At 36.0% G+C, this 70,103-nt stretch overlaps 8 protein-coding genes and 1 long non-coding RNA gene across 33 annotated transcripts in view; 2 read left to right on the top strand and 7 right to left on the bottom strand.

The window, feature by feature from the left end:
• Nucleotides 1-14,643, bottom strand: part of LOC117565117 (uncharacterized) — a 15,110-nt gene extending 467 nt beyond the window's left edge. Inside the window, exons 1-9 of one of the 16 annotated variants that reach the window (XM_052003423.1) lie at nt 14,504-14,643; nt 14,137-14,435; nt 5,884-5,920; nt 5,761-5,821; nt 5,514-5,586; nt 5,343-5,378; nt 5,237-5,287; nt 5,062-5,098; nt 4,877-4,980 (exon numbers count right to left, since the gene is read on the bottom strand). In XM_052003423.1, coding sequence (XP_051859383.1) covers nt 4,977-4,980; nt 5,062-5,098; nt 5,237-5,287; nt 5,343-5,378; nt 5,514-5,586; nt 5,761-5,821; nt 5,884-5,920; nt 14,137-14,179 — 342 coding nt within the window. In that variant the 5' untranslated portion in view covers nt 14,180-14,435; nt 14,504-14,643 and the 3' untranslated portion in view covers nt 4,877-4,976. Of the gene's footprint in view, nt 1-3; nt 40-174; nt 248-421; nt 483-544; nt 582-722; nt 782-4,876; nt 4,981-5,061; nt 5,099-5,236; nt 5,288-5,342; nt 5,379-5,513; nt 5,587-5,760; nt 5,822-5,883; nt 5,921-6,060; nt 6,119-10,191; nt 10,296-10,378; nt 10,416-10,553; nt 10,605-10,659; nt 10,696-10,830; nt 10,904-11,077; nt 11,139-11,200; nt 11,238-11,376; nt 11,475-12,826; nt 12,884-14,105; nt 14,436-14,503 lie in introns of those variants that run through there. The other 15 variants (XM_052003432.1, XM_052003433.1, XM_052003436.1 and 12 more) reach the window with 15 other exon arrangements.
• Nucleotides 14,644-20,924: 6,281 nt separating this feature from the next.
• LOC117565806 (lethal(2) giant larvae protein) lies at nt 20,925-26,923 on the bottom strand. Of its 2 annotated transcripts, none has more exons than XM_034245096.2 (8): nt 26,819-26,923; nt 24,738-25,516; nt 23,504-24,683; nt 23,342-23,447; nt 22,628-23,270; nt 22,104-22,558; nt 21,624-21,732; nt 20,925-21,568 (listed from the first exon to the last, which is right to left on the bottom strand). In XM_034245096.2, the coding sequence occupies exons 1-8, from the start codon at nt 26,900-26,902 to the stop codon at nt 21,433-21,435; spliced, it is 3,492 nt and encodes a 1,163-aa protein (XP_034100987.1). In that variant the 5' UTR covers nt 26,903-26,923; the 3' UTR covers nt 20,925-21,432. The 2 variants fall into 2 exon arrangements, 1 of the variants encoding a protein (XP_034100987.1); XR_004571933.2 differs by lacking the exon at nt 20,925-21,568 and adding an exon at nt 21,824-21,917 and having other exon boundaries at nt 21,625-21,732.
• LOC117565805 (dedicator of cytokinesis protein 7) lies at nt 26,865-38,974 on the bottom strand. The gene is made up of 14 exons (XM_052003258.1): nt 38,858-38,974; nt 38,671-38,755; nt 38,424-38,593; nt 36,797-38,364; nt 35,865-36,740; nt 35,192-35,787; nt 33,925-35,121; nt 33,139-33,870; nt 32,947-33,078; nt 32,703-32,883; nt 32,447-32,623; nt 31,968-32,340; nt 31,781-31,910; nt 26,865-26,934 (listed from the first exon to the last, which is right to left on the bottom strand). Exons 1-13 carry the CDS (start codon nt 38,896-38,898, stop codon nt 31,868-31,870), a joined length of 6,171 nt encoding a protein of 2,056 aa, XP_051859218.1. The 5' UTR covers nt 38,899-38,974; the 3' UTR covers nt 26,865-26,934; nt 31,781-31,867.
• LOC117565808 (ATR-interacting protein mus304) lies at nt 28,752-31,526 on the top strand. The gene is made up of 4 exons (XM_034245097.2): nt 28,752-29,396; nt 29,451-30,930; nt 30,984-31,163; nt 31,257-31,526. The coding sequence occupies exons 1-4, from the start codon at nt 28,788-28,790 to the stop codon at nt 31,502-31,504; spliced, it is 2,517 nt and encodes an 838-aa protein (XP_034100988.1). The 5' UTR covers nt 28,752-28,787; the 3' UTR covers nt 31,505-31,526.
• A 6,250-nt stretch (nt 38,975-45,224) lies between the features above and the next one.
• LOC127565148 (uncharacterized) lies at nt 45,225-46,202 on the bottom strand. The gene is made up of 3 exons (XR_007954522.1): nt 45,928-46,202; nt 45,692-45,836; nt 45,225-45,620 (listed from the first exon to the last, which is right to left on the bottom strand). It is a non-coding gene; the product is annotated as an uncharacterized LOC127565148 (long non-coding RNA).
• Nucleotides 46,203-46,828: 626 nt separating this feature from the next.
• Nucleotides 46,829-51,869, top strand: LOC117565352 (uncharacterized). Its single transcript, XM_034244410.2, has 2 exons — nt 46,829-47,235; nt 50,090-51,869. Exons 1-2 carry the CDS (start codon nt 47,163-47,165, stop codon nt 51,076-51,078), a joined length of 1,062 nt encoding a protein of 353 aa, XP_034100301.1. The 5' UTR covers nt 46,829-47,162; the 3' UTR covers nt 51,079-51,869.
• Nucleotides 51,870-57,972: 6,103 nt separating this feature from the next.
• On the bottom strand, nt 57,973-59,597 carry LOC117563281 (galectin-5). Of its 3 annotated transcripts, XM_034241519.2 has the most exons (3): nt 58,808-58,945; nt 58,138-58,722; nt 57,973-58,076 (listed from the first exon to the last, which is right to left on the bottom strand). In XM_034241519.2, the coding sequence occupies exons 1-3, from the start codon at nt 58,824-58,826 to the stop codon at nt 58,024-58,026; spliced, it is 657 nt and encodes a 218-aa protein (XP_034097410.1). In that variant the 5' UTR covers nt 58,827-58,945; the 3' UTR covers nt 57,973-58,023. The 3 variants fall into 3 exon arrangements, with proteins under 3 accessions (XP_034097410.1, XP_034097408.1, XP_034097409.1); XM_034241517.2 differs by having other exon boundaries at nt 58,138-59,594; XM_034241518.2 differs by lacking the exon at nt 57,973-58,076 and having other exon boundaries at nt 58,446-58,578; nt 58,631-59,597.
• Nucleotides 59,598-59,689: 92 nt separating this feature from the next.
• LOC117563279 (galectin-9) lies at nt 59,690-63,090 on the bottom strand. Of its 6 annotated transcripts, none has more exons than XM_034241514.2 (3): nt 62,986-63,090; nt 60,932-61,047; nt 59,690-60,879 (listed from the first exon to the last, which is right to left on the bottom strand). In XM_034241514.2, exons 1-3 carry the CDS (start codon nt 63,073-63,075, stop codon nt 59,856-59,858), a joined length of 1,230 nt encoding a protein of 409 aa, XP_034097405.1. In that variant the 5' UTR covers nt 63,076-63,090; the 3' UTR covers nt 59,690-59,855. The 6 variants fall into 6 exon arrangements, with proteins under 6 accessions (XP_034097405.1, XP_034097404.1, XP_051859160.1 ...); XM_034241513.2 differs by lacking the exon at nt 62,986-63,090 and adding an exon at nt 62,206-62,575; XM_052003200.1 differs by lacking the exon at nt 62,986-63,090 and adding an exon at nt 62,299-62,573.
• A 1,044-nt stretch (nt 63,091-64,134) lies between these two features.
• LOC117563278 (uncharacterized) lies at nt 64,135-68,719 on the bottom strand. 2 transcript variants are annotated; one of them, XM_034241511.2, is made up of 5 exons: nt 68,044-68,719; nt 67,741-67,977; nt 67,413-67,544; nt 64,777-67,352; nt 64,135-64,722 (listed from the first exon to the last, which is right to left on the bottom strand). In XM_034241511.2, exons 2-5 carry the CDS (start codon nt 67,876-67,878, stop codon nt 64,419-64,421), a joined length of 3,150 nt encoding a protein of 1,049 aa, XP_034097402.1. In that variant the 5' UTR covers nt 67,879-67,977; nt 68,044-68,719; the 3' UTR covers nt 64,135-64,418. The 2 variants fall into 2 exon arrangements, with proteins under 2 accessions (XP_034097402.1, XP_051859159.1); XM_052003199.1 differs by having other exon boundaries at nt 67,741-67,965.
• Between the last annotated feature and the right edge of the window lie 1,384 nt (nt 68,720-70,103).

Genomic DNA, 70,103 nt, shown 5'->3' with positions numbered 1-70,103 from the left:
TACCCTTCTCCTCTCCTGGATAGCCTTCTAACGCACCACCTGCAATCATAAGAACACATTCAATAAATACATATAACAAAATATTTAAGTAAATAAATTCAAATATAAACATAACATTTCTCAATATAGATAACTACATCTACAAATTAAATCTCAAAATTCACAATATCATACCACGTGCATGCGCTCGCTGCATGGCCTGGTCTCCGAACTGCCACTCCATTATGCCATTCTGTTCTTGCACCATCTGAAATTGCAAGAAACAATCAATAAATATAAAGAACAGAAATATAATTAATAATATATATAAAAACAAATACAATTTACATCTACAACCTAAACCTCAAAGTTCACAGCATTTGCAATGAACCTGCTGAATAAAATTAACATGTCAAATCTTAATCAAAACAAATCTACTCACACTGCGTCTGTAGCAGTACTCTGTTCGGTCCGTCCGCTGTCTCGCCTGTACATCACATCTTCTGCAATCGGAAAATAAATTATTAACTAGCTTGTATTACATCTATAATACTCTCGTACTTACCCTGCATCTCTCCTGATCCACAGTCCTGGCACGCCATCTGCAAAACAAAAGAACACAATCAATAAATATAAAGGTCACAATACATTAATAAAACTAAACTACATTAATTAAACTAATTAAAATCTTAATAAATTAATACAAAACAATAATACGAGGTTGAGTATTGCAAATTACTTACTCTGTGCTTTTGTTTACATTCATTAATATTCATGTACCAACCTCCACAATTTATCGATAACTACCTAGCACAGAGCTGCAAGCGTATTTTCACTGATTGTTTCCACTTCCATTGCAGTAAAATAGTAGCATCCAATAAATTCTAATAAATAAATCTTTTTCTAACTAATAAAATTTAACTAATAAATTAATAAACAATTATAAATAAATATAATACTAATGAATCTCTCCTATTTGCACTTCACCTTATTTATGCTCTATGTGCCAACCTCTAACTTTCAATAAATTACATCTCAGCACTGAAAGCGTGCCTTTTAGCTTTTGTCAGCTTTCACTGCAGTGAAAAGAGGCCACTCCAATTAACTCAAAAAATAAATAAAATTTAAATTGAAAACACGTAAAATATAAAACAAATAAATAAAAAATAAAAATACAAAAAAATAATAATAATAATAAAACACCACATAAAAATTTACTTCTACATTTGACCCTATTATACTGACACCACTTCACATTGTGAATTACCGACATGTATCGATAACTCCAACGCGCAAAATACCAATGTACCTGAAGCCTATTTCCACTTCCACTATAATGGAATAGGCTACCACACATTCTATTAACATAAATATATAAAAGAAATTTAAGTAACACACACAAACCAGCCACCAAAGTAATATTTTCCATCAGCCAATTAAATAATTTCAAATTAAATTCATCTCATTTAAAACTCATTAAAACATGCTTCCTACTATCCTTGCCACCGAATTAAACGCACAGTCAAACGTTATTTTCTTTTAGCGTTACCAATTTTTGATAGCGGCAGAGTTGCAGTTCATTTAAATTAAATTTTAGAACATATTAAAACATGCACTAAACATAAAAATAAAACAATAAATATAAGTTATATTGTATCCCTAAATTACCTTAGATAAACCCCCTTAACGCTAAACTAAAGATATTAAATACGATCACCACTTAATTAAGACTAAAATCCAATAATACCTAAACCTTAACTAAAGATACTCAATACTCTAAAACTGTTACCAATTGTATTCAAACCTAAACTAAGATACAGCCAATACTCAAGACTCTAAAACTGTGAAAACTATAATCGCTTAGGAACATATGTCCCTATACATTAAGCTATGTAACGGTTATCATTTATCTAGATTAAATTAATATAAGTTAAGCCATTCCCCGCAGCAACATGTTTGTATACATTATCCCTAAGGCCAAAAAATTGTTAAAGTTGCTATATGAGTAATAGAACAATAAAGAGTACCATCAGTTGCTATTGACTGGCGGGACATTACCAATCAAAAAAAAAAGTCCAACTAAAAGAAAGATATGCTTAGTATCACCAATAAGAAAAATAAATATAAAAAAAAGGCAGTGCGTCCAAGAGTGAAAAACACAGTGAATCTTGACTTAATGTCATCCGCCGCGAGTGTAGTGAGCTTGTACGACTCCGACGGCACCACCTGCCCACAAATCCACTCCTCTCCAGACATGGATATTCCAAGCTCCGACGACGAATACTTCTTGGAAGTAATCTCACCTAACCAGACAATCCTAAGGAGAGAAGCAACGAAAAACAAAATTCAGTGTACAAAGTCACCCATTACAAACACAACGACAAGTGCCGGCAACATTGGCACACATATTAAATCTCAACAACAACTAGACAATGATACACAGGAAAAAGCAGCAACAAAACTCAATCATCATGGCTTCTGAAGCCAGCCCTTCAGCTAGCAACAACAACCTAGCAACATACAACTACAAACATCAAACAGACAACACAGAAAACCAGCAACAAAAACCAAGCAACATGGCGTCTCCAGTCGACACCTCCGTTGGCAACATTAAGCCAGTTATCTACAAAAACAACCATCAGGCAACCATTACTAAACCACAACAACAAAAACCGACGCCTAATCTCCCGCCTTCACCAGCACACACACCGACGAAAGCCAGCTCAAAGCGCAGCTTGATACACACAATTTCAAACATACAAGTGTCAAACCCAGTGGCTCCTAAACTGCCGTCTACTGCCACTCCACTAATCGACGACTGGATTGCTGACAACAGAAACTACACCGGATTGCAAACTGCTCCACCACCAAACATGCAGGATCTTTGGACACCTTCTAAGCGCAAACGTGTAGAGCTTGACTCCAGCGACGACAACATAAGCCTGTTCGAATCCATTAAAACTCCAGCATTTAAAAGCGACGCAGCAAAATCTATAATGCAAGCAAGAAGAGATTCCCAAATACTTACCAAAAGCCAGCAAATCATTCAACAACAAGAACACCAACAAAGCTACAATAATAAACGAGAATCTGATCTTAATGTTGGAGAAATACCTCCTTTATTTATTCCAAATGTTGATTCAATTCTTCCTCTATTGGAAAAATTAAAAAATACGCCAGGCATTGGCAGCTTTGTGACCAAATGTGCATCCAACGGTGTCCGCATTCTCAGCAGCTGCCTAAGTACTTACAACGCCATTCTCAAAACCTTAAATGAAGCTGGAACACATTTGTATTCACACCAAATGAGGAAAGACAGGGGCCTGCGCGTAGTCATCAGGCATCTGCACCACTCCACACCTACTGAATGGATCACGGCAAAGCTCGCTGAAATTGGCTACAAATCCAGATTCATCAGGGCCATTAAAAACAACTTTACAAACAAGCCATACAACCTGTTTGAAGTGGAAATTGAGCCGAAAACCGATGGCTCACACTTAAAGATCCTGCAGCTTCAGCTTCTGGGTCTCCAGGTTATAAAAGTTGAGAGGCAGGCAAAGCCAACGGATCCTGCCCAATGCCACCGATGCCAAGTTTTTGGTCACACCAAAAACTATTGCCGTCGTCCATTTGTGTGTATGAAGTGTGCTGGATGCCATCCAACGACCACTTGCCAAAAAAAGAAGAGACGAGGCGTCCAAGTGTGCCAACTGCAAGGGCAGTCACATCAGCAGCTACAAAGGCTGCCCATCGTTCAAGGAAGCCAGAAGCAAATTACTCCAATCCCGCCATATATACACCAGGCCAAATTGAACAATCTCCAAAACCAACTCCAGCACATGCAGCAGCAACAACAGTCAGCGCGCCGACTCCAGACGCCTCCGCCTCCAGCCACAGATGAGCAGCCTGCAAGCTCAACGCATGCTACTGCCTCGGTTCCAGAAGCCAACAACAGACCAACGTACAGCGCAGTTCTCCGCAGCCCCGTACACGAGACTGCGCCCCTGCCAGCTGTACCTGGTCGTATTAGCAAGCAACAGCAGCCAATCCAACACAATCTGCAAAAGAAGACAATTAGTAAAGTGATGACACCAGCCAATAATACTAAGCAGCCTTCTGAACCCCCGGCAGCTTCAACATCGGCAACATCAGCAGTTCCAGCATCCACATCAGCAGGCGGACGAGCTGACTCAACAGCAGCAAAGCAGCAATGCCTCACCCTGCGAAATTCTTCTGGCCCTTCAGAGATCGGTGGAGATCTCGAAGGCCCTAGAAGAAAAGGTAAACAATTTATCAAAAACTGTCTACTCCATCCTTACGTCACTCATGCGCGATAACCAACCACTCCAAATCAAAAGAAACTCACTAGTCACTAATATTCATAAACATAACTGCAACTCTGCCCCTTCAACAAATTAAATTTATCATATTGAAAATCCTGAGGCGTTAAAAACAAAACAGAAGAATTTAAAAGCTATTATCTAACTACACAATATAGACATTATGATGGTCATAGTAACGTGGCCGCATTAGACTACATCTGAACAACTAATTCACACCACACAATTAACACAAATACTGAAACTAACCACAACAACACTACCAACTTATGACACATCAAACAAAAATGAAACAATTGTACATACACTAATGTCTGCCGTTACAAAGCCCACTGACAAACTACTTGACAACAGACTAACTCTACAAACACAACACAAAATACACCTCGCCAATACACAATTAAAACTTAACTATAAAACACAATTACACCTTTAAACAAAGTAAACAGCACAGTCACATATCACTAAGTCTCAAATAACACACATCCAGATATCTTAGCCCATGGCCCATTGAGAGCCAAATTATTTTCCATCAGCCAAATAATAACACTGTCATCTTATTTTTCATCCTTCAAATTTATTTGAGCAGCTTGCTGCTGCTCTCAATTAATTGTGATGTTTTCGTACAATTCTTCTGCTGTCTGCTTACATACAATCTTACCTGGAATTAAAAAAAAAAAAAAAAAATAAAAATAAATACATTAACTAAATTGCCATATAACTACAATTCGCTCGTACTTACCATATGCCTCCCCCGGCCCATCGCTCCAACACACCACCTGCAAATAAAAGAACACAATGATTAAACAAACCATAATACATTAATATTAATAACAAAACTCCAACTTATAAAATTTCTAAATCACTGCGACACTGCAAACAAACATGTTAAACTTCAACAAAATTCCACTACTTACCTTGCGTATGTTTCAGGGGACCGCTCGCCGTCTCTTTGTGCAGCATAAAACCTGCAAAACAAAAAATAGATTAATTAGATTGCCACACAACATTACTAGTACTTACCCTTCTCCTCTCCTGGATAGCCTTCTAACGCACCACCTGCAATCATAAGAACACATTCAATAAATACATATAACAAAATATTTAAGTAAATAAATTCAAATATAAACATAACATTTCTCAATATAGATAACTACATCTACAAATTAAATCTCAAAATTCACAATATCATACCACGTGCATGCGCTCGCTGCATGACCTGGTCTCCGAACTGCCACTCCATTATGCCATTCTGTTCTTGCACCATCTGAAATTGCAAGAACAATCAATAAATATAAAGTACAGATATATAATTAATAATATATATAAAAACAAATACAATTTACATCTACAACCTAAACCTCAAAGTTCACAGCATTTGCAATGAACCTGCTGAATAAAATTAAACATGTCAAATCTTAATCAAAACAAATCTACTCACACTGCGTCTGTAGCAGTACTCTGTTCGGTCCGTCCGCTGTCTCGCCTGTACATCACATCTTCTGCAATCGGAAAATAAATTATTAACTAGCTTGTATTACATCTATAATACTCTCGTACTTACCCTGCATCTCTCCTGATCCACAGTCCTGGCACGCCATCTGCAAAACAAAAGAACACAATCAATAAATATAAAGGTCACAATACATTAATAAAACTAAACTACATTAATTAAACTAATTAAAATCTTAATAAATTAATACAAACAATAATACGAGGTTGAGTATTGCAAATTACTTACTCTGTGCTTTTGTTTACATTCATTAATATTCATGTACCAACCTCCACAATTTATCGATAACTACCTAGCACAGAGCTGCAAGCGTATTTTCACTGATTGTTTCCACTTCCATTGCAGTAAAATAGTAGCATCCAATAAATTCTAATAAATAAATCTTTTTCTAACTAATAAAATTTAACTAATAAATTAATAAACAATTATAAATAAATATAATACTAATGAATCTCTCCTATTTGCACTTCACCTTATTTATGCTCTATGTGCCAACCTCTAACTTTCAATAAATTACATCTCAGCACTGAAAGCGTGCCTTTTAGCTTTTGTCAGCTTTCACTGCAGTGAAAAGAGGCCACTCCAATAAACTCAAAAAATAAATAAAATTTAAATTGAAAACACGTAAAATAAAACAAATAATAAAAAATAAAAATCAAAAAAAATAATAATAATAATAAAACACCACATAAAAATTTACTTCTACACTTGACCCTATTTTACTGACACCACTTCACATTGTGAATTACCGACATGTATCGATAACTCCAACGCGCAAAATACCAATGTACCTGAAGCCTATTTCCACCTCCACTATAATGGAATAGGCTACCACACATTCTATTAACATAAATATATAAAAGAAATTTAAGTAACACACAAACCAGCCACCAAAGTAATATATTCCATCAGCCAATTAAATAATTTCAAATTAAATTCATCTCATTTAAAACTCATTAAAACATGCTTCCTACTATCCTTGCCACCGAATTAAACGCACAGACAAACGTTATTTTCTTTTAGCGTTACCAATTTTTGATAGCGGCAGAGTTGCAGTTCATTTAAATTAAATTTTAGAACATATTAAAACATGCACTAAACATAAAAATAAAACAATAAATATAAGTTATATTGTATCCCTAAATTACCTTAGATAAACCCCCTTAACGCTAAACTAAAGATATTAAATACGATCACCACTTAATTAAGACTAAAATCCAATAATACCTAAACCTTAACTAAAGATACTCAATACTCTAAAACTGTTACCAATTGTATTCAAACCTAAACTAAGATACAGCCAATACCCAAGACTCTAAAACTGTGAAAACTATAATCGCTTAGGAACATATGTCCCTATACATTAAGCTATGTAACGGTTATCATTTATCTAGATTAAATTAATATAAGTTAAGCCATTCCCCGCAGCAACATGTTTGTATACATTATCCCTAAGGCCAAAAAATTGTTAAAGTTGCTATATGAGTAATAGAACAATAAAGAGTACCATCAGTTGCTATTGACTGGCGGGACATTACCAATCAAAAAAAATCAAAAAAAAAAAAAAAAAAAAAAAAAAAAGTCCAATTAAAATAAAGTAATGCTTAGTATCACCAATAAGAAAAATAAATATAAAAAAAAGGCAGTGCGTTCTAGAGTGAAAAAACACAGTGAATCTTGACTTAATGTCATCCGCCGCGAGTGTAGTGAGCTTATACGACTCCGACGGCACCACCTGCCCACAGCTTCACTCCTCTCCAGACATGGATATCACAAGCTCTGACGACGAATACTTCTTGGAAGTAATCTCACCTAACCAGACAATCCTAAGGAGAGAAGCAACGAAAAACAAAATTCAGTGTACAAAGACACCCATTACAAACACAACGACAAGTGCCGGCAACATTGGCACACATATTAAAACGCAACAACAACTAGACAATGATACACAGAAAAAGCAGCAACAAAACTCAACCATCATGGCTACTGTAGCCAGCCCTTCAGCTAGCAACAACAACCCAGCAACATACAACTACAAACATCAAACAGATAACACAGAAAACCAGCAACAAAAACCAAGCAACATGGCGTCTCCAGTCGACACCTCCGTTGGCAACATTAAGCCAGTTATCTACAAAAACAACCATCAGGCAACCATTACTAAACCACAACAACAAAAACCGACGCCAAATCTCCCGCCTTCACCAGCACACACACCGACGAAAGCCAGCAACACAAAGCGCAGCTTGATACACACAATTAAAAACATACAAGTGGATCCAGTGGCTCCTAAACTGCCAACTACAGCCACCACTCGTATTGATGACGATGTCTTGACACCTTCTAAGCGCAAGCGAATGGAACTTGACTCCAGTGACGACCACATAAGCATGTTTGAATCCATTAAAACTCCAGCATTTAAAAGCGACGCAGCAAAATCTATAATGCAAGCAAGAAGAGATTCCCAAATACTTACCAAAAGCCAGCAAACCACTCAACAACAAGAACACCAACAAAGCTACAATAATAAACGAGAATCTGATCGTAATGTTGGAGAAATACCTCCTTTATTTATTCCAAATGTTGATTCAATTCTTCCACTATTGGAAAAATTAAAAAATACGCCAGGCATTGGCAGCTTTGTGACCAAATGTGCATCCAACGGTGTCCGCATTCTCAGCAGCTGCCAAAGTACTTACAACGCCATTCTCAAAACCTTAAATGAAGCTGGAACACACTTGTATTCCCACCAAATGAGGAAAGACAGGGGCCTGCGCGTAGTCATCAGGCACCTGCACCACACCACTCCTACTGAATGGATCACGGCAAAGCTCGCTGAAATTGGCTACAAATCCAGATTCATCAGGGCCATTAAAAACAACTTTACAAACAAGCCATACAACCTGTTTGAAGTGGAAATTGAGCCGAAAAGCGATGGCTCACACTTAAAGATCCTGCAGCTTCAGCTTCTGGGTCCCCAGGTTATAAAAGTCGAGAGGCAGGCAAAGCCAACGGATCCTGCCCAATGCCACCGATGCCAAGTTTTTGGTCACACCAAAAACTATTGCCGTCGTCCATTTGTATGTATGAAGTGTGCCGGATGCCATCCAACGACCACTTGCCAAAAAAGCAGAGATGAGGCGTCCAAGTGTGCCAACTGCAAGGGCAGTCACATCAGCAGCTACAAAGGCTGCCCATCGTTCAAGGAAGCCAGAAGCAAATTACTCCATTCCCGCCAGATGCACCAGGCCAAATTGAACAATCTCCGAAACCAACTCCAGCACATGCAGCAGCAACAACAGCCAGCGCGCCGACTCCAGACGCCTCCGCCTCCAGCCACAGGGGAACAGCTTGCAAGCTCAATGCAAGCTACTGCCTCGATCCCAGAAGCCAACAACAGACCAACGTACAGCGCAGTTCTCCGCAGCCCGGTACACGAGACTGCGCCCCTGTCAGCTGCACCTGGTCGTATCAGCAAGCATCAGCAGCCAATCCAACACAACCTGCAAAAGAAGACAATTAGTAAAGTGATGACACCAGCCAATAATACTAAGCAGCCTTCTGAACTCCGGCAGCATCAACATCGGCAACATCAGCAGTTCCAGCATCCACGTCAGCAAGAGGACGAGCAGACTCAACAGCAGCAAAGCAGCAATGCCTCACCCTGCGAAATTCTTCTGGCCCTTCAGAGATCGGTGGAGATCTCGAAGGTGTTAGAAGAAAAGGTAAACAATTTATCAAAAACTGTCTACTCCATCCTTACGTCACTCATGCGCGAGAAATATGCCAGCCCAGTCTACAACCACCCCAAATCAAAAGAAACTCACTAGTCACTAATATTCATAAACACAACTGCAACTCTGCCCCTTCAACAAATTAAATATATCATATTGAAAATCCTGAGGCGTTGAAAACAAAACATAAGAATTTAAAAGCTATTATCTAACTACACAATATAGACATTATGATGGTCATAGTAACGAGGCCGCATTAGACTACACCAGAACAACTAACTCACACCACACAACTAACACAAAAACTGAAACTAACCACAACAACACTACCAACTTATGACACATCAAACAAAAATGAAACAATTGTACATACACTAATGTTTGCCGGTACAAAGTCCACTGACAAACTACATGACAACAGACTAACTCTACAAACACAACACAAAATACACCTCGCCAATACACAATTAAAACTTAACTATAAAACACAATTACACCTTTAAACAAAATAAACAGCACACAGTCACTTATCACCGAGTCTCAAACAACACATCCAGATATCTTAGCCCATTGGCCCATTGAGAGCCAAATTATTTTCCATCAGCCAAATAATAACACTGTCATCTTATTTTTCATCCTTCAAATTTATTTGAGCAGCTTGCTGCTGCTCTCAATTAATTGTGATGTTTTCGTACAATTCTTCTGCCGTCTGCTTACATACAATCTTACCTGGAATTAAAAAAAAAAAAAAAAAAAATAAAAATAAATACATTAACTAAATTGCCATATAACTACAATTCGCTCGTACTTACCATATGCCTCCCCCGGCCCATCGCTCCAACACACCACCTGCAAATAAAAGAACACAATGATTAAACAAACCATAATACATTAATATTAATAACAAAACTCCAACTTATAAAATTTCTAAATCACTGCGACACTGCAAACAAACATGTTAAACTTCAACAAAATTCCACTACTTACCTTGCGTATGTTTCAGGGGTCCACTCGCCGTCTCTTTGTGCAGCATAAAACCTGCAAAACAAAAAATAGATTAATTAGATTGCCACACAACATTAATAGTACTTACCCTTCTCCTCTCCTGGATAGCCTTCTAACGCACCACCTGCAATCATAAGAACACATTCAATAAATACATATAACAAAATATTTAAGTAAATAAATTCAAATATAAACATAACATTTCTCAATATAGATAACTACATCTACAAATTAAATCTCAAAATTCACAATATCATACCACGTGCATGCGCTCGCTGCATGGCCTGGTCTCCGAACTGCCACTCCATTATGCCATTCTGTTCTTGCACCATCTGAAATTGCAAGAACAATCAATAAATATAAAGAACAGAAATATAATTAATAATATATATAAAAACAAATACAATTTACATCTACAACCTAAACCTCAAAGTTCACAGCATTTGCAATGAACCTGCTGAATAAAATTAAACATGTCAAATCTTAATCAAAACAAATCTACTCACACTGCGTCTGTAGCAGTACTCTGTTCGGTCCGTCCGCTGTCTCGCCTGTACATCACATCTTCTGCAATCGGAAAATAAATTATTAACTAGCTTGTATTACATCTATAATACTCTCGTACTTACCCTGCATCTCTCCTGATCCACAGTCCTGGCACGCCATCTGCAAAACAAAAAACACAATCAATAAATATAAAGGTCACAATACATTAATAAAACTAAACTACATTAATTAAACTAATTAAAATCTTAATAAATTAATACAAACAATAATACGAGGTTGAGTATTGCAAATTACTTACTCTGTGCTTTTGTTTACATTCATTAATATTCATGTACCAACCTCCACAATTTATCGATAACTACCTAGCACAGAGCTGCAAGCGTATTTTCACTGATTGTTTCCACTTCCATTGCAGTAAAATAGTAGCATCCAATAAATTCTAATAAATAAATCTTTTTCTAACTAATAAAATTTAACTAATAAATTAATAAACAATTATAAATAAATATAATACTAATGAATCTCTCCTATTTGCACTTCACCTTATTTATGCTCTATGTGCCAACCTCTAACTTTCAATAAATTACATCTCAGCACTGAAAGCGTGCCTTTTAGCTTTTGTCAGCTTTCACTGCAGTGAAAAGAGGCCACTCCAATTAACTCAAAAAATAAATAAAATTTAAATTGAAAACACGTAAAATAAAACAAATAATAAAAAATAAAAATACAAAAAAATAATAATAATAATAAAACACCACATAAAAATTTACTTCTACATTTGACCCTATTATACTGACACCACTTCACATTGTGAATTACCGACATGTATCGATAACTCCAACGCGCAAAATACCAATGTACCTGAAGCCTATTTCCACTTCCACTATAATGGAATAGGCTACCACACATTCTATTAACATAAATATATAAAAGAAATTTAAGTAACACACAAACCAGCCACCAAAGTAATATTTTCCATCAGCCAATTAAATAATTTCAAATTAAATTCATCTCATTTAAAACTCATTAAAACATGCTTCCTACTATCCTTGCCACCGAATTAAACGCACAGTCAAACGTTATTTTCTTTTAGCGTTACCAATTTTTGATAGCGGCAGAGTTGCAGTTCATTTAAATTAAATTTTAGAACATATTAAAACATGCACTAAACATAAAAATAAAACAATAAATATAAGTTATATTGTATCCCTAAATTACCTTAGATAAACCCCCTTAACGCTAAACTAAAGATATTAAATACGATCACCACTTAATTAAGACTAAAATCCAATAATACCTAAACCTTAACTAAAGATACTCAATACTCTAAAACTGTTACCAATTGTATTCAAACCTAAACTAAGATACAGCCAATACTCAAGACTCTAAAACTGTGAAAACTATAATCGCTTAGGAACATATGTCCCTATACATTAAGCTATGTAACGGTTATCATTTATCTAGATTAAATTAATATAAGTTAAGCCATTCCCCGCAGCAACATGTTTGTATACATTATCCCTAAGGCCAAAAAATTGTTAAAGTTGCTATATGAGTAATAGAACAATAAAGAGTACCATCAGTTGCTATTGACTGGCGGGACATTACCAATCAAACAAAAGAACACAATCAATAAATATAAAGGTCACAATACATTAATAAAACTAAACTACATTAATTAAACTAATTAAAATCTTAATAAATTAATACAAACAATAATACGAGGTTGAGTATTGCAAATTACTTACTCTGTGCTTTTGTTTACATTCATTAATATTCATGTACCAACCTCCACAATTTATCGATAACTACCTAGCACAGAGCTGCAAGCGTATTTTCACTGATTGTTTCCACTTCCATTGCAGTAAAATAGTAGCATCCAATAAATTCTAATAAATAAATCTTTTTCTAACTAATAAAATTTAACTAATAAATTAATAAACAATTATAAATAAATATAATACTAATGAATCTCTCCTATTTGCACTTCACCTTATTTATGCTCTATGTGCCAACCTCTAACTTTCAATAAATTACATCTCAGCACTGAAAGCGTGCCTTTTAGCTTTTGTCAGCTTTCACTGCAGTGAAAAGAGGCCACTCCAATAAACTCAAAAAATAAATAAAATTTAAATTGAAAACACGTAAAATAAAACAAATAATAAAAAATAAAAATTCAAAAAAATAATAATAATAATAAAACACCACATAAAAATTTACTTCTACACTTGACCCTATTTTACTGACACCACTTCACATTGTGAATTACCGACATGTATCGATAACTCCAACGCGCAAAATACCAATGTACCTGAAGCCTATTTCCACCTCCACTATAATGGAATAGGCTACCACACATTCTATTAACATAAATATATAAAAGAAATTTAAGTAACACACAAACCAGCCACCAAAGTAATATATTCCATCAGCCAATTAAATAATTTCAAATTAAATTCATCTCATTTAAAACTCATTAAAACATGCTTCCTACTATCCTTGCCACCGAATTAAACGCACAGACAAACGTTATTTTCTTTTAGCGTTACCAATTTTTGATAGCGGCAGAGTTGCAGTTCATTTAAATTAAATTTTAGAACATATTAAAACATGCACTAAACATAAAAATAAAACAATAAATATAAGTTATATTGTATCCCTAAATTACCTTAGATAAACCCCCTTAACGCTAAACTAAAGATATTAAATACGATCACCACTTAATTAAGACTAAAATCCAATAATACCTAAACCTTAACTAAAGATACTCAATACTCTAAAACTGTTACCAATTGTATTCAAACCTAAACTAAGATACAGCCAATACCCAAGACTCTAAAACTGTGAAAACTATAATCGCTTAGGAACATATGTCCCTATACATTAAGCTATGTAACGGTTATCATTTATCTAGATTAAATTAATATAAGTTAAGCCATTCCCCGCAGCAACATGTTTGTATACATTATCCCTAAGGCCAAAAAATTGTTAAAGTTGCTATATGAGTAATAGAACAATAAAGAGTACCATCAGTTGCTATTGACTGGCGGGACATTACCAATCAAAAAAACATATTCTCTGCCATTACGCCAAATGTGCATTCAGTTGCGTTGCCATTATACATCGGTACATCGGATAGCACTGGACATGACGAGCAGCAGCTTCGGGCCTTGGATCGTCGCACATGGATTGCAATCTCACGGTTCACTGGGAGTTGTCATTCTGCCAATACATGGAAATCGCCTGTGCCGTTTCCTTCAATGATGACTGCGACTGGCCGACTGTGGTGTCGCGCCCAGCAGCGAATACCTGGACTTGGAATGCTGCATCTCACTTGATCCATCGTGCAGCCAGCAACTACAAAATATCAAAACACAAATGAGTACATATGTATTGGGGTGGCAACTTCTCAGTTGCATACATACATAATTGTCCTCTGCAAATAAGCTTGAAGCGCACTTGTCGCGTGGACGGCATACACTCGGTACTCGAATGGAGTACACACAAATGAGAACATTTGGTGATTCGCACTCACTAACATGTCCTCTGCCATATAAGCTTCAAGCGCAATTATCTGCGTGACCAGCATAACACACCCAGGCGGCACTGACGTTTGCGTACGACGGCGACTGCGCCCACCATGGATTCACGACGAACGGACACTTGCCTGCGCCTTGGCACTCGAGAAGGAATCATCAGCCACTACGTGGAGTAATCTCTGAGTATTACCCAACATTGCCAATTAAACACGTGCGGGCGGCGCCATGGGGCGGCCGATGCATGTGGTTGTTGGAGACAGCGGTCTCCAACACACACGTGCATTGGACGCTCCGTGGCGCAGCCGGCACGCATAACCAAGATGATCCCGACGCGGCCTGCAGCAGCACACACACCCGAACGACGCACTACATGGTTACGACGACGCAAAACTCAACGACCGACCTGGCATCCATGCTAGGCTTGTGCCGCACACCAACTATGCGGCCGGCATGCACATCCGGCAGTTTGCGGTTCCGACACTCGGCGGCACTGGCGCGACCACGGACACGGAGCGGCGACCACCAGAAGGAACACCAGCCACTACATGGAGACACGCAGTCTCAAACACAACGTACTTGCATTGCAAGTACATGCACTCAGGGTGATTCCAACTAGTCGGTACTTGCACGCACTGTACCTGGACTACGCGCCAATTGCTTCGCCGAATACTGGAATATACGACACGCACTGCTAACTGGACACAATGCTAGGCTTGGTATCGCGCTAGCCAGCGCGGCCGGCACACACATCCAGCAGCGTCGACTCCACCGTTGCGCTAACTTTGCGGCGCACTGGAATCGATCGACACGCCGCGCACACGGATAACGATGCTAGGCCAGATGTCGCGCAATATATATATATATACATATATTGCGCCACTGGCTAAATGCTAGCTACTGCCAATACACTCGCATGGTTTTGCCATGTGACGAAGAAAAAAGCTCTCTAATGTGCAAAAGCTCATTTGTTTACATTGAGCATGCACTGCTTTGCATCTGTTCGCATGCCAATACACACACACACATACATAGCTACTTACACAAATAGCTGCATGTGTAGTAGCCGCCAATACGAAGCACATATACAAGCAAGCACCGTCGCATACGAATATGCATACAAATCACAATACGGACAGCTTAGCGGGCAACAGTGGAATGGTCGACCACTGCTTGCTGTCCCTTAACACCGCAGCCCATATATGCACCCATTCGATGCACACTGCTTGCAGCCAATACCCCACTACTGGAAATGAAACGCCGATGGAGACTATGCGCTGCCACTCCTGCACGCAGGCGCGCAGGATTGCACCGTGGCCCCCGCACCCCCATCAGCAGCCAATAAGGTCCACCCCCGATGCCAACACTGCACCAACTCGGACCATTACATTGACGCATCCACCCCTGGCCTAGGATGGATCCATGCGTCAACTCCAGCTGAGCGCCACCCGGCGCATGCACAACAACAAAAATGGCAGTTTTTTTTTTATTATATAGACTATAATTAATTTTTTGTAACTGCCTGCCAATCCACATGTAGTTCGCGACTGCGGCGACTTGGCATTCTGGTCCTATGGCCAGATGCCAGACTGTCGCAGTTCGCGACTATTAAGTTAAACGCCAATACCTGGAGAATCTTCACCTGCAAAACCCTGTCAATCCCGTTCGCATCATGTCCTTTGCGAGTCGCTCGCAACGCGGCCGCCCTCTGGGCGGATACGTGACATATAGGAATAGGCGAAAATAAGACATTAAAGGCGATTCTGTATGCGATACTTCTCTCTTCCCCTACTATGTCACCCCTAACATTAAGGTAGCATCCCTATGTTTTGCACATTAGGCCCACTGTGCAATGGCCAATTCTGATTAGGGTGAAAAGAGAGTGTCTAGCGATCGAGGCGAGCGGACGTGTTTGCTGCCGCTGCGCGAAATATTAAAATTAAAATTAACTTAGCGCGTCGGAGTTAGCTTACAATTAATAATTAATAGCCACTACAAACAATTGTATAGCTCTAAATAACTTCTAGTGCTTGCCGCCCCCGAGCGGAAGTTAATTAATATTAATTTAAACATTGTAAACCCCCCGCCCGAATACAGCCCGCCGGCCCGCGCGGCAACCAACAGCCACCAAGCCGCGCAAGCAATAAAATACAAAAAAAAAGCAACCAACAGCCACCAAGCCGCGCAAGCAATAAAATACAAAAAAGAAAAAAGGATTTGGCAGAGCTATGGCTAAAAAACGAATGTGATTTTTCGAAAACAAGCTATATCCCGGCCATATCCTTGAGCATTTTCAAAGGACATATATTGCCAGGATCGCAAGGACGAACTCTATCGATCGGCATCAAAAAAGTATGGGGTCATGTAAGGATCCAACACTTGTAATTTTTCAGTCCGGGGGCCGAAGAAAATCGCCCGAAATCGCAAATTCCAGGATATCTAGAGAACCGCAAGGACGATTGGGATGAAATTTGACAGGATAATAGTCCTTGCCAAGAAACTTCGATTGACACTAGTCCGGCAAGGATCGGACAGAATATGGCCGAGATATAAGCTATTTTCTCTGAACAAAAAAGTCCTTGTAACTTTGTTGTTTACAGGACATTCGTCCTTTTTGGTATGTCAATCGGTTTGTATTTAAAGGAGCTATCCTTCTGCCAAAGGACATCCCGATCGTCCTTCAAATAGCCGAGATACGGCGGATTTTCTGATATTTTGCCAATTTTTCTACACCTACCCCTTGAAAAAATTGCAAGTGCATTTTTTGGTATTATCCTTAAAATCTTTGAATGCCAATCGATAGTCCTGTTTGTTGTGATTACAAAAATGTGCATCCTTGCTAGATCCTTAAGGATTTGGCAGAGCTATGGCTAAAAAACGAATGTCCTTTTTCGAAAACAAGCTATTTCTCGGCCATATCCTTGCGCATTTTCAAAGGACACATATTGCCAGAATCGCAAGGACGAACTTCATCGATCGGCATCAAAAAAATATGGGGTCATCTAAGGATCCAACACTTGTAATTTTTCAGTCCGGGGGCCGAAGAAAATCGCCCGAAATCGCAAATTCCAGGATGTCTAGAGAACCGCAAAGACGATTGGGATGAAATTTGGCAGGATAATAGTCCTTGCCAAGAAACTTCGATTGACACAAGTCCGGCAAGGATCGGACAGGATATGGCCGAGATATAAGCTATTTTCTCTGAACAAAAAAGTCCTTGTAACTTTGTTGTTTACAGGACATTCGTCCTTTTTGGTATGTCAATCGGTTTGTATTTAAAAGAGCTATCCTTCTGCCAAAGGACATCCCGATCGTCTTTCAAATAGCTGAGATACGGCGGATTTTCTGATATTTTGCCAATTTTTCTACACCTACCCCTTGAAAAAATTGCAAGTGCATTTTTTGGTATTATCCTTAAAATCTTTGAATGCCAATCGATAGTCCTGTTTGTTGTGATTAGAAAAATGTGCATCCTTGCTAGATCCTTAAGGATTTGGCAGAGCTATGGCTAAAAAACGAATGTCCTTTTTCGAAAACAAGCTATTTCTCGGCCATATCCTTGCGCATTTTCAAAGGACACATATTGCCAGAATCGCAAGGACGAACTTCATCGATCGGCATCAAAAAAATATGGGGTCATCTAAGGATCCAACACTTGGAATTTTTCAGTCCGGGGGCCGAAGAAAATCGCCTGAAATCGCAAATTCCAGGATATCTAGAGAACCGCAAGGACGATTGGGATGAAATTTGACAGGATAATAGTCCTTGCCAAGAAACTTCGATTGACACTAGTCCGGCAAGGATCGGACAGAATATGGCCGAGATATAAGCTATTTTCTCTGAACAAAAAAGTCCTTGTAACTTTGTTGTTTACAGGACATTCGTCCTTTTTGGTATGTCAATCGGTTTGTATTTAAAAGAGCTATCCTTCTGCCAAAGGACATCCCGATCGTCTTTCAAATAGCCGAGATACGGCGGATTTTCTGATATTTTGCCAATTTTTCTACACCTACCCCTTGAAAAAATTGCAAGTGCATTTTTTGGTATTATCCTTAAAATCTTTGAATGCCAATCGATAGTCCTGTTTGTTGTGATTACAAAAATGTGCATCCTTGCTAGATCCTTAAGGATTTGGCAGAGCTATGGCTAAAAAACGAACGTCCTTTTTCGAAAACAAGCTATTTCTCGGCCATATCCTTGCGCATTTTCAAAGGACACATATTGCCAGAATCGCAAGGACGAACTTCATCGATCGGCATCAAAAAAATATGGGGTCATCTAAGGATCCAACACTTGGAATTTTTCAGTCCGGGGGCCGAAGAAAATCGCCTGAAATCGCAAATTCCAGGATATCTAGAGAACCGCAAGGACGATTGGGATGAAATTTGACAGGATAATAGTCCTTGCCAAGAAACTTCGATTGACACTAGTCCGGCAAGGATCGGACAGGATATGGCCGAGATATAAGCTATTTTCTCTGAACAAAAAAGTCCTTGTAACTTTGTTGTTTACAGGACATTCGTCCTTTTTGGTATGTCAATCGGTTTGTATTTAAAAGAGCTATCCTTCTGCCAAAGGACATCCCGATCGTCTTTCAAATAGCCGAGATACGGCGGATTTTCTGATATTTTGCCAATTTTTCTACACCTACCCCTTGAAAAAATTGCAAGTGCATTTTTTGGTATTATCCTTAAAATCTTTGAATGCCAATCGATAGTCCTGTTTGTTGTGATTACAAAAATGTGCATCCTTGCTAGATCCTTAAGGATTTGGCAGAGCTATGGCTAAAAAACGAATGTCCTTTTTCGAAAACAAGCTATTTCTCGGCCATATCCTTGCGCATTTTCAAAGGACACATATTGCCAGAATCGCAAGGACGAACTTCATCGATCGGCATCAAAAAAATATGGGGTCATCTAAGGATCCAACACTTGTAATTTTTCAGTCCGGGGGCCGAAGAAAATCGCCTGAAATCGCAAATTCCAGGATATCTAGAGAACCGCAAGGACGATTGGGATGAAATTTGGCAGGATAATAGTCCTTGCCAAGAAACTTCGATTGACACTAGTCCGGCAAGGATCGGACAGGATATGGCCGAGATATAAGCTATTTTCTCTGAACAAAAAAGTCCTTGTAACTTTGTTGTTTACAGGACATTCGTCCTTTTTGGTATGTCAATCGGTTTGTATTTAAAAGAGCTATCCTTCTGCCAAAGGACATCCCGATCGTCTTTCAAATAGCTGAGATACGGCGGATTTTCTGATATTTTGCCAATTTTTCTACACCTACCCCTTGAAAAAAATGCAAGTGCATTTTTTGGTATTATCCTTAAAATCTTTGAATGCCAATCGATAGTCCTGTTTGTTGTGATTACAAAAATGTGCATCCTTGCTAGATCCTTAAGGATTTGGCAGAGCTATGGCTAAAAAACGAATGTCCTTTTTCGAAAACAAGCTATTTCTCGGCCATATCCTTGCGCATTTTCAAAGGACATATATTGCCAGGATCGCAAGGACGAACTCTATCGCTCGGCATCAAAAAAGTATGGGGTCATGTAAGGATCCAACACTTGTAATTTTTCGCAAATTCCAGGATATCTAGAGAACCGCAAGGACGATTGGGATGAAATTTGGCAGGATAATAGTCCTTGCCAAGAAACTTCGATTGACACTAGCCCGGCAAGGATCGGACAGGATATGGCCGAGATATAAGCTATTTTCTCTGAACAAAAAAGTCCTTGTAACTTTGTTGCTTACAGGACATTCGTCCTTTTTGGTATGTCAATCGGTTTGTATTTTAAAGAGCTATCCTTGTGCCAAAGGACATCCCGATCGTCCTTCAAATAGCCGAGATAAAGCGGATTTTCTGAAATTTTTGCCATTTTTGTATACTTACCACTTGAAAAAATTTCAAGTGAATTTTATTGGCATATCCTGAAATTCCTTGAGTGTCAACCGATAGAACTAATTATCATGATAAAGAGGTAATTCCTGACAGGATCCTGAGTGTTTTCACCAAAATATGGCAAAAAAACAAATAATTTTAAATTATAACGGATTTGTTTTTTGTCGGTTATTTTCAACATTGAAATTTTAAATCGATCTTTCGTCTGTTTCCGCTACTATAAAAACTTAAATAGACATGCGTCTAACTCGTTAAAATTTGAAAATATTTTTTTGGGAATTCCAACAACAACCACACCATAAATAATTATTAATAATATGCTTGTTGTTGTTCGTCATTCGATTTTGTAACCGTGGTCAAGAAGTAATACAAAACCCAGTTTTTAGTTAAAATATTTACTTAAATAATTAACATTTATTGCATTAACCATATAAAAATACTATAAGTCAAGAAATATAAAATGTGGGGTGTAAAAATAGATATGTTTACCGTAGATAGGAAAAAGGAATGTATATATTTTGCAATTATACCTGTGATTGTTCAATACTTGTATAAAATCAGTAGCAATGTGGTCCCTGATATAAGGCAACAATTTAATCTTTTATCGATATATGTTTCAAAATTTCAATAATATTTTGTCTAAAAGCGTTTCAGCTATTGTCAAGACAATACACATAAATAATAATAGAAATTGTTAAGAACCCATTTTTGATTCTGTTCTTGCTATCTTATTACTTAAATACTTACAAATACGAAATTATAAATTTGTTAAACTTGTAAATCGAATGTTCTCTTGTGTACAATTAAAATTGTCTTCATACTTATGGTGTATACATACAACTAATGTTAATATGTAAACCCAATATATTATAGATCAACGTGGGTTCATCTCATTCGTACTCCTTCCATTTTTTCTAAAATTGACTTTCCTCATGTGTTGTAACATTAGTCGTCTTCAAATTTTCGCTTTCGCCATTTGTCTTCTCATGTGATATGCTCGTTATGACCGATTTGATCACTACTGAGCTAGTACTTATTTCGTTAGTGTTGCTATAAGAAAATAATTGGTAATTATACAAAATTATTAGCAAATACGCTACAATACCTTTTCGATGTAATATCCACTAAATTGGGTATATTTAAGATTGGTAAGTCCTTTATATTGACGCTGGTAGTGCTTTGATTTGTTTGCGTACTGAGAACCGATAAACGACCTGGCAAATAACATTAATAAATTACATTTTTAAGTAATTATATAGTTAGTAATCATATAGTTATTTCACAATATTCTATAAATCATATTACATTGCAACCATGCAAAATTTATGCCAAATGTAGAGCAGCATATAATGGATTAAAATAAAGTTTTGCTACGGATGTGAATTTTATTGCCGTAATCCTAAAAACAAAAAGTAAAAAAGAAATTTAAACTTATGCAAAAATCCGCACAATAATTGAAAACACAAAAGTTGCATTGTAACGAGCACACTGACTGACATTGATATGTAGAAGGTATGAGGTATAAAGTATGAATTTGTATATATTTTTTGATGCTCAATGTTACATGAATAGTCATCTTACTCACCGACTGTTTCCTCTGTAGTTGTAGAGCATAGCGTTGTTGTCGTAGTATTCAAGTGATCGCGCACAGAGTCAACAGTAATGTCACCTATAGAACTGGTGATAGTTTCGTTGGCACGGTTGGGTGAACTGCCTCTGCTAAGTCCATTTGCTGTTAAAACAACATTGCTGTCAACGTTTAGTTGTAGCGGCTTGGAGCGTTGCTGAGCCACTGGTGGTTCTAGCATCCCAGCACCATTACCGATGACGTTTCCATCGCCATTTGTTTCATTTTCGTTATCGGTGTCATCCTCTTCATTAATTGGCACGGTTGAGTCCTCGGTTTCAAGTGGCTCAATTTGAACCACACCCGTTGGTTGCACTACTTTAGAAGTGGCTAAAGCTATTCGTTGCAGTTCGGATGACGACATCATGTACAAAGCCTCACCGCTATTGGTAAAACATAGTGATGAAATCCCACTGTCATAAAAATTGATTTTTAGTTAAATAATTTGCAATCTATTTTATTGTGATAAATAAAGTACTTACTTTATATCTTCTCGCCGTACTGCCGCTGCATTCAATTGACGTTTTAACTCAGGTACCGACAGTACCATAATGTCGCCCATATTCGTCAAACAAATCAACGCCATTTCATGGTACAGCTCACTATCATTTGATATTGGCGAAATACTTGCATTATGACCTCCATCGCCACCTTCATATGAACGCGTTGATTTTGTGGGACTGTTCCCATTAAGACTTTGTAAAAGCTCATGTGGCACACGACATGTAAACGATCCAAAGTGCACACGGCGTATTCGGGCTCCCTCATTAGCAGTAAGCTTATATTTGTTGATAGGTTTCAATTGTGGAAGCGAAAAAACCTTAAATTGTTCCTCAGAGGCAATTAAAACTCGATGTGGTGGTGAGCCATTTTCACCGGCACTTAATTGATCAACAGGACAGCCAGTTTGGTCGAATATAGAAATTCCAACAACAGGTGCGCGATGCTTAAGCTGAATTTCTTTGGCTAATTGCGCAGATATACGGCGAGGCGACTGCGGAGTTGTATTTCCGCTTGCGGGTGGTACTGTTGTGGCTGCAGTCATTGCTGGCGGTAAGTGTAGAAGAAATACAGAAACTGTGCTGGAGTTTGTAGCTGACCACAAAGTAGGCGAAGTAATGTTTACTAAAAAAAATGAATTATGAAACATGTTAAAAAAAAACGAAAACATTTTTAAGTAATTCTACTATACTTACCATTGGTTATATACGTTTTAGCAAATAGTAAACAGCGTACCATGGATCCCATGCCATCATCCGTGCAACGCGCCTCAATTTGCCTCTCAACTGGACGCGCTTCTAACTGTTTTAAAATTTGTAATTAAATTGGTTGTAAATATAACAAAGTGTTCAACATACCGTGGTTGGAACCGTATTACTTGGATTATTCCTAGTTGATCTTCCTTTACGTAGCTTTCGGAATGATTCTCTTAGTGATTTTTTAAACGACTTTCGACGGGAAAGCTGTTCACCTGCACCAGTCATATCATTTGGATTAAGTGTGCATCGATGGAATACCGGAGCAAAGTTTTTAAAATCAAACAATACTAGTCCATGAGCAGTTCCGCCGGAGACCACACCCCAATTAGCTTCTAATGCCAAACAAGTAATACTTGCTGGTGGGAGTACTTGGAGTACACCTGTAATATTCACACCATTCTCACTAATCGCTAAAGAGTGTTTCTCTATTAAATTGGCGCGGACGTTAAGCTGATCATGGCCTTTCCATACAAAGCCATCTCGATCGCTGACCAAGTTCATAGACATAACCTTAAATATTCCATGTTCATTTTGATCCCCTTGAAAATCTGCTATGACAATCTGGCCAGCAGTGCCACCCACAATAAGCTGACCGGTGGTCGGGCATAGTGCAATTTTTTTAACGGCTAAACGTGGATCATCAGAATAAGGGTCAAACAAGCCAGCTTTACGGAACGGTGGCTCCCCCTCATCAAGTTGATCATTGCTACTGTCTACCGGAACATCATCCTCATTATCATGTCCAAATATATTTGCCGTTTTGAAATTATAAATCGGCTTTAGTATTACTCCAGAACAATTCCAAAACTTTACTGAACCATCCTCGTGGCCAGTTAACAAAATCTCTATGCTATTGTCATTAGACTGTGGGACGTCATCTTCCGAAAGCACACCTCCCGTAATAGGCCAATCAATACTGCTATAGTCTAAATCCTGTTCATCGCCAGCACGCAAAATTCGTTCATATACCTCGTGCGAGACCATTGATGCCAGGTAATTACAAGTTACTGCAGACGCATGAACCGAGTGCAAATAAGGGGCTTTCACTGAAGAAACTTTAGCATCGGTAAGATCATAAGCACAAAGCTCTTCCTCGAGTAAGACAATCAGTACCTGGACAGACTCACTATCTTCCTTATATGTAACAAAGAAATCAATTACTTTGGAAGTAAAATCAAGGCAAACTTTATGTCCATCACTGGCATGTACCGAAACGCAGTTATGATCACCATAGGCGGAACGAGGCATACCACCAGAAAAAACGATTATATCACTTATTCTGGAAATGCATAAGTTAAAAAAAGAACCATAATTACAAAATGTAACATATTACCCGCGCTTTCCTTTAAATAGACGGTTTATGCTTTTGCATGGATCTGGACCATAGGGCACATAGTTCACATTTTGTGGTGGATTTTCGCTTTCCATATTCCAAGTAGCATAGGAGCCATCCGCATGGTACCAATTAAATTCATTGCCTTTTGTGTTTACATAGAGTCCCACACTTTGACCATGGCCAGGCGCAACATAGGCACGTTCAACAGCCGACTCGCCCAAATCCCATAATACGCAGAGACCGCGGTTGTATGCGATAAGAAGTTTATTCGGTGAATTTGGTAACTGGCGTATAGATTCAATAGCTCCCGGATTTAGTTTATACGTTGATGGCACCTGTTCCAAAACTACATCATGATAAATGACAGGCTCCAGAATAGAAAATGATTTTAAATCCAATTGGTATATATTTCCGCCTTCAGTACCAATCCACACAAGATCTTTATTGATCGAACAACATAATGAAGATACTTTCTTTAGTTTTCCATCAAAAGGTAGAGTTTTGAGGGGCACAAGAGTTGTACCCGCAGGTTCCCATAATGTAAGTTGATTAGCAGCAGTCAGCGAGAGTATACGGCCACTACCATATACCCATTCAAGTAGTTGTACGTTCAATTCCGATGCCAAGTTATTAGTCAAGGTATGCTGCGCGTAAAGTTCAACGCCAGGTTGTCCGAAAACTTTTATAGCTCCTGTTTGCGTACCAATAGCCATCAACTTTGATATTGGGTCATAAGCCAGAGCAGATGGTTTATGCGGAAAACCATGTTGAGCTGTCTGCAAATAAAGGAAAAATCTATGGTTACTACAATATCGTGTCTTATCAAATATAACTGTTGTATAATATCATCAAACTCATTTATATTTTATTAATTGACTCAGTATTATTATTATTAAATTGTCATTATAATGAAAAAACGAAAACATTTCAATTGCATAATAATTAATCACTAAACTAGTTATGTTGGCCAAACAAATATTTGGTTTTTAAGTCTAACATATAGAAATACTTATTTTACAGGAACCAATAACTTGCTTACTCATTTCAATTTTTATGGGCATATAGTCACAGTGATAACGACGCCAATACAGGTGCAGCAGTTTACACAATTTCTGACTCTTTTTATGAAACCTTATCAGTTCGGCATTCTACGCTTATCAATATCCATAAGTACCTTATGTACACACATTCCCTCGTAAATGCACTACAACCATTCCATTCGTTCACTTTGTACATAAAACAAACTTTGTTAATCTTATCAACAATACTGTTTTGTACTGCTTGTGTCGTTAACGTTTATCTTTTCCTCAGACTACACAATATTTTATTTTAGGTTGAAGTCTATAAAAGGTTTACATTCGCCTAGGTGACACCAATTATCAATGTATTTCGATTTACATGAAATAATGTTCACTGTACGCGAATCTTATTCATCCACGCCTAAATGCCCCTCCTACGACTTGAACAAGTGTTTAAAGAATTTAGTAATTTTAATATAATAATTTATATATATAATTTTAATTGATATAGTAATATTTTTCGTGTGCACATAATAAATGAATATATTAATAGAAATTGTTATGAGTAGCTGTGGCCTTCTTAAACGCTACACATTACGATAAATTTATTTGATAATGTCTTTGATGTTACATAAGTTGGTATACCTTTCCGTCGCTGAATTACACTGAAAGAGTCATTTCTGAAAGTGACGCATTGTGGATGATGTCATTCAATTAAGCAACGTTGCTAACTACAACTGACTTATGACACTAGCACTGAACAACTTCAATAAAATTGACGTTTATTTAAATATTTAATATATTGGACCCAAATTATTTTCATTTTCGATTGGTTGCTTATACATATCTGCTGTTAGCAGCTCATTTTACAGAAGAGTAATCTTAATTTATTTTACATTTCATTAAGTACATTCTTTCATGTCCTGCGTCGTCTACAACATAATTAACAATCCAACTCATTTATAAATACATACAATTGAAATGTATTTTGGGTGCAGATGCCCGTTTGTTTCTATGAACACATTCTCTTCCTTTATTTGTATGTAACTAATGACAAACCTTTCGATATGCGAAGAGCTCCTTCTGTAATCGTTGCCGTTCAGCAGTTGGCTGTTGACCTTTTCCACGAATGAATTTCAACATAATTGTGGTTGCAATGTTTAAATTTTTAGTATCTGAAAAACATATAAACAAAAAATATTTTATTATATTTTAAACGTTAGCTTGTCATATAAAAATATGTTAAAATACGTAATCCTACTATGTAGTGTACAATGCAATGTAAGACATAAATACAAGAACGTGAAAGAAGGAAATGGCACCAGCATCGCAATATGACCTAAACTTACCAAACTTGTTAGACAAGTTGTGCTAAGACAAACGCCGGCCATTTTTGTGTAGGCGTAAAAAAATCTACTTTGAGCTATTTTACGCGAATATAAAGACTAACAAATATAATACATCAGAATTATTCAACACAAATCTTATGCATTACATACAATTTTATTAAAGAAACAATTCGACTTTACTAGCAAAATTATAGGCGCCTAGTTGGACAGTTGCTATGAGCTTCAGCTATGAATGATTTATTCATGCTTGGATAAAATTGTTAATGAACGTCATGGTGGACAAATGTGTATACACACATCGATCGTGTGTATATGAGTTAGTTTATTGCAGGCAGCTAGTACAGTATGCGTGTCAAGAAGGCATCATGCATTCAAACACACACGTATAACCACTATTCTTTTTGTTTTTGCTCGATAGCCGACGCCCGAATTTTTCTTAGCATGTAAACAGAACACTACACCTTCACTCAAAATGGTTTCACTATCGAACAAATTGTGTGTCCAATTTAAAAAAATATATTCCGAATTTCACAAAAACCAACTGATCTGAGGTATACAAATTTCCACAAAAGCAATCGCCACAATTACAATTTAAATAATACACAAAACATAATACTAAACAGAATGTGCGTGAGAGAATGCACACACACACGCGCTCATTTGTATGTATGCAAATGCTGCTTAATTGTCTTGGATGAGTCATACATATACACTTATGAATACCTATGTATATCACAATATGTGACAAAATCTTCATTTTAGACATAAAAATAGAGTACAGAGTACACATTTACTTACTCTTTAATTATAATGATAGAATTTTAAGACAAGCTGCACATATACTTTTGAGTTGCGTGGTGAGGTCTTCTTCATACTTTTCCCACACTTGTTGAAGATTGAAGTCTATGCACTCGCAAAATAACTTAACCTCTTTGAACAACATAGAAACAAAATATAGTAGTTTTTGAAAAAGAAGAATGTAGCCAATTTTATATAAATAACAGTTTTATTCTTACTTAAAAATCGCGTTAGGGAAAAGTTTTTATTCCGGCGCTCACAAAATTTAACAACGCGTTCATGCCGAATTATCTTCTCAACTGTATGGTATCGCTTAATAATCAAAAAGTACTATCGTTGCAGAGTCGCAAAATAATACGAGTAATCGATAGTCACATTCGATTATTGAATAATAAAATTGAAAAAAAATACTGAACAAATATTGACCTTTTTATACCCTACTTTTCCACATTTGATCAGGTCCCGCTTTGGCGCATGCACAGCAATCAATGAAAAAATAATGGCAACGCCAAATATTTTAGTGTGGCCGCTCTGATGCAAAACAGCTGCGCAGAATGAAAACACACATTAACCATCAAGTTATCGATAAGTGACCGATTAAAACAATTGAAAATTTGAAGCAAAATCATTTAAAAAAATCACTTGTTGAATTTGCACAGCTTCGCACTCATTTTTATTATCAATTTTTGCTGTGGTGAGAACCATTTCGATTTCACCATGATTAAATAACCAAAAATATACTGAAAGTTGGTGGCCGATATTTCTACGCTTGTGTGCGACCAATATAACATTTCCAATATATTGAATGCAAATACCGAGAAAAATTGTTGGTGCTGTGGAAACAGGGCATTACATTTGTTGTTTGAAATATTGTTTCATCGATGGCGCCATCGATGTTTCCCACCTCTAGTGCAAAGATGGCAAGACAATTTCGTCCGCTACTAAACAATTCGAGTAAAAGGCAAAAATTAGAATTAGGCGTGCAAAATTCAGGCGATTTGTTTAAGTCAACTATTGCTGAATTTTGGGGAAGTGACGATGACGATGTTATTTTGTTAGCTACTCAACAAGCAGAGGAAAATCAGCGACAGCCAGACAGTCCACGACAAACAGAGAATGAATTTGAATTACGTCCATTTGTATCAAGTACACAACAACCGCATAGAAAGCGGCTATCAACTTCACGCCAGAGTCCTGCGTACCAGCCGCGCCATGTGGCTTCAACATCGCCTGAAGATGAGACGATCAAATTCTCAAATTCGAGTAATTTTAGGCCCAATAAAGATAATCCTCTGTTACCAGAAGTTCAACATGTACAAAATGAGCCTACAATTTCAAATACAAGTCATTGGGCAACTAGTCGTCAAGTAGCACAGGAACGACAACTTAAATTATTAATGGAGCGCGTCGATATTCTCCAAAAGGAAAATTCCAAATTGCAAAAAGATCTCTTGGATCACAAGAGTCAAACAGGCACCAAGGATGGAGAGGTGAGAGAGTATATATATTATAAGCTCAATGTCCATTAATAAATATTTCGACAGGTAAAATTACTCCGTTATGAACTACAACAAGCGAGAAAATTACTTCAAATGAGTAAGATGGAAAAAATTATTATGGCTGAAGAAGCTAAAAAAGACTGCAATAGAAAAGTCGCAGATGTTTACAAGGAAGTGATTGCGAAAAATACAGAATTAACGTTTACGAATGTTGAATTTTCTGAATATAAAATTCGAAATACGAACAACTCATTCAAAAACCAACAACTTACAGTCTATGATACCGATGAGTGTCGTAATATCCTTCGTGTGGAAAATCTGTGCATAACAAGGTTTAATACACAATTTTCTATTAATGCGGAAAATAAGCTTTACGATTTTTCAAAAGAAACCCGCACGCAAAAGAAACAACGAAGCTTCTTTGAATTGGAGCTAGAGCATTTGATTTTCCTAAACGCAGAACTGCAGTTGCAAGCCAACACTGACACAATGGCTATGGACCGCGTAATTAGCTCAGTACGTGGTGTATTTAAAGAGTTCTTGTCATATGCTCAAACTTTGGAATTACCAAAACACCATTTAGTATATCCATATCATCATTATGATCTACAATTTGATCACAACACTTGCCAACGCCACTCATTAATTCAAACCGAGAATTTGTACAAACTTGAAAGGGGTGTTTTATTGCGTCGCTATATAGCGACCTTGGCGTTGATTTGTCAAAGGCATGGCAACTTATCTCAAACTTTGATTAAAAATAAAAGTGACAACTCTTCAATATTGCAAATTGTCATAGAGGCAATAAACAAGTTAAGCTACTCATCGGAAGTACTTGAGCATTTCGGGGTTATTGAAGCAACTGGGGCTTTTCTACACAGTTTACTTAGTAATATAAATGCGGTTTATACACACGAAACTCAATTGGATTCACTTTTTAACTTATTCAAACAGTTGGTGTTTACTCGACCAAATATATGGGTGTTTCAGCAGCTAAGTTCTTGTATGTTATTATGTGCTTTACACGATCAAATAATGGAGAGAATGTGCACTGGCACTAATAATAATTGTTTTGTGTCAGACAGAGTTCGATCTAAATACCGTTTTCGGCCCGAGTCTTGTTTAATACAAGTTTACGCCGGGTTACTTGAACTTTGTTTTTGTGGTGACATTCCTCTGAACTCAACCCATTTTAAGTTGCTTCTATCTATATGTGGAAATCACGTGCGCTTCGTATACCAAGGTTTTATATCAATGCCTAAATTTATAATGAAAATGCATCCATTTCAAACCTTTGCTGAGTACGAAGGCCCTGTCGAGCGCTTAACGCCCAAAATTATGGTTACCTCTAGTACAAATTCTAGCAACAATAACAACACAGCAATTCCATCAAAAATTGGTAAACCCGCAGTGGAACAGTTAGTCCAAGAAAGCAACTGCGAATGCTACGTAAAATTATGTATAAGTGTTGTCACACTTGTATTTCAAATGATGTATCAATGGACACTACAAGTTGAAAAATCAGGTACGTTGTTAAATAAAATATTACAATCAAATACAAGAAAATTTAATTTTTAGATGTTTCACACGTTGGGGAAATATCACAAACCGCATTACATTTGCTAATACTTATTTTTCGAGAATACTATCTTCCAAGTATTTTTCGTGACTCTGAAGAAACGACAAAACATAATTTATCGCTCCTTTGCGGTTGGTGGAAAGAGCATATGCATATTTTGAGGTTTCAAGACACACACTGTAAATATAATTTTATGTTGGGCATTCGAATTTGTTGCCACTTTTTTGATTCACTTTGAATACAAATAATTAAAAAGCTTACATTGTTTTTAGTGCATTTTTTGAATCAACTGGAGGAATTGCAATTTATGTTGAAGCCAATGCATCATGAAGCAAATCATAGTAATCCCGATACTGACTTGGCCGACTGGAAAAGTATTGTTAACAAAGGTGACATGGTCATCGACAAGTTTGATTCGTTGCAAAGCGAATTTAATTTCAATACTCTATACTTACATAAAATGAATGACTTTTTCAATAACTTGAAATCGTCCGCTAAAAATAATATTTATAAAAATTAGTCTTTCATTAATAAAGCAAATTATATTGCGAATATATTTATTCTTAAAAATTATATATATAAAAAGTATAAAACTTTGGTGTTATGATATACATAATTTAATTAGGGATTGTGTAAAATATAAGAAAGTTCGATCAATATATAAATATATATAATTATAGTAATACTATCAGTGAGAGATGTTATAATATAAAATTTGGTAGCTTATGGTTTTAACCAATTTTTCTTATTAAAAATTAGTTAAATCCAATAAATATTATAAAATAATAAAACTTACTTAAAATAATCCGACACGCTAGGCATGTAAAGAAATCATTTTATCAGACAAATGAGAAACTTTAATTATTAAGTTTGATCGTTCAAATTACCATTTCAAGGGTGTGGTTTTATTTTGATAGCAGTTAGCTCTGCAAATACAAATATTCAAATTTCATGATCAAATTATAATTTTAAGGAAAACTTACTTTACAACACCTTGCGTTTGAGCTTCCGTAAGCGTGATTAGCGGGGAGAGCCGTTCGACAAAACGTTCATAGTTGCGTTCTAATTCCCGCTGATAATCTTTTTGATCCGATAATATTAAATTTCGATTTTTTTTTAAAGCATCTGCACATCGTTTTGAAAATTCTCTGAAGCACAACCGTAATTTATTTTGATGCTTTGTCGGTACAGTTGTCCCATCAGATAAAATTGAAAGAAATACGCTAGCCATTTCCATAGGACCCTGATTAACAGTAGTACCAATACAACCTTGCAAAACCATTTGCAATATTTTTGGATCAGCCGGTTCCTGATTTGTAGCTGCAGCTAATTCCAATGTCTTCTTTTGTATGTCCTCTATATGTCAGCATTGGAATTAGTAGGTATATCGATTTAGTAGAACAGCAATGCACGTTTACTTATTATAAATGAAATTATCAATTTTAACAACTACTTCGCTTACCAATAGCCACTTCAATGGGCTCCAATTGAAACTGAGTTCGGCTGATTACTTGGATGCGAGTTTTTACATATGGAAAATGGTTTGCTGTGGTAAGGATTGTCTTGCGTTTACATTGCTCGTGTAATTCACCATGAGCTTTTCCATTCTTTGTAAAAGGGGTCGAAAATATAAACCGTTCTAGAGAATAATTATTAAATTATTCGGGAACAAGAACATTTACATTTTTATAACACTTTTGGTATAAAAAAGTACTTACTAATATTAAAATTTCTTTCAAAGTATGTTTCACGATGACGCATTTCATAAGTTTCGAAAAACGGTTCCACGTAAGTGATTTGAATGTAAGCCTTTTCCGGATCTAAGGTATTTATGTCGAAATTATTTGAGTCTTTAATTATATGCACAGAATCGGGACCAAATCTATCCGCATAGAAATTCTAAATAAAATTGTTTTATAAATATCACATCATATTCATCACATTTAAAAGAAATAAACGTACCTGAAGTCGACTGAATATTTCAGGCAATTTTGTTAGGGTGGGCTCTTTGTAAATAAATTCTTGTTGATCGAGGTCTCCAAATTTAGCGCCATAAAAACCAACCCTAAAGTACGTACCAAATACTCGTTTACCCTAAACAAGGAATATTAATAATATATATAAAACAACAAGAAATAAAATGTTCGAAATTACCTGGAGTTGGGCAATTCGGTTAAAAGCTTCTTGCAGCTTGCCATGAACTTTACTGAGCTTGAGAAATTCGCGATTCGCTTCACAGATTGGAGTCAGAATTTTATACACTTCGTTCATAGCTTCATACATGCCGGCAACTTGAAATGAACTCGATGCCTCTTCAAGCAGAGCTTTTAATCCAGTTTCAGTGAAGTGATTACCCAGGCAAATACCATCTTCTCCGGGACTCAGAACGTCATCTGACACCGCTGATTCCATAAATGTATTTGGTGATATGCGTTGAAAACTAACGGCACCGACTGGCAAATGTGTTTGAGACTCGAGCATGCTTAAATATTCAGAAACTAAAGCGGCAGCGTGAACATAACACATGGCCGCCTCAGTGTGGTTAGCACGCTCACGATGCTTTTTAGCCATATTTTCCAGCCAAGTTAATCGCAAATCTGGATTATTTTGATAACCTTTTGCTATGCGATTCATCAAATCAAGTAACATTTCAGGATCCTCTTGATACTCCTTCATTTTCACAGTATCTGACAGAATCATGTGTAAGTTAAACAGTAAATCTTGTACTTGCTCTGGGAAAGAGGTTTCCTGCAGATCGGTATCGGACTCGGCGTACACGAGAATTGTTTTTAACGCCCGACGGAGTGATTGCTCGCTGAATGAAGCACTAGTACCTACTAGAGAACTTAGTGACATAGTAACTTGCATTTTGACACGTGCAAAATTCTGAAAAACAAAATATGTTAAAGTAATACAAATGAATGAAAATATCTTACTTACATTTCCAATTTCGAAGTTTTGCCTCATTAATAAATATAACGAAGCAGCAGCTTGCGACCTGATACCTGGTAATTGTGACGAGCAGTGCTTTAAAAGCAATAAACACAAGTCTGCGCATATGTCCGTTTCTTCGTCAAACAATAGATTTGGGAATTTAAAAATCAGGGCTCTCTGAGATGCAAACAAGTTTTGCAGTGCCAGCGTAGATTGATTTCGTGCTAAACTATGTAACAGCACTTTAAGAACAGTTCCAAGCAGATTGTGATGAAGATTAGTGGCGACGTGTACGATTATTTCCAAAGAATCGAGTATAATCAGCCCAATTTCAGTCGCAAGTGAACCTTCAATAAAATAACTTAGCTCAAGATCTGGCTCATTTCTGTTAGATGTGTCACTATACTGAGACCGATATGGCATTTGATCTTTCCGCCAACGAAGTTTATCCGTCGAATTGCGATCCTTGCGACGGTTAATTAAATCGTACCGCGCTGAGTTGGTTCCTCTGATACATTCTTCCAACTTTTCCTTAACATCAGTGGTCGCAGTTTTGCGAAAACTATGAGTATTAGTCCGCTTTAAAGTTGGTAAGCGCTTTTGTCCTGAATATTCAAAGGCTTTTAAAGATGTATTAAGTACTTGTAACATTTGGTGTACGCGATGTGGAGTTAATCCAAGCAACCAACGATAAAGAACAGTGCGTTCTAAATTTTTTAGTACCCACAGAAAACACGCCAGCAAATGACGGGTGTTTTCTGCATTTAATGATATCTTGTTCTTGGATTGTTCGGCCATATAGGAGTATACACGACTGCCAGAGATGGCATACGCAACTTCTGGGCTAATTGTAGATGTGGATATAGTCTGATGTGGCCCTTGATAATCTTCAAGTTGACTCATCTGGTGAAAACGATCATGATCTTGGACATCACATATATATTGATGCAATTGTGACAACGTATCCATGACTATGGAAAGTAATGGAATATACAAAGAAGCTACTCGTGATCGTGCTTCTTCATCATACCGTGAATCATGTGAAGTCAAAAGATTCCGAATACAGCTTATAGCTTTTCCATGCAATTGAGGATTTGGCACCTCCATGACTGTCGCTAAATCACTTAAGACAAGGCCGACTAGAAAGTGTTGTTGACGAAATTCCGTGGTGAGGTCGGCGTGTAAGGAACGCTCAACAGATCCCTGCAACACAAAATTAATATTAACACTAGTTTTCAAAATAAAAAATACGAAAATTACGAAATATACTTACATATGAAGTTTGGCTATTATTTGAAGTGGTACTGGGAGTAGGACTGCAAGGTGCTGAGATAGTGGTATAAGGAGTACCAAAAGGTAAATTTAATGCTACAAAGTGCTCGTGACTGCAAACAATTCGCAAGAAATCGATTTTGTAATTCATCAGATCAGGTACAGATGCGTTTCGTGACATAATTAGTTTCGAATAAATTTTAATTAGGCCAAATACAAATCCTCGATCCATTATACTAAGTAGGTCAAATATAAAAAAGCTTAAGCTGGCGTTTAATGACTGAGCACTTCTTGTGTCAATATTATGGTATTCAGCAACTTTATTTGTGACGAGGGTGACGAGTGTTGAAATGTCATCGAGAAATTGATGTGAAAACCTGTGTTTCCGTGGGCCGCATATAGAATCCGTATAATCAAGATGCTCTGTCATAGATTTTATAATTAGTTCGAAAAGAAACCATGAGTTGTTCATGGCAAGATCTGACACCTTGCCGCTGGCTAGTGTATATTGCAAGGCTAGCTCTTCATGTAGCAAGCACACAAGTGGGGCCGAACCATCCAGTGGGGTGGCACTGCTAGATAAATTGTTGTCAAGATCTAAAAGAAATTAATAAATTAGAATGAAATTAATTAGAAATTAATAAAATTATGTATTACAATCGTTCATCGCTTACTTGGCCGGCCACTATTTAAAATGTCATCATATAAGCCATATGACTTATTGGATTTCAATTCGTTACTAAAGTCACGTTTTGCAGCCGATGGGTGTGGTATTTTACACTGAAACTGAACATATGTGGAAAATAAACTTTGACGTCCATATTGGTCGACATCAGTTAGTAAGGACAAGTGAGCCGAAACCAAGCATAGCACCTCAAAGACTGTGGCACCCAAAGCCATGGGCTGTGTGCCAACTTTATGGCTAGTTACCAACAACTCTATCAACTTGTCTAAGACACGAGGTAAATGTCTAACTAATGATTCACGATTTGACTGATTTATATCCAGTAGACATTTTTTTAGCTCGGCTTCCATATTACTTTCACCAATATGAGATGGTATATTACGGCTGTTCAAATATTCACAGTTCAAAAAAAAATGGTCGAGATATTTATCTAACGTATGAATTGAAGTGATTGCGGTCACACTTATGGTGAAAACGGCGCGATGGTTGTCCAGCCATTTAATCCCAGGTAAATGTACATTTGGTGGTATAAAAGAGTAGTTTTCTGGTGGCATTTCAACCATTACTGGCAGGTTAAATTCCCCGACTTTCAATTTACCATCCTCCAAAAGAGGTAACCATGTGTAGCCGATGGGAGTTTCTACTGAAAGTTGCAACTCATGTGGCTTTTTCTGGCACGATACGTGGTAGATTGTAAATAGTAAGTGGTGATGCTGCTTAATTGCAGACGGCAACGCTATTTTAATCTCATCGTAGAATGTTGGGCATTTGTTATGGTAATTGACTGACGTGTATGCCTCAGTTCCATATTCCGGACATGATGATTTCCCAAATATTGCATTCACGGCATCGTTTGGATTCTCACCTGGAAAACATGATTTCGGTATTTAACTGCATAGAAATTAATGTTTATTTTCCTACCTGCCATTAACTGCACACGAATAGCGATATTACGTGCAGATCCAGCACGAGATGAAAAATTCAACTCTTTTGGTGATACAAAAAGTAAATTGCGATAACTATAATGAGGATTATATATAGGTAATGGTGAGAACTCCAATACTTCTTTAATAGTACGCGTTTTTTCAACACTCTGTGGCTCAACTCTGGCCAGTTCAGGTGTTAAAGCGTTAATAACATCGTCGATACATGGCGATATCTCGAGTTTAATAGACCCCGGAATACATTTATACTTTTTTGTTACAGCATTCGGCCTTTTAAGCTCGGGCAAAAATTTATATAAATCCTCATCTTTCATTTTATCAGCCTCTTGTTTAAAAAAGCTCGGCACAGTGATTGTAATGGGACGAAAAGTTTCAATGGCATTGGCAAAATCATCCGGTGACCAAGAGCGGCGTTTCTCCTTTCGTTCGAGAGATCCGCGTCGTGTCAGTGTGCCGCTCATATCATTGGCTTTTCGGCGAAGTTGATCGAAACTGCTAGTTGAAGACTTTCGATCTAAACTATTTGAACTAGCCGCAGACGCCAATGCAGTACAAACACCGCTTGCAGTCAAATCTTTCTCCACCACGGATGAGTCTTTACTTTCAAAGCTGTCTCCATTAAACACATTCGTTAAATATATTGCCGTCCATGCAAAGGGCATGCGATATTTACCCAATCGCTCGCAATAATCTGCCGCATTCGATTTAACTTTCTCTCTATACTTATCTTTGTCTTCTTTAAGATAGGGCTCAACGGAATTATTAATGTCGCCCTGTAAAACTTTTTCAAGGCGTATAACAAGAAACAAATCATTGCTTGGATAGGAAATTTCGAATATAGCGGAACGACTTTGTGTGCTAATGTCCGCACAACGAACATGATTTGATAGCATAAGCCTTAGGTTATCTGAATTCATGTCAAAGTAAAAATTTTCGGAAATTTTTTGTCGTTCTTTAGCATCATATATAGCCATTGATGCAAATATTGGTTCAACCTCGAGTTCTAACTTTAACTGCAAACATTTAACTAGGATACGGTGGCCCATGTGTTCCACAGGCAACACTGCAGGTAGTCTACGCTCAATAATTTCATCAGTTTCCGGTTCGGGATAGAGCGAAAATAAAGCTTCTTGGCGTTTATCTTGTCGCCGTGCCTCATTTAATTGATCAATTTGTTCCGGCGATACATTGTCCAATAAATTAGGAATAAGTGGATCATTCACAGATCTTCGCAAATCGAAACTAGCCCAAGAGCCGCGTGGAGTTAGAGTATCTGTACAAGAACTAACAGACGCTAGACTAGCAATCGACTGTCTTGAACTAGGTGTACAACTATCACTCTTATCGGTGAATGATTCGTCGAATGATGAAAAATCCTTATCAATCTCAAACTCTTGTTGGAAAGCAGAAGGACTGATGGTGCCTCGATCAATACGTTCGCGTGCACAACATGAGCTTGAGTAATGGCGATGTAAATATTCAACAGTCTTCCAAGGGCGAGTATAGCTACTAATGCATTCTTGCACATGACTTGGCAAATCGGAACTACAAAGAAAAAATAGTTTTAAATAAAAATGCATGATTTTTAAATGATAAATTCTTACATGTGTTCTTTCGGTAAAATATGTTCAATGGTCCGAATTTTTCGAGGTATTATTTTTATTGTAATATCACCTTGTGGAAAATCCAATATATGTTTTAAGGGATCTCGAGTTATAATATTTATGTGCTGGCTAAGAAATTCCTCATAGTCAAGCGGTTCCGTGAGCGAAAGCTTTGTAAATACCGACAAAAAAAATGGACATGAATTAAATATATGTATGTATGTCTTTAAATTACGCGAGCACATACTGTTGAGCCTAATATCGAACTTGTATTAAAGGGCTTTGTATGCATATGCGCAGCCATATTTTTACGAACATCCGTAGCCGCTTGCCTGTTGGAAACAAAGAAATGTTTCGTGATTTATACTACTATAATAATTGTTTACTTGTGGCGACATTCCTACAACGAACAGTTGCTATTAAACACTACGTACTTGGAAACCTTTTGTACAAAAGATCTTTGTGTATTAGCCATTTATAAACAGAATATTCTCTATTTTACTCAATAACTAAAATGCAATCCATCGGCACTATTTTTCACGAAAATTATCGAGTTAGTATCAACCTACCCGATTACAACATAAACCGATTAATCGTGGTGGCGAATCGATATTAATATGCGCCAGAAATTTGTTAATATAAAATATTTATAGTTCGACAAAACGAACAAGTAAATGACGCTGATCAAGAATATATATACTTTATAGGGTCGGAGATGCCTCCTTCTATCTGTTACATACATTTCCTGCCGGCACAAAGTTATAATACCCTTCTACCCTATGGGTAGCGGGTATAAAAAGTGTGCTCGACTGTAGCTTTTTTACTTTTTTACCTCAATACAAAATATTGAGGTATTTTTCTCAAAATATACCAAGCAATAAAAATTTGTATCTGATCGCAACCAAATTTTGAGGAATCACAATTACTATAGTTGTTAGTGTAAATATCAAAACTCGCAGCTCTAAAATAACGATTTTTATTCGATTTTTGTTGATTTGCGGGGGCGGCAGTGGGCGTGGCAAAAATTTGAAACAAACTTGATTGCGTGCAAACATAACAAATGCTGTCGAAACAAAATATCTCTATCTTTTATAGTCTCTGAGAACCCGTGTTTCATACGGACAGGCGGACAGATGGACATTGCTAGATCGACTGGGCTGTTGGCGCTGATCAAGAATATATATACTTTATAGGGTCGGAGATACCCTTCTACCCAATGGATAGCGGGTATAAAAAGGGAAGCATAAACAATTTAGGTAAACAATTATATATAGTATTTTTGTTTGTTTTAATATTCCATGTAATAACGATAATTGATATTTATAATTTTTATCGATGTTCAACACTGTTTTCAACGAATGGCGCTTTTTTTGAAATTTAAAGATAAGGCTTAATATTAAGACTTCTATGTGGAAAAATAAATTAATCTGGTGCTGATGTTTTGATTGCATAATAATTGCTATATTAAATATGCAATATTATTCAATTCTCACCTAGTTCGGGTTATAGCACAATTAGTAAGATAACATTAATTAAAAGTTCAATTAACTGCCGTCGTTGGTACAAAACATTCTGACACTAAAAAGCATATAAGTGACAAACGAATGCAGAGGAATACGAGACTAGCGATGACGATGCTAACGATTAACTCATTACCTCATCAAGCAATCAATCCAATCCTATAAAGTATATATAGAGAGATTTATGTACATTTTGTTCACCACTTATTATGTTTGCACGCAGATCAAGTTTGCTTCAAATTTTTGCAACGCCCAAATCCGCAAATCGATAAAGCCCGAAAAACAAGCGTAATGTTGAAGCTAGAGTCGTGATTGGTACATACAATAATAACTATAGTTTTTATGATTTCTGAATTTTTTGCTATCAGATAAAAATGATAGAAGTGATGGCTGACAATCTGGTATTTTTTGCCCTCTATGGTATATTTGGAAGGTAGTACTGTACTCTTTGGTCTGTTTGGTATATTTTGTTCTAAATGGGTAACGGGTATCTCACAGTCGAGCTCACTGGACAGTATCTTTCTTACTTGTTTTTTACTATATATGTATATCTATTATCGTGAACTGGAGTACGAATATGTCATCTAACATTTACAGCACCAACAGGCGCCATTGCTACTAACTAGCCTCTGCCACTAATGTCTCAGTATGTTATGCGTTTGAACTTTTGTGCCAGATATAATAGAAACTGTTGGTCATTGGTTTCATTTTCATCTGACGCCAAAAGCTGAACGACAGATGCAAATGCATTCAACGACAACTAACCCGACCAAGCAGTAGTCAGAAGCAAAGTGCCAACTATACTATATTGAGTAGGTACAAAGTCCATTTAGTGACATTCTGACAATCTGTTTTACGTCGGATGGATCCTCGTGTATCGTTGTTGTTATATACGAAATTTGTGTATAGCTTTGTGGGAAACAGCATGCGCATGTTGCCCACACTTGCTCATACACATACAAACCTAAGCATACATATAGGTTTATACTTACATACAAGATACACAATGAACTTATTTAAAGAAATTACAGTACAAAATGTTTCTAATTGCCAGCATATTTTTATAAGTCTGGCGCCAATTTTTTTTTAGCATGGGGCATATATCGTAGGACATGCTAGTAACTGTGCAAACTGTTTTCTTAAAAGATGAAAATCTTTTATGTACCTACGACTTTTTGACGAAAAATTGTATTTCAATAAAGAAATATTACATTAAAAAAAAGCGAAGTATGTATATACATTCTACATAGTGATCGTATGACGCTTGGCAAGGTCGGTTATCTTATTATTTCAATGAACGTCCTGTGGAAAAGCACCTGACAAGCCACCGCAAGCGGCAATTATAAATAAAGGCTCGGCAGATCAAGTGGCAGTTGTTATGCCGCTTTCGATTGTCACGATCTATAAAGAAGATGGGACAGCTGGACACGTTTTGAACTCTTTTGGTACCAAGGGCGTAACGTAAGAAACCACAGATGTTTCAATGGATATAGGATCAACCAGCACGCAAATGAAGAACTCAAACCAGTTATACTTAGCAACAACAGCAACAAATTTCTTTAGAGTGGCCAATGAGTTGTCATACAACCTGTAGCTGTGGCTTGTGACAATGTCAACAAGGCACTGTGGCTGCTGAAAGCCATCTGGTACTTTTAAGTGAAAATGATCTATTGCATTTTTGGGAGCCTCTTTTTCCTGCTCTTTTTTAGAAATACTTATGTTGATTATTTTCATTAGGTAATGAACAAAACTGCTTGAAATAACATCGAACTTCAGCATGTAATTGCCTATAATTCATTGCCTATATTCATACAGGTGATATTTACAATTTTTCATAATTTGCGAAGTTGCATGCTGTGCGTCTGGCGCCAGCTAAATTACGGAAAATATTGTATGTCTAGCCTCCTGTAGGAGTAAATATCTTTTTGAAATTGTGAAACCATATAACAAAAGGCAACAACACCATCGCTTGTTTGTGACAACAACGACTAGCCATGGTCACAACTAAGGAAGTAAAACTACAGGTAACCCCATAACAGGTACGGTAAGTAACAACAGGTAAATGACTTTGTTACTAACCGTACCTGATATGGGGTTACCTGATCTCTGCATCTTACAGGTCATTCAAAAATCATTACGGATACAATAAAGCAGAAAAATCATTACCGAACAGATATGTAAATATATATTCGCTGTACAAATTATTCAGAAATACCCTTGATTGTTTTTACAGTAAGCTTACAAATTAATAGACCTAATCAAAATCGCTTTTACTTGTTAAAAGGATACGGATCCCTCAGATACATAAATAATGTACGTATATTAAGCAATGCTAATAACAAGATCACACGATATCAGAGACCGAACGGTTACTAACACGGACCATTTTGAGAGCATTATGAGGTTGAATGTGATTAGTGGCATTGTTCGCCCAAAGCGATCTCGTTTTTGGTATTAAAAATTTGCTTCTGTAATAGTCACTTAAAAGTGGACAGCAACCATTAAGGAAGGAAGTCAGATTGCTTGAAGCCGGCGGCTTGTTCGTGAAAAACACAAGTCCACGTAACATTTTTTGTTAATTTTTACTAATCAGCTTGAGGGTGTTTTCTGTGATATAAAGCGTGGGAAATACCTTAATAAGGTTTAAGGTAAGGTAACTTAAAAATACGTTTCTCCCTTATCACGTTGCGTGCTCAACGAAGATCATTTGCCTCGTCAGTAAATTTAGTCAGTAATATTTTGGCAATAATAGCTTATATTTTGGCATTTAATTGTGTATTACTGAGTCGTCGTTTGCATGCCAAACGGAAATTTCGGTTGTGGTTATCGGCCTGTGCGAGGAAGCTTTTGCTTATTCTTCATTTGTCTACACGTATTTAAATTGAGAAGAAGTTTGAAGTTTGTGAAGTTTGAATGATATATAAATTAAATTGAAAAAGATTTAACAAAGTTCCGCTCTTAAAGATAAAATATGGAATATTTATTATCTTTTGATTATCGAAGGGCTATACATATGCATACTTCCTTGTAAAGGGTAATACCGTGTTCGTAATCACTCCCAAAACATATAAAGAACTAAAATTTCCCAACAAAAATATTCTCACTCATAAGCAGATGTAAGCAAAACAACTTTGAAACATTAAGCAGCCGACTTAAACATGATGAAGAAACATTCACACATTACAAATACAGTCGGGAAAGGACGTAGACAATGTGTACTTTTATTTTAGGTTCTGGACACCATATGTGCAATACGCCACCGACTGTGCAATTTCCATGAAAAATCGCAAGAGTCAAGCTGACGCCGAGCAAAGGTCGCCAGGCTGGCAGATAAATATATGTACATTCTTATTATGTATATGTGTATGTGTCTACATTTGTGTTTTATGTGTGGATTACGCACATGTGTGCTAGAAATACTTGAAACACCGTACGTACTAACTTCTTGTATATTGTAGCTTTAGTTTTTTAGGTTCCTCAAATCAATGATTATTTTAAGAAAGTCTTATAACTTATGTATATTACTATGATATATTTACATATGTATGTATGTATGTAACCACTTGTGTATATAATTTTTCCATTTGTGTTAATAACAACAATTCATTCGAATCATTTGTAAGACTTAAATTTTTTTATTTTGCTAAATATGTATTAGTAATAAAGTGAACAAATGTGTTTATGAATATTCATACTCTTTTTTATCTTTTAATAATAATAAAATTATCTGGTATACACGTGACACGGTATGCTAAAAGGACCTTGCGTAAATTTTGATAATGGGGCGCAGGTTGTAACTCTCGAGTGACACGTGAGCAGTTGGGTCCGGTTGCTAGACTGTTGAGCTGTTATTGTAGTATATAACAGACAATCGAGGTGACGACACATGTTTTAAAATGTGCATATTACGGCAATAAATGTATGTGAATTAAATATATGTATATTATTGCACATGTGTACATTGCACTCATAGGATTTAGTATTTGGTTTGATTTAAATCTATGCATGTGACGATTGAATGCAGGACTTTTCCCCTAATGATCAACTCTATTAGCGGGCCCTCATTTAGAGGGACACTTTTTATGGGTCATTCGTCTTCGCTTTCATGTGTGTACATATTTAACTGTTTTGGTAAGTCGGGTGAAATAGTGATAAGTCGCCCAAAAGTAATCATTCCATTGAAAAAAAATCAGGTGCAAATAAGTGTGGATAATTTCAAGCGAGTTATAACATATGCCTACATACATACTGTACTGTCATTGCACTCATATACATTAAGGAAGCCAAATCAAAGACAGCAACTTGATTATATTCAGATGAGACATAATAAAATAATTATTTTGTAATTTTATCTGGGCTTGAAATACTGATTTTGTAGATTTGGCGATCAAATTACGCCGACACCAGAAACTTTAAATACATGCACACTACGAGTATATCCTTGAACTTGCAGCTTGACAAAAGTTTTGCCGCGCCCACAATTTTGTCGGCTATGCGGGTTGTGTGTGCTCTGACGTCTGAGCAGAGCAACAGGTAAACAGGTTAGCCGTCGGTCGAATCTTGAATACTTGTATGAAACAGCTAAGGACTACGGGTAAAAAAAGTAAAAGCACAATTCTTGAATGATCGACAAAGAGATACTTTAAATTGCATTACTATAAAGCATTCAATAATGAGAAGATTACCTCAAATTGTATAATTCATTTGCATTTTTGTTTGGAAAAATCTATAATTTCAATTTAAATGTTCGTAAAAAATGTGAAAGTCATATCTTAAAATTTTCCAAAATTTGAATATACAATATGTTGTTAGTTATGTTAAGGAGTACAAACACGCAAGTCATAATTTTAAAGGTCCTCAGTGCGACAACAACAGACTCGTGCACTTTGTACATCTGCTGAGAACTGATTGGTAAAAATGGTTCTGCGGTGTGCTCAGATGTTGCCTGATGGGTCTACATAGCAACCAGAGAGCCCCTAACAATATTAGTGTTTTCTTTGTGAAGTTCTGTTTCACGATAGCAGGTTTTGGGCTCCTTAAGAAGGCATGATCATGCGAAATTTAAACATATTCCTAGAAATTCTTTTTTGGTCTTCTGCTCTTGGAGCTCAGTTCTTCTTTGCTGTGAACCCGACGGAATTGTTCCTTATTATGCATAGCCTTTTTTTTAATGGGCTCATATGCGCTTACGTTTATATTTTTATACATATTGTATGAGAATTATACAGATAGAACTCCTACTATCAGAAATCACCGAAATGTTGCTGTTCAAATGTGTCTGTGCTACGACAGTAAATTAAGTGAAGTATAGGGTGTAATTTAGTCGATTTATTTCTTCGTTTAGTGCTGTTTTACATATTTAATACACAACATGTGAGACTCACACTTCGAGCCTGATGACGCCAATGCCAAGCACGAAGACTTAGAGGCTACCGCACCGTACTACCATAGCACCAGCATAACACATGACGCATTTGCCACCAACTGCGAAAACAAAAGGAAAATGAATCGAAATGGTTTTCCGAACTCGCTGGCTGCAACATCATGAAATTCACTCTAAAGCTAGTACTCATACATTGCTGTCGCGTGGGCAGTCCGTGTGGCAAAACAGCAAAGCAAAGTATAAGAGTGTTGCTCACCACCAACGCTGTGAATGAGAATCACAAGAATGGGCGGCCTGATGGAGTTAAGTATCGTTAGTTTTCTGGCTGCACTCAATATCGTGTGTCTTATTGCAAATGGTTTTACATGCATATTGATAAGAATTAAGTCGAGCAGACTCCAATGCTGGTGCCTAAGATTTATGTAAACAACTAGCGGTTGTCGATGGTCTTCTGTTGCGTATGTATAAGTAAGCTCGCTACGTTGCAAGCGTTGCAAATTTGCAGTTCAGCTAAGTAGAGAAGAAAAGACCAATTGTGTAGAATTCCACATGGCGGCGTTAAAAGTGACTATTTGAAGAATAGTTTTCTTCCACCACTTACTCATTACAATTGCCCTCACGTTAAGCACACAATGTGTTTATATTTTTGCAGTTGTTGCTTGCCTGCTTAGATTTTGGGGTCTGCCAAGTTCAAAAAATCATAGAGTTTAATTTTGTTTTGAAATACAGAAAAAATGCACTTCACATGGCTTCAACTCCAGATAACAAACTAGATGTCGTCACAACACTATCTCTACAATGATACTTGACATTCCGCTTATGTATAAGCCTCATCATCTTAAACATATTGAATACGCTAAAAATGTATCTGATTTTTAATAGAAATATGAAATCTTTAAAGATCGACATTTTTGTACTATAACTTACTTATTTTCCCGCAAATATTTATATATTATCGCATTTTTTTTAATTTTGTATATTGGAAAACTTTATACTACTTAGTATAGCATACAGTAGTCGTTGATTTCATTCATAAAATAAAACTTAAAGTGTTGGATCCAACATGTTTGATGGTTCGATGCGTATACGAAGTACGATTTCAAAAATATATTTATTTAAAATAGATAATAACGCACGAAGTGATTAAAATTCTAGCTCAGGATATTTTAATTTTTGTATTATATGCTTTAACGTGTCCTCTAGTTTTATCAATGATTTAATGGGGTAAAATACTAAAAAATATTTTTTTAAATTTAAATATTACTTAAAGATGATTTACATTTTACTGATCAAATTAAATAAAGGTTCTAAATGTTTAAAGAGAATAAAATTAAAACAATAGAAAAAGAATTTGAACTCTTCATTTTTGCTAGTGGTATAAATTCACCTCACTCAATTTTAAATCACGCGCCCATCTCTAATTGCAATACAACCAGTTTGACCGCGTGTTGTCTTTAGCATGAAAGCGAGCGTGTTTGGTTCTCTCAAAACGCAAGATACTGTCGAAGCGAACGGACGTGCCGTGTTTCTGGCTGTCGGACGAATGCAGAAAATATGCGTTGCAAGTGTGAACAGTGAAAAAGTGTACAATCTGTTCTGATCAATAATAATCTTTAAATATTAAAAATTCAAAATATTTTACATATCAAACAGTTGATGTGGTCTTTTACATATAAAGGCAACTTTAATAAATATTTGATATCATACGGTGGGACTGAAATCTTATCAGTTTTGCAAGTGAATTTACGATACACAAATAAGTTATTCAAAACAATAAATTTACACCACTTTTTGGATTACGCGTTCTTCTTGAAGAATCATTGCCAAATTTGAACTATGGCAGTCGTCAAAGCAGACAAATTTTACATGCAATTAAATGCTGCAGAGCTAGAAGCTATAATCGAAAAAGGTAATTTGCTAAAAAATTTAAGTGAACTTTGATATGGATAAATGTACTTTTTGAATGAATGTCACCTAAATGGGTTATTGAACGTTAAACAACAAAATGAATCAATCCAAAACATGTCAAGGAGTAACTTAATGAATTTCTCATTCAATTATTAAAATATCTAATTTATGAAAATATATGTAATTTAAATCATACAAATGATAATGATTAAAAATATATGATATTCTTACTATATACATACATCGATTGCCATGCGTCATTTTAGATGAGACTTGCCTTATATTTGCTAAGATAAGCAGAAAACACTATAAACATGTTTTTATTAAAATTAACTCGCAGGAAATTGCTGGATGGTTTCACTAACAAGGTTAATGACAGAACTGTGTAAATAAATTAAAACACAGCTGTTAACATATTGTTTTTGCTGGTGCTGTAGTAGTAACTGCCAATTACCCATCTAAATCTGCCAAGTTTCTGCTTATTGCGGCGAGTAATAACTCTCTGGTATGAAAACGTTTTACAAGGGAAAAGAGTGCCTTGGAATGGTTAGGCAATATTCAGCTGTGCACAAACTCCAAATAAAAATAGTATAAACACTTCTTAACTTATAACAAAAGGTTTTAATGGGAATTGATACGCATTTTTCTGTCACACTGTCTTGCTTTTGAAAGTTGAACAAGGTGATAAGGTAAAAATTAGTGCAAAAAAACTTTTTGCCATAAAATAATTAATTCGTTTTATTTTGTGGATAACAAACAGTGTTTGAACACAATCTAATATCTCGTTGTATTATATTATATTGTCAAAGTAATATATAATAACTTTGATGCCTTATTAAGAAAGGATTTTTTGCTTTACGTCGCTTTGTTTACTCCAGAGTCAGAATTTACCAGTCATTAGCGGTGGCGCCAGACCAAAGGGGCGCCATTCGACAATCACATTTTTCTTTTTTTTTTTTGTGAGTTTGTTGTGTGTCACACCACTTGGACTCTCTTATATAGTTAAAGCTTTCCTTTAGTTTTGAATGGGGTAGAAAATTGCCTGAGTAAGTGGTGTCTGCCAGATTGTTTTCTGTTCAATATTTTGCATTTCATTTAATTATTATGGGTTTATTTATTGTACAACATTGGGATTGCATTTTGTATGATCTATTTTTGTTAGTGTTACACTTAATATCACAGATCTCGTGGGTATGACTCAGCAGTTGTTAAGTATTTGGCAATGCCGTTGAATTTATGCTAATAACTATTAAAGGATGTAATTTCATATATTAAATAAAATTTAGTGGCCTCCACTTTGGTAAAAAAATGTTAATGTATGTGTTTGAATTAGAGTTTTGGACTCGTCTCATTTTACCCCGAAATTTTGTTTTGTGATTCGAATATGTAAATATGAATTTAGCATAAATATTAATCCATCATTTGTTTCATTCATAAATCGCCGCGTCATTTTACTATAGCTAAGATCATTGTCTGATGCCCTTAAACTTTTCGCGTAGACAAAAAATGATAAGCAAAGGCTTCCCACACACGGAACCCTGACAGCGTTTCAACATGCCGTCCGCACAGAGTCTATGTGATAACCTTTGCCTGACTTTCAGTACGAATATCAAGTATTTAGCTCAGCCTCATACATTTAAAGTGTGCCTCCTTTAAATAGGTTATTCAAATTTGGATTAAAACGCTCATTATATCTAAATGGATAATTTTTTTACATCAATTTCAAATGTAGTCGACTGCATTTTAAAATCGCAATAAACCCATATGAGTATCATTCCACAAGTGCACCCTAAGTTATGATATCGTAATTAATGGAATTAACGTAGTTATAATTGGGTAAAAGTATGTGAAATTTACAATTTTTTTAAAAATCTCAAGAAAAGAATTTTTAGAAATCTTTTAAATAAAAATACTGAGGATTCGTTGTATGGTGCATTTACAAAAACTTCAGAAACTCCTGAGTCGCACTTTTTTTTAATAAGTAAAATCATACAATACAATATGGCAACTACTATTTGAATTGCTAAAACTAGACAGCAGGAGGTATATACGATTATGTACAATGTACATATGTACATACATACACTTATAATAAGGTAGCTACTATTATTTGTACAGCATGTTTTTGCAACGTCTATCAGTTGCTTGAATTTCGCTTTGCTATTTGCTAGTCTAAAATTAGCAAAGATAGCAAAATAATGTGGTTATAAATAGTTGTGTCAACATGCAAAACACATCAAGTCACATGTGTGTCTATGCGTGTGGCTGTTTTTATTAAGATAAACTGTGAAAAAGTGTAAGAAAGGGGACTTTTAAGTATGTCCAAATAATGATACAACTAATTTATAAGGACGCAAGAAAATATGTTTATATCAAGTAATTCAAGACAACGCAGTAAGAACTCTCTGTTTGTATTGATGCTTTAGCTGTGGTCTATTTTTGTATTTTGGAGCTTATTAAGAAATTAAGAACTAAAAATGTATGGCAATACCGCATACACGACTTGAGAATTGTTTGAAGAGCTTTTATTCAGTGAACAACATGAGTTAAGAATAACAAATTTTATTTTACGATCCTTAAGTATATACTGTGGAGGTCAATGGTAGACTAATTTCTCTGTACAATGAATAATTTTAATTTGCATTTTTGGGGGTTTTATTATACATTTGTCTGATGAACTCGTATGTGAAACAGTTACATGCGTTTTTACAAACTGATATGTCTGCAATCAAAGCATGTTCAATATTCAGGGATATGAGTGCTATTGGTTTGTTCTAAAACAACTAAATAAATTCTTTAGCCTTAATCATAATTAAGTACATTTTTGGTTAATTTTTTTTGTAACTCTTTTTCAGATTCACCTAGCTCAAACGACCGAGACGCTGGCTTCTGTTCCGCAAGCTCTGAAAGCGAAGGTGGTGACGATTTGCTCCTGGAAAATGTACACACGATTTGTGAAGATATTAGACCGTCCAAAGAGTATGGTGCAGCCGAAGAGAAATCTATTGTGTTGGTGCGCAACAAACGGAAAAGCTTGGAGCCATCAAAAGTCGTGGAGTCGACATCGCTGTTAGCAGCTAGTTCGTGTATGACAGCATCTGGACCTCTTAAGAAACGAATACGATACACTTCGTCAGCTGACTCGGCTGTGGTGTTAACTCCACCGTCCTTTCCTTCTCCGTCGTACATTAATAGTAACTGTAATTTGCCTTCAACAGTGGATAACGTGTTGAATCCCAGCTTATCTACGCCGCAAGCAATAATAGCAAATCCTGCGCACATCTTTGTTCGTCATCCAGGTGTCACCACTTTGCATCGTGCCTTTGGTTCTGGAACACAACCCGAACAACAAGAACCGTTGGCATTGGTTGCAAAACTGGCCCAATCAAACAAAGCAGTAACCAATGGATCGAGTTCTATTCACGAGAGTGATGAGTTTAAATCATTATCTACACCATTAAATGAAACTGCTATTGAAGAACTTGATGATGATACCTGTAAGGTTAATCACAATAGCTCCCAAACCAGGCCCCAGCAACGCAACTACAAAAATATGACTCGCGAGCGCAGGATTGAGGCTAACGCCCGAGAACGAACACGCGTACACACTATATCGGCAGCTTATGAGACCCTTCGTCGTGCAGTTCCAGCCTATGCTAGCTCTCAAAAGTTGTCGAAGCTTTCAGTGCTGCGTGTGGCCTGTTCTTATATTCTTACGCTGAGTCGCATGGCGGGAAAGGACTACAGTTCGGATCATTCAGAGCCGACTATTGCTGATTGTATTGAGGCTATTTCTACCACAATACAAACTGAAGGCAAGATAAAAAGAAAGAAAGAAGAATAAACGGCACGAAATATTAACTATTACTTAATTTTCAAAAGACTTTATGTGACTGACTTAGTACTTCTAACTGTTTATATAGTGACCTAATAGTTCCTGCGCTGACCATACTGTGTACTGTTGGTTATGTACCATTTAAGAAAACTTTGAGTCCTTGGCGAAACAGCTTTATTCGTTGGCAAAAATGCTTTGATAATCAAATGCTTACCAGGGATAACACGTTTACGAGTATATGTGCATATTTTAAATTAAAAAATAGTATAATTGGATGCAAATCTGCTATGTGATCTTATTTTAAATTCGAAGTAAAGCTGAATAATATTAATGATTAAGGTTTTCTCTAGTACAAACTAAATTTGGAAATTTTTGAAAAGACAATAACTACATGTTTAAAGTTAACTATAATTAATTAATGAAAGTTATGTCAATAAAATCCCACACACTAATAAAATAGATTTGAATAAAATTTGCACCCTTAAGAGTATAAATGAATTCTACATTTTTGAATTAAATGTATAAAGTCCCTTACGATCCAAAACAACAACCTTAATTAAATGGTGACGTGTTAAGATACAGTTTGTACACATGTTAAAAAAATATTATTTAAAGGGATATAAAAAGTCATGTAAAAAAAATCAATGTAAAAAGACATGTATTTCGGGAAATTTAATACCATGTAAATAGCAAAACCTTTAACAGATAATCTCATTTTTTATACATATATAAATGTAATAAGTGCCATAAAAGCAGAAGGCTTAAATACAAAATTGGTTACCACATAAAATATTTATGTACATTTAGTATGTGTTTGTATATACATAACTATGGGAAATAATTTATTCTTAGTGCAAGCGCCCTCAGAGAGTTGGATTTATGCGGTAAAGCCCAACCGTGCGTGTAGGTAAATGTGTTGGGGTTTGATATTTCTACACGTTGAATAATCTTATCAGTCTACAACAAGCCATTTGATGGAATAATAGACGAAGAGTCAGATTTGGAGCACAACAGGTGCGCACAAAACGACTGTAGTCCGGTTCAAGTGCACCAAGCATTATCGAACCTTTAGGAGCACCAAAGCTAACCACTTATCATTCACAAACTTATATACATGTACGTATATATGTATATTCCCAATTAATCTAGCCATTCGGCACAAGAAGTTAAATTATTGGTTTCGCATACAAGTGCACACGTACTTACGAACACAATTTCTTTTTTAAATAACACATTGTATCTGTCTTTAATATGAATCTACTTGACCCAGTGTGCAATAGTTGTCTTATATTACATCAGCATGCAGCTATGAAAACTGGTTAATTAAAACAAGATACTGAATATAATTATTCTGTACTGCAGGTGGTTGAAGAAGTATTCTTTTAGCTTAGATCGACATACACTTTTATAACAACAGGCATTATATAATATTAACCGTCAGAAGAGGGAATCTTCAACCCCATATTGTATACTATATGTATAGTTTTTCATGTAATATTACAGTTTTCAGCTCTGTCGCGCACTCCAGACATAAAATTTACTTTTTTATAATTTGACTTATTATAATATGGATAGATGTTTTTACAACTAATTCTGAAAATGACTATGCATTATTTTTGTGCCTCATCAAATCTTTATTTCGTGAAAACTACAAATCCAAACTAATACATTTGTATATTGTCAGCATTGTTATCGGACTCAAGAATTGGAAGATTGAATTTGACTTATATGACACGCATCACATAAATATATTAAAATGCAAATCACGGTCTCAATTATTTAGCTTAATTTGTATTTTTTGATCAATAGCCTGACATACTATATGTTCACACGAATACTTTATAGTTCAAGTTAAGTATGAAAACCCTAAACAAAGTAAAGCAACAATATATAAATTTACATTATTGCTCGCTACGTCAAGTATTTGTTAGAAATTTTACATCAACAAAATCTGATGTAATTGTGGTGCTCGATTACGACTTTTTAAGCAGTTTTGAAAGTACATATAAATAATATTACTAGTTTTTTTTTTTTATTCGAAGGTGAGCCAGATTTTGTTGTCTCTTTATATTTCTACAAATGTTAATATAGAAATTATTACTATTATATTCGATATATTTGGGCTAGTTAGTAACAATGATTTATGCATCGATTTAATACTGAAGAATAAAGAAATGCAACTACACTGCTGATTGTATTAAATGAGAAGGTAATTTTTCCTACCCCTTTTTGTTGTGAATAACGATAATTTTCAATTATTTAGCGAAATATGTATGTTTAAAGTAGCTAAAGTCAGCATTTCAATATAATAGAATCAAATGAATCCACAATCGTTAATTTAGTGAATAACATTAAGGCAGCTGAATTTTTAACCGAAATGTCCTTAACTTATCTTCCAATATCAGACAAAATATCTTATGCCTTTTGTTTCCATCATATAAGACTTCCCTGAATATTGATAGTAATGTCTTAGCTATATTGTCAAAAAACGTATAAGGAGGATTGTCAAAAAAAGAAGAAAAGTAATTGATGCAATCATTAAAATACATCAAAAATCAATGAAATAAATCTTGAGAACGCTTAAAAAACTTCAAACCTAATTTATATTCTGACAACGCAAAAGAGAGAACGCATCAAATTTATAAAAATGAAGTCGAGAAAACAAACGTTATATTGCCGAAGATTTGCTTTAGTTGGTAATTGCTTTGGCTCAATTAAATATAAATTTTGTTATATTTTATCAATAACGACCAGCAGGTCAAAGCGAAAATGTATAAGCATTTGTTAATATTAATATCAGTATTATTTTTTTTTAGCCATATTCGATGATATTCACACCCCTTCTTGTCAGACATCAAGTTTTAAAAATGTTTTTGTCGTTTCTATAGTCAGCGCAACAAATTAGCATTTGCGTAAACAATTAAACAAAAAATAAACTTCATGTTGGTAGATCACATGTGACGCTCGCGATGAAATGCTGATTTTCACACAATTATTAAATGTAATACTAAAAATAGATTCCAACTGTATTCATTTTTGAAGTTGCTGAAGAATAACTAAATGAATAGCACTTGTGACAGGTGTTGGCATCAATTCCTAGGCGCGTGGAGTCTGTTCCCATCTCACAGCGGGGGCGTTGTATTTTGTGTTAGCACATATTGATGAACATTGTCGTGAGTAACCTATTAGGTGTAATCTTAAAACTGGTCACAGTTGATTTCTATATTAATAAAACATTGACTTCTTATTAATAGATAACAACCAAATATATTAGTTATTTTATATGTGCGTATATTGCTTAAAATACATTAACATTCGCAAAATTGTATGACTAAAAACATATGAAGATGTAGGATTTATATATATATAATGTTATGTGTATATACATATGTATGTATAACGAGAAATACAATTATGAGATACTCAACAGATGGTGTCGTTAAGGTAAGAACTCCATAAAAGCCAATTATGTGCAATACACCTAAATTGTATCTCAAGTTAAAGCAGTTGCGGTAGGGGATAGACAAGCGGTCAGCTAGCAAGATATATTTGACATTCTTAAAATAAAACAAGTGAGAACGCCACAGTCGAGTGTGAGATACCCGCTACTTACTTTGAATAAAAGCAAACCAGTGCGGTATTATTCTTAAAATAAACCAAATTAATATGCCGAAAATATATTAAAATATTCCGAAGGCTTTATTTGGTATATCGATATTGTACTACTCATAGAGTATAAAATATAGTACATTGTCAGCCAAGGCAACTATGATACATGTAATTCTTTAATAACTTTGACAACTTGTATCCGTTCAAACACAAATATTTATTAAAAATGTCGTTAAAAAAATATTGGTCTATCTCTTATAGTCTCTGAGATCCAGTGTTTCATACGGATAGACGGACAGACGCTGATCAAGAATATATGTCTATATGGGGTCAGAGATGCCTCCTTCTGCCTTCTGCCTTCTCACTTAAGTTTGAGCGTTGGCCGCCAAGAGCATATAAGCATGTTATCGCCACAAATCAAAATGACGGGGAATGAAGCCTAGGCATTGGCGCCACTTAAGCAACGTCAGGTTGGCGGCCCATCAATTTTGCTTAGCTGCCAACGACTGACCAGTGCCATGCCGCGACTGTTAATTGGGCAAGACAAACACCTGATCAATTTGTAGGTAGCATTCTCGCATATACCTCAGAGCATTCGTAGATTAGAGGTCCACCCACAAATCACAAACTTGTTCCCTTCTATACATTTACTATAGCTGAGAAAAACCGCAATGTATTCATCGGTACACAATTAAGTACAGTGTACATTTTACAAATTTTTATAGAATCTAGCTGTGGTCAGTTTAATAATTTTTCAAGTCGTACAATTAATAATACTATGAAAATGGTAGCACAAGACGTCAAATTCTAACCATCTAAAAAGTAACCACACTAGTAAGTTTGATACTGAAGTTAACATTATCAAAAAAAAATATCCAATAAAGCACTTTGTAAAGATATGTAAACAGTCCGTATCATTGAAAAATTTCCTTAAACAAATTAGAATAACCAGATTGATATAAAAATTGTAAAACGTCATGTGTTAAAACCATTAATTGCAAAAAACGGCCAAAATTAAGAGAAATCCCCAAACAAAATAAAACAATGTTGTCGCATTGAAATTACTGAAATTTTTGTTGCATTTCGAACCAAAATTCAAAGGTATGAACATAAAGAAGCACGTGGTAAAACAAAGGAAGGGAATAAACATTAACAAGTAACTGATCGATCGAAACGCCGAAAAAGGTTGTGAACGATCCCAACTACCATATAAAAATACGCGATCAGATTGATCTCGAGCGATATTCCAAGAAATTGGGAAGCCGTGAAACAGTCTCCTCTGTAGGTATACTGGTTGCAGTCACTAACACAATATACTTTTTATTCATTGTAGGATCAGACACTCAACAGTTAAGGAACGAGTTTCAAACCTTACATATATCACTTACACGAAAACAGCATAAGCGGTAGAATTACTACGCAAGAGAAAAAACAGAAGCTTCGAAATTTAATTCTTAAAGCTAAAAAAAAAATAAAAGGTAACTATGTTATATCGAAAATTGGATACACTTTCGTCAAATTATAAAAGTCAATAAAAAGTGAATTTGTTTACAAGATTACTTTGTGACAGCAAATAATCCTTCCTAACATGCCTGTGCTGCATAGCAGGATGTAACCAAAGTAATACAATCAATAATCAAATCAAGAATACTCAAAGTGATACGGACAGAATCTTTACTGATTTAAATAACCAGAATAAAAACCACAAAATTAGGAAAGACCTATAAGAAACACATCACAAAAACTGATTGATTTTAAGATACATTTTGTAGTTACAGCACTTAATGTTAAAGTTATACTATAGTTGATTAACTGCGCTGGATACATTTTTGTTGATTTTTTTTTTTGGCAATGTTTAATTCGTTGACAAGCGGCTATTATTAAGGAATGGGTTATTACGAGTAGTGCACGGTATACGAAACAAGTTACATTCCGATGACCATTTCAAACAGTTGACTGAAGCAGTCTCTGTAGCATTGAAAAGAGCAAAACCTCAACTGAGGTTTAATTTAGAATGTGGCTGTTACTGCGGCACTGCAGAGGAATTGATTGGGCTGTGCACTGTGAGGCTACACTACACAGACGGAATATTGATAAGCTACTTGACACCGCCATAATGGTAACATAGGCGGCTAAGTAATGGAAGGCCAATGACCATGTAACCATGTAATGACACTTCAGTGAAGTAAACATTATTTTGCTAATTGTTTAGAGCCAATGTTAGTGACATAGAAATACGATTTATTCTACAAATATCGGCTTTACTATAATCATTAAGAACAAGTGATGCTTTAGACAAGATATTAATATAAAACACGCAGCCTACCTAATATCATTATCAATAACGATAAAGTGCAAAAATGGTCAAGCTATGTGCAAAATTTAAAAATGTATCATCAAGGCGGTGATGACTTTATTATTTCTGTCATGAAAGTTTTCAAGTAAAGACATTAAAAAATATATAATTAATAATTAATGTCTTGGAAGTCAAAACAAGTTGTTTTTGGTGCTACACAGAGCGCATAATTAATTGCGGGTTTAATAAGTTACGGAAAATAAGCTCTCCCTCTCTCTTGATCATTGAGGTTTAAAATCTACAAGTGCCAGTTTTTTATAAGAAAATTGATTTGAGCTGTGAGTATGTGTTAATTGTGCAGCTCATTATTTGAACCTTTAAAACCTTATGTCTTAAATCTAATACATAACTAAAGAGGAAAGGAGCTCACACTACTTTTAGTTTCATTAAATAATATACACTTAATGATCGCCATTATAAAAAAGAGAATGCGGATCACGTGCGAACTTGAACCATAAATAATATATATTTTCTCCTGGCTCTGCTACAAGAATCTTCCTTTCGCAACCTTGGGAAATATTTTATGTTTTCTTGACGTTTTCGGCTATGCCCATTTATATCCTGCTTTTTGTTTAACATGGCAAAACAATGTCAACTGTCGTGCTCAACACATCTAGACATAAACGTCAGCTCAGCACAGCAGGCCAACAGACAGCATTGCAAGCTAGCAGGAGGCAACTTTAATCGATTATCATTTTTAATAATCAATCGTAGAGGACCCTTTCAGTCCACCTGCGTTCCTATTATGGGATGCACTCGACTTGACAGCGAGCTGACGTTTATGAGCTGTAGACCTTTTGGAATTCCCCTGCCCTATCTGCTATTTTAATTATGGAAAGTAATAAAATAAATAGATATTTGAAAAGTTTTTGTTTACAATTCGATTTTAAAGTCCAAAATGACAGAATAGCGCTTGCAAGTAATATATGACATCTAAATGCATATAATAAAATTTATATTATTAAAATTATATGTATTTTTATCAAATTTTATTCATTATCGTTTAATCGAATACGACTAATATGACCCATTATCGATCGACCTGTAAAAAGGAAAACTGTTTTATTCGGTAAACAATTTCCAGGGTTGTTTAATGCCCTTACCAGATTTCCTCTGTGGAACTTTTGCACTCTCGACAACAATATTCCACAGCTTAACATCGCCTCGAATATTAACAATATCAACGTCAGCGGGATTCATTTGGTGCTTAAAAGCCAATAACAATTTGCTGTTCACAAATAATTCGTAACACTGTTTCCTACAAGCAATTATTATAACAAATGCTTTTCCTGGACGCAAATGAGTATGCAGGCGTGATACTTCACGATTCACCCAGGCACCATTGATAAAAGCACTTCTGGTAATAATAGCTTTACCCACCTTAACATGACTATTTCTCACAAAACTTGGCCTAAATAATAGTGAGACAGTTGGCTGCGGCCAGATGCAAAATCCTCGCTGCAAGGCCACGCTGAAACTTTGTGGCATAAGACGTACGCGACCTTCAATGCGTAACGCACGACCATCAGTCAACTTTTCTTCTTCTGGGATTCGGCCATAGAATGGTAAAGTTAATTGGACTTGTGGCGAACTCACATGTTTTAAAAATTTGGATGGTATATCAATACGTAACCACTCCGCAGGAATTGTATGAAAATCCTTCGACCAAGTTGAGGTATAAGACAGATCTATATTGAAGGAACGCACCAGACGGACAGGATACTCTTTCACATAGAAACTTTCGATAATCACATCAGTTACATCACCACTTACTTCTATAGCCTTTAACCATTTGTATGGCATACGATAATTATATTTTGTGAAATGGAAGCCATTTACTGAAATATAAAAGGATTCTTCAGTCAGTAGCACTTGTATCCAGAAATATTTGCCACGTTTTAAAGGAAAATGTAAATTGGACGAATTTTCTTCGGGACCCCACTTGCCCATTAGACGCGAATTGCGGACTATATAATTTTGCGGAAGACGTGGTGCAATCTGCAGAATGATATCATAGTTTTCGGAGTTTGTGATTGTCTGCCTAGTGAGAAAATCGATAGCAAAGTGTTCGCAATCGATTTGAATTAGTCCGTGGAATACAAAAGTAAGACCTGGTATAGGCGGTTCAAATAACTTCATTTTTTTGCGACGACTAGCAGCATATCTTTCCTTATAGTATATGGACATTGCATCCAAGCCCCGTCGCAATGCAATACTGCGAATACCTTTGTAAACATCCATGAACTTGGAGCCGTTTATGAATATAAGGCATACTCAAACAACAACTAAATAATATTTTCAATGATTACGTTCTTACAATATAATTTGAACAAAATATTTAATGAATATCGGTAAGTGAAAAAACTTGTTGCTTGCTTTCTTAGTGTTCAGGTTGTTGAATACTTTAAGATATATTACTACGATTGAAAAATTTCATAATCTATAAGGAAATATCTTTATGGACGATCTGTTGTGGACACTAATGATAATTAACAAATCATAGGCGCCATACAGCAAATATATATTATGTTTGAACAGATTACTTCTAAGAAGTTATTGTAAAAACTAGACCCGGCGCCCAGTAAAAAAAAATTCACCTATAATACAAAATTTTTTATAACTGAGATGAGCTTAATAATTAGGCAACTCATTGCATACTTTGATACATTCAACATATTTTTATACATTTATTATTAGAAAATATATTGTACATGTATTCCTCTAAATATCTTATTGTCACGGAAGGCAACTGTTTTGAATACAATAATAATAAGAATAAAATATTGATTAACATACATAAGTAAGTCACTTATATTATAAGCTAACTCTCTTCTGTGTACAAAGGATTGTGATAGATGCGTATATTTTTGCCTTTGATTATGGGATTGAGCTCGAGAGTTACCTTCCAAAGTTTTACATCGCCTTGTATATAAACCGTATCGATCATATCTGGTTTAATTTGATACTTAAACTCAGTAATAAACTGATTATTGACATAGACCTCAAAAGAATCGTGGGAGCACACGATCGCCAAGCAAAACGTGCGACCTGGTCTTAAATTGGTATCTAGCTCAGAGCGTTCCTCTTGAGCCCAGCCACCATTGTACCAAGCGTTACGGCAAACTATAGCCTTACCTATAGCCCCGTTGCTTGTTTGCGAGAACCGTGGATTTAAATGGAATGCAATAATAGGATGTGGCCAAATGTTTTGACCTTGTTGTAAATTGATGTAAAACGAATGTGGCAACAAACGAACACGGCCCTCAATCTTTAGGCATCTGCCTTCTTTTAAAGATTTCGGCAACAAAGTACCATAGTATGGAAGAGTTAGTCCTAGATCAGAGGTATTGCAATTGTTCTTTGGTGAATTATCCGACAGTTTAGAGTTGATTAGGCACCATTCATGCGGTATTGTATTTGTTATATTCTTATTCACATTGCAATCAACTTCATCCTCTTCTGAATCGAGATGCGCATCGATCGAGCGGGCTGCAGATTCGGCCAAGCGTCTTGGATAGCTTTGAACTATGGTACGTTCCATCCCTATTTCCTCCACGTCGCCTTTTACCTCAAGAATTTTAACATTGCCATAGGGAAGACGATGAGCATATTCAGCAAAATGGTGCCCATTTACCGATATCATATAGCAAGCGCTTGTAATTAGCACTTGAATAGCGAATTTGTCACCACGACGAAGCAAAAAAGGTAATGCCGAAGAAACTTCCTCACGACCCCATACGTCGTATACTTTGGTATTGCGTACAATGTAATTTTGCGGTAGGCGAGGATTTATGTGAAGAGCGATATCCCTTGCCTCATTATTATACACAAAGTTAATGGAAAACCTGCAGATTAAAATATTTTAAAAAGTGACTCTTTATTCGTATTATCGCTTACCTCTCGCAGTTAATGGGAATTTTTCCTGTGAACGTGAAACTAACGCCTTCGACAAGTTCACCGATTTGATCTGTCTGAAACTTGGGCTGTGCATCAGAATATTCATAAAAAGACGCCTAAAGTAAATATAATTAGTTCATGTCTGCAAACACCAAAGGGTTTTATATATGTTACAATGCCGTAAAGCTTCTTTTCGTAAAATATGAGAACATTAAAAACCGATAAAATTGACATACTGAAAGCTTGAACTATGACCGGAGCCTACTACACATCTATTAAGAATACAACGAAGCTTGATTAACATAGGAGTTTAAGAGTTCGTGGCTTATAATACTTCACAGGAGCAACATATGCTTAATATAGGTACATTCGTTCAATTTCACAATATAACTTATACAAAAATATATAAATAGGTCTACTTAACGTCAATGTCCTTGTACTGCTTACCTCATTTAGGCCACCCTTATTGGGTTGATGGCAACAACAGAAGAATTTTCTACACAAAATCTTAAAGCACATTTTATAATTCAAATCTGTGGTTGACTAGGCGCATATATACAATTACAATGTTTGAATTCGCGTTTCTCAAACACCTACATATGTATGTATTTATGAAGTAGTGTCGTTTTTTGTATACCAATGAAAAACAATCATCCATTTATGGCTTGCTCCATAAACAATTCATACGTTAATTTTTATAAAACTCAATAAAAATTATCACAGTTATTTTTACTACATATGTACACTAATTTATATATTTATAAACTTATTAAGTTTTGTTGGTACTACAATAGTTTCTACTTATTTTAATTGTCTCACATTGCGCGTATGATTCGCCCAAAACGTCAAAAAGTTGTAGAGTTCAAGCAAAAGCGCACTACTTCGAAGCTTATTCTCATGTACATTTGTCTGCACGTAGTTATATTAGCATTGATGTCATGTACATACATATGTATGTATGTGCACGCAGAAATTAAACTACAATTTGTTTTAGTGGCCTTTGGGCGTAGACAAATGAAAAACAATATATTTATTTATTAGTTTGGGAGTAGGTATACTTTTTATGCCACCACTGTACTCAACAGCTGTGCAAAAGCTCGCAAGCTAGAGAGTCAGAAAAGTATACGAAAGAGAGTAATCGATGTAATAGGCGCTAAATGTCAGAAAAGACGTAATAAGTGAATGTACATATGTACATGTATGTGATGGAAATTGATAATAAATAAACCCATTTCAATCAAGATACACCAAATTCACATTTGTTTATTACGTACATTGAATTCCTTGCCATCAACGATTTCGATGTCATTCAAGTCATTTAGTTGCTGACGGTCAAAATTTCCAATAGCCTGATAACACGTACTCGCCTCAATGGCTGCAAAATCGATGCTTGTGTCCCCAGCATGTTGCATGCTGTCTGTTTGGTTATATTCGTATCCCAATCTGTTTTTCCTATACTCACGCATCCAGTGTTCTCGACAGTGGGAATGAAACAGTTGTAGCCGTCGCTTTGTATGATAGTAACGTAAACTTCGTTCGAAATGAAATTGGTTGTGCCAAAATGCATCCGACAGATCGTAAAGTTCACGTATTAGCAACGTTATTGCTGTCATACTAACAAGTAAACGGCAAGAACGTCACAATTTTGCTCTTTTGGATGCTATTGCGCGTATGCTCCTCAATGTGTTCACTCTCTCTCTCTCTCTTCTCACTTTATAGTATTCACATGTACATTTAGCCACACTACTACTTATGCATATTGCCATACATATATGTACGAGTATCTCTCTTGATTTCGTCAAGCAACAGTAAGCAAACAAGATGTGATGCTCTTGATTGTTCTTATAAAAGCACAGTCAGGTGCTACCACTTTGAACTAATGTTATCGACTGCTCTTTATATACATATATGCTTGTACTATGCGTGCACCGTTTAAAGGTTTTTTGATAAGATATGCTGTTAAATTAATACCCAACAAACAAATAAGTAACAAGTGCTAGTTAGTAGGAAAAACGTATTAATTTCAATAAGTAAATATGTATATATTTACTCACGTCATTTGTGCAGACACATAAGCGATCAGTGTCATCCCTGGTAGAGCAGTTAGACTCACGTTTTCGATTTCCACAGCAGCAACCTCTCATTTTTACTATTTAATAACGCCAAATCGCAAGAAAAACCATCGGGTTGACAAATTACTATTTTTTCTAATAGAAATGGGCCAAAAATTGCATTTTTGTCAATAAAATTATTGCGAACTAGTACAGATAGATACTTTTATATCTACCATGCCCTTGCTTATGTACATATGTACATATTTAAAGGCTGAACATTGTATTTATTAATATTGTGTATATACTCAAAAATATATTTTATTACATGCAAGTCTTTGCACAACTGTTGCGAGTGGCTAAATGTTTTTGACTAATGTTTCGATTTTTATTTTTGCACCTATTTATACCTAATTGCTCTTACTATACTCAGCTGTGAAATAGTAGGTATGTATTTCATACTCTCAACTTTTGCTTTAAAAATGCTATTTTTGAAAGAAAAATAATAGTTTAAACTACAAATTGTTTAAAACTACTAGTTTCCAGATTCATCTATTGCTTTTATATGCCTTTTTAATAATTATAGTGGCATAGAATTAAAAGCATTAACATAGTGATTTATATACATACATACATATGTAAGTAGTTTAAACCATTTAGATATTATTATTTGTTGTTACCGAAATTTAAATAATTATATTATTATATTATATTTTAGTTGTATAAGAAACTCCTTAAAATCAACTGGACTTTGATTTTCAGCATTCTTATTATCCAATGTTATTAAAATTTTGCGTACCCGTTATAAATAATTCATTTTGTTTGCAATAATTCTTATTTATATTTCTCTCATTTACTCAGCTGTGAAACCGTAACTATGTATTTAAACTTTTGCTTTAAAATTACAATTTGAAAAGTCAAATTATAGTTTAAACATAAATTGGATAATACTAAAAATTTAAACTTTCATCAATTGTTTTCATATGCCATTTTAATAATTATTTTTTCATTGATTTCAAAACATTAATACAGTGATTTATGTACATTCATATGTACATAAGAATTAGTTTTAACCATTTAGAAATTATTATTGGTAATAAAAGAAGATTCAATAATAATTTTGATGAAGAAACATTTTGATTACTCAAATGTTATAGGAGTTTTACGTGCGTGTGTAAAATAATACAAATTTTTTTTGCCAATTAACTTATTTATATTTTCTTTGCAATAAATGAATATGCTAAATGGAAAATATCATTTGCATTAGTTACCGGTAAGCATAGCTGATAACATATGCTTAAATATTTTTGAATAATAGTTTAACTATTTACAATGAAGTATGTATGAATATACCGCGTAAAGTTCGGCCTGATTACAAAGTATTAACAATGTCTGCACATATTTAATATGTCAAACGTAGCGCGATCATCTTGAGTTTATCGTTGCCGAGTTGAGCGAGTTCCCATGGCATGTTGAGACTTTTGGACTGACAAAGCTTTATCAATGCCTGGACTCTTATAATACTTGGACACCGTCTTGCTTGTGCGCTTAGGACGATTAATGTACTCCGTGGGCTTCTCTACTTCGGTTTTTAATGGCAAATCATCGTCTTCATCCCACCGCTCAGATTTTTTTGCTTCAATACCAGAGTCATCCTCATGAGCATCAGTTTTAGATTTATTACGAATTCGACGATTGCGGGATGACGATGAACTTACATCCATACGTTCTGACTTCTCACTAAAATGGAAGATGTTATCAATGTTATATAATGTGAGAAATTATTATACTTACTCCTTGATTGCCGAACTGTTTTTTTCTGCGTTTTTAGACTTTCGCTTGAGCAATTCCAGTTCCCGCTCAGCAATGGCCTTTTTGTGTTCTTCTGAAGACTCTCCTGCTCCGGGCTTTGTAGTCGAATCTGCCATTTGTTTGACAGGTTCCTCTAGCTTAACGCGTTTAAGGTGCTGTTGCTGTTCTTGAGCCTGCTTCAAAGATCGCTTCAATGCACTGCGTAACGTGTTGCGTGAACACTCCGGAGTAACATTTTTGCCAGTCTGAGGCAATCCTATTGCCTCCAATAACTTTTGTCCAAGGGCAGCTTTTACATCTGTTTTACGAACGCTTGGGATTGCTGGTTTGTCGGCGCAACTTTTATCAGTGGTATTAGTAGTAGCCCCAATATCAGTTGTACATTCAAAATCTATATGGTTAATGATCTCACTAGAATTTATCTCCGGCACCGTGCTTGTAGGTGCTTGTTGCACATCGATAACATGTTGGGCACCTGAATTACTATCAGTTTTAGATGGGACGAGAGGAGTAATTTGCTTGTCCTTGCATTTTTCGAGCTCAGTCTTAGTCGTATTATCTCCATGGCTTTTGTCTATTCTCGTTTCGTTATTGCATTCCTTACTTGAACTTATTTTCTCTGACATTTTCATAACAGCTTTGCGCCGCTTTATTACTGGCCGTGTTATAATAGGAAGTTCCACTAGTTTTCGGGGCGGAATCTTAAAAGTGACTTCATCATTTGTTGAAACAGATTCCAAGGATGTTTGCGGCTCAACAAGAATAATATCTTCTAGGTTCAGGGGAGTAGTCGTTGTTGAAACACTACGACTTCGCCGAGTTTGGCGTTGATTCTTTGAGTCCTGCTGTTGGTTCAACATTGAAACCAATGCTTCGTTAATTGCATCGGCCGGATTTGAACCAAATTGAGAAATTAGCATTGCGTTAATGTTTAGCAATTCGTTAGTAACAACAGCAGCGTTTGAAGTTTCTGGAGCCGATGTATTTTGCTGCCCATCGCCAAGAAATTCTCGAGCTCTTGGCTTTCGTTGTAAACGCTTTGCATTTGTACCTAACGCCTTATTCGATACCAATTGTGGCGACTCCTTATCTGTCGGACTGGAGGGCACCAACTGAACTGATGTCTCTGGGGGTAATTTATACATTGTACAGTCTCCGATCGATTGCAGTTCAGAGGTGGCTTGTGTTGGACTTTCTGATGGTGAAGGACTTGATACATTAGTAGTAGAAGGTTGTTTTTGTTGCTGTTGAATGACATTCATCATGGGTCCCAGATAGGGGCCCAGCAGCTGAGTCAAATCAGTATCCTGCAACAGATTAGAGTCTGACATTATTACAGCAAATTTTGAGTTCTTTAATTTTGTCATTTGGTCTTCACAATTTCCACTTGTGACTGGCCATTTGAGTGCTTTCAATATTAGCATTAGAAGATCAGGATCACGAATAACATTTCCTAGTGAAATTGCATCAGTTAAGCTGCTCATGTTGGGTGGAGTCTTAGATTTAGCAAAATTTTGTGAAGTTGCATCGGTACTTTTTTGAGTAGATTTTGTAGGAGCAGTTATTATTTTTTGTGATTGGGGTATACATTGTCGACTGTGTGAGTGCGACTCTTCCTTTTTCTTTTTCGGTGCAGCTATAATAATATGCTCAGGTAGTGCTTCCTCGACAGATGGCTCGGATCCATAAAGTGATAAGTGTGGCACCACTGTGGTGGTAACTAGGGGTCGTATATCAATATTTTCTACACTCTGTCGCTCGTGAGCCGACTTTAAAAGAGATACCTGCCCATCTCTTATGGCACTGATGTTACTCAACGCGTTCTTCAGATTACGCCGTTTTTGTTGAAGTACACTAGTTGGCAAATTGGACACGCCTACATTGTTAACGGTTTGGGCAGTCGAACATGCATCTATTTGATTTTTTGTATGTATGGATTTGCTCGTCTCTTCATCTGTATAATTTTTGTTTATTCGGGGCGCAATTGATGGTGCAGAGCCTGTAATGCGACCATGAGTCTGTATAAAGTTTATCACTCCGGCCGGCGAATTTTTTTTTTCTGGGCTACTTTTCAAAGTTTTCGTTACAGACATCTCCGGATGTAAAGGCATTAATGACGGTGGTTGTTGCATTGAACGCTGTGCTATTGACATAGGTGTGGAGCTATACCTTGTATCCACAAACACACTATTCCGCCGAGGGGGCAGAACAAAGCTGGTTTTAACGATACTGCGATTTCTGTTATACTGGGCAGTTTCAGTACTGGATATATTTTGCAGTTTTTGCTGCTGACTGCCGGTCTTATTATCATTATTATTTGAGTTGACGGCAACGTCATTGTGTGCTTGGCTGCTTTTCTCTTGTTGTTGCGCTAGTGTGATAGTCGTCTCCGGAGGACGTGTCAGCCTTATAGGTTGAAATGTATCATTTTCCAAGCTGATAGTGTTCCTAGCAGTGTTAGACGATTCTGACTGTCTGGATTCCCGAATATTGTGAGCTGATGTTGATGCGACAGGTGAAGGAAGTAGTGCTGCAGTAGCTTCGCGAGCATGTTTTGGCTAGAAGTAAAATGCAAATGTTGTAATACACAAATCTGATTATTAAACAATCGTTTTTACCACTGTGCTCAACAAAAAATCGCAAAACACACGTTGCGTGTGTTTGGCGATATTTGAAAGCGATGCTGTAGCTTCCACTTGGCGATAGCAGGATTTACAAAGTACTTTTGGTAGAGGGTCATCCTCCGCAACCTATAGCCGCAACGAATAACAAAATATTTTGGTTTACACAAATTTAAATATTCATTTCTAAATATTGATGAATTCAGCTTAAAATTTCAAAGCACAGTATACTCTGTCAAGACCGGCTTAAGCCATTGAATTAAAGACACTAGTACCCTGATCTAAAAAACTTTCAGAGCCTTTAAGTAAAGTATGTTTTACTCACATTTAGGAAGAGATGTCGCGATATTTTATCCTTTAATCCCGATGTTTTGAAAATAAAAACACTTTCAATAACTGAGTTAGTTTTGGATTTTGTGTTGGCGGCACAAACTCGACATAAATGCTCAAAGTGTGCATCCATTGCTGGTAGCAGTTGTTCTTTTCAGGCAGTATTTAAATTTTAAATGTTTAAACACAACGTTTAAACGTATATGTGTACAATAAAATCCTTAGTTTACGCCTAGAAAGAAAAATATTTGTAGCTTCAAATACATTTTAAAAATAAATTCGAAAATTTTTAGCTTACCTGAATTATTATATTTGCTAATTCTTTTGAAACACCAATCTAATACAATTACATATTAAAGCGTATCTATACATACCACACGTGCAAGTGTATGTATTTATTTTTAACTGCACTTTAAAGAAAACACTGCGAGTCCGCCAAACTCATTTCATTGCACCCGATTCACGCACACTCGCTTCGCATTGGCTTCGTTGTCATTAATTTGCACAGACACACATACTTATGTATATGTATACATTGCATATGCTCATGTTCGCATACTCGTCCCGTACTGCAATGTGGCTTGCCTTGTTTATTATAGTTTTTACTTTTTTTTCTTATACTTTTAAAATTTTGAGAAAGTCGCGAACGCGATAGAGTGAGAGGCCAAGCAAAAAGTAAAATATAACAATAATCATAGCACAACGCACATATGTATGTGTGTATGTAGATGTGTACATATACCCGACGATCAAAGGAGAAAGAGAGAGAAAAAGGAAAGAGCGTCGATTTTTCTACTTTTTAAAGCAATGCTAGCAATTCAATTCACGAATTGTTTATTATTCGGTTTAAGTTTTATGTGTATAGTGTTTTTGTACTAAAACGTAATTGACAAGATTTGCAACTTGTTCCTTCTGTCCTTTGTACATACAGAGCTAAGCAATAAACGAATTTCACCAACACTTGCGTTGCGACGAACAAGCGAAAAGAAACTGAAAGAAAACTGAAAAAAACACATACATATACTCTATCGACGGCTTGCTTCACATACATTCACACTCGCGTATTGCAATCCACGCTGTTTTTGTTGTGCACGCTTTGCGTTGTGGCGCTGATTGTATGAGTATGAGTGCGTGTCTGACTGTTGTTTTTATTACATACATACGCACACAATACAAACATATTTATTTTGTGCCGCTCGTCGTATTCATAAACATTTTGCTTTTGCTCTTGTATGGGTGAGTTTCTATGCCTGTGTGTAGACAGTTTGATGGCGTACAGCCAGTTTTCCATTGTCTGTGTTCGCACTATCATGTATACAAATGCATGTAAGTATTCGTATAATACATACGTACATATGCATTCATGTGTTGCTTGTGCTTCTCCGCTCTGGCTGTGTACACATATGTATGTACATACATATGTTTGTATGTTGTGGGGGTTTTCTTTTTATAATAAAACTTGTTCACTCGCATTTTGTTTCGTTCGAATTTCTCTTACACACGCCATTCGTTAGCTAGCTATGTGTGTATGTGTGCATAGAGCTTACGTGAACATGTGAATGTATATGCGTGATCTTTATTTGTTTCTCTCTGCTTATTCGTGTCACATTAACATTCACCAATACCATTATATTTTTCACACACGTATGTACATATGTATTTTTAGTTAATTTGCGTAGTGTTCCTTTTGTAGCTTTCTATTTTTAACTAATATGGAAGTGTTGCTGTATTATTTTTCTTAAATTTTAAATAACTAAATCCTTGTCTTATGTTATAAATGTTACTATGTATTTATGTATGTGTATGTATAAATGCATTAGTTGTTAATTAACATACAAAATATGTACATACATACATACATGCACATGCATACGTATGCACACACACATATGCTCACACACACACACATATATGCATACTTACATGTAATATATATACATTGTATATTTGTGTGACACATCTATAAAAATGTGTCTACAACTTTTTGTATGTATGTTGCAGTTTGTATAGCGATGTTTTGGGGATCAGTTGGATATAACAAATAAAAAAATTGCGCAAACATATGCATGTAGATAAATGCATATTGATATATGAATTGTAAATGGATTTTGCGCGTAATATAAATATATGTACATATGTATGTGTATGGTTACATGTATACACAGGAATTTTCGGCGGTATGTAAAATAAAAATAAAAATTATAGTGACTTTTTAGGGATCTACATATGTACATACATATGTATAAAAATTTTAAGTAGCTAATCAAAACGAAGAAAAGCTAGTATTGTATGTAATGGCATACGCATACATACGTACATACAACAGAATATATATTAATTTTTTGCAAATATGTTTTT

The sequence above is a fragment of the Drosophila albomicans genome, chromosome 2L (assembly GCF_009650485.2).
Source record: "Drosophila albomicans strain 15112-1751.03 chromosome 2L, ASM965048v2, whole genome shotgun sequence".
Lineage (NCBI taxonomy): Eukaryota > Metazoa > Arthropoda > Insecta > Diptera > Drosophilidae > Drosophila > Drosophila albomicans.
The sequence above is the reverse complement of the archived record's forward strand: the minus strand, read 5'-3'. Positions and strand labels throughout refer to the sequence as shown.

What these genes read in the sequence shown, in the direction of transcription:
- LOC117565806 (XM_034245096.2), bottom strand. Translation starts at nt 26,902, where the DNA reads ATGTTGAAATTCATTCGTGGAAAAGGTCAACAGCCAACTGCTGAACGG. An exon ending in CTATTTAAAGGAAAGCGCGG is followed by an intron (nt 24,684 to 24,737) that starts GTAATATGTTAC and finishes ATGCATTTCCAG; the next exon opens with AATAAGTGATATAATCGTTT. An exon ending in GTGGATATTACATCGAAAAG is followed by an intron (nt 21,569 to 21,623) that starts GTATTGTAGCGT and finishes ATTTTCTTATAG; the next exon opens with CAACACTAACGAAATAAGTA.
- LOC117565808 (XM_034245097.2), top strand. Translation starts at nt 28,788, where the DNA reads ATGGCGCCATCGATGTTTCCCACCTCTAGTGCAAAGATGGCAAGACAA. An exon ending in CAGGCACCAAGGATGGAGAG is followed by an intron (nt 29,397 to 29,450) that starts GTGAGAGAGTAT and finishes ATATTTCGACAG; the next exon opens with GTAAAATTACTCCGTTATGA. An exon ending in GAGGTTTCAAGACACACACT is followed by an intron (nt 31,164 to 31,256) that starts GTAAATATAATT and finishes CATTGTTTTTAG; the next exon opens with TGCATTTTTTGAATCAACTG.
- LOC117565805 (XM_052003258.1), bottom strand. Translation starts at nt 38,898, where the DNA reads ATGGCTAATACACAAAGATCTTTTGTACAAAAGGTTTCCAA. An exon ending in TGAAAGAAATTTTAATATTA is followed by an intron (nt 32,624 to 32,702) that starts GTAAGTACTTTT and finishes ATTATTCTCTAG; the next exon opens with AACGGTTTATATTTTCGACC. An exon ending in CAAACGCAAGGTGTTGTAAA is followed by an intron (nt 31,911 to 31,967) that starts GTAAGTTTTCCT and finishes TTGTATTTGCAG; the next exon opens with AGCTAACTGCTATCAAAATA.
- LOC117565352 (XM_034244410.2), top strand. Translation starts at nt 47,163, where the DNA reads ATGGCAGTCGTCAAAGCAGACAAATTTTACATGCAATTAAATGCTGCA. An exon ending in AGAAGCTATAATCGAAAAAG is followed by an intron (nt 47,236 to 50,089) that starts GTAATTTGCTAA and finishes ACTCTTTTTCAG; the next exon opens with ATTCACCTAGCTCAAACGAC.
- LOC117563281 (XM_034241517.2), bottom strand. Translation starts at nt 59,275, where the DNA reads ATGGATGTTTACAAAGGTATTCGCAGTATTGCATTGCGACGGGGCTTG. An exon ending in AGTTCCACAGAGGAAATCTG is followed by an intron (nt 58,077 to 58,137) that starts GTAAGGGCATTA and finishes TCCTTTTTACAG; the next exon opens with GTCGATCGATAATGGGTCAT.
- LOC117563279 (XM_034241513.2), bottom strand. Translation starts at nt 62,544, where the DNA reads ATGACAGCAATAACGTTGCTAATACGTGAACTTTACGATCTGTCGGAT. An exon ending in TTGATGGCAAGGAATTCAAT is followed by an intron (nt 61,048 to 62,205) that starts GTACGTAATAAA and finishes TATTTACTTTAG; the next exon opens with GCGTCTTTTTATGAATATTC. An exon ending in ATTCCCATTAACTGCGAGAG is followed by an intron (nt 60,880 to 60,931) that starts GTAAGCGATAAT and finishes TTTAATCTGCAG; the next exon opens with GTTTTCCATTAACTTTGTGT.
- LOC117563278 (XM_034241511.2), bottom strand. Translation starts at nt 67,878, where the DNA reads ATGGATGCACACTTTGAGCATTTATGTCGAGTTTGTGCCGCCAACACA. An exon ending in ATTTTTTGTTGAGCACAGTG is followed by an intron (nt 67,353 to 67,412) that starts GTAAAAACGATT and finishes TTTTACTTCTAG; the next exon opens with CCAAAACATGCTCGCGAAGC. An exon ending in AACAGTTCGGCAATCAAGGA is followed by an intron (nt 64,723 to 64,776) that starts GTAAGTATAATA and finishes CTTCCATTTTAG; the next exon opens with TGAGAAGTCAGAACGTATGG.